This window comes from Triticum aestivum, chromosome 2B (genome assembly GCF_018294505.1).
Source record: "Triticum aestivum cultivar Chinese Spring chromosome 2B, IWGSC CS RefSeq v2.1, whole genome shotgun sequence".
NCBI lineage: Eukaryota > Viridiplantae > Streptophyta > Magnoliopsida > Poales > Poaceae > Triticum > Triticum aestivum.
Window position 1 is genome coordinate 750,635,337 of NC_057798.1, and position 72,089 is coordinate 750,707,425.

General features: G+C 44.4%; 1 protein-coding gene, 1 long non-coding RNA gene and 2 other non-coding genes across 4 annotated transcripts; 2 read left to right on the forward strand and 2 right to left on the reverse strand.

Annotated features, from left to right (window-relative positions):
- The first annotated feature begins 7,332 nt into the window (after window positions 1-7,332).
- LOC123047744 (small nucleolar RNA SNORD36) lies at window positions 7,333-7,412 on the forward strand. The gene has a single exon (XR_006423111.1). It is a non-coding gene; the product is annotated as a small nucleolar RNA SNORD36 (small nucleolar RNA).
- A 14,493-nt stretch (window positions 7,413-21,905) lies between these two features.
- On the forward strand, window positions 21,906-21,985 carry LOC123047745 (small nucleolar RNA SNORD36). The gene has a single exon (XR_006423112.1). It is a non-coding gene; the product is annotated as a small nucleolar RNA SNORD36 (small nucleolar RNA).
- A 6,072-nt stretch (window positions 21,986-28,057) lies between these two features.
- Window positions 28,058-42,849, reverse strand: LOC123042446 (uncharacterized). Its single transcript, XR_006418797.1, has 3 exons — window positions 42,706-42,849; window positions 41,621-41,696; window positions 28,058-28,136 (listed from the first exon to the last, which is right to left on the reverse strand). It is a non-coding gene; the product is annotated as an uncharacterized lncRNA (long non-coding RNA).
- Window positions 42,850-70,265: 27,416 nt separating this feature from the next.
- LOC123039548 (protein N-lysine methyltransferase METTL21A-like) lies at window positions 70,266-71,165 on the reverse strand (the record flags this gene model as incomplete). The annotated part of the gene is made up of 1 exon (XM_044462667.1): window positions 70,266-71,165. A coding segment is annotated over one exon (678 nt), but the record flags the coding sequence as incomplete, so codon positions are not given.
- Window positions 71,166-72,089: the final 924 nt, after the last annotated feature.

Sequence of the window (72,089 nt, forward strand, 5' to 3'; positions counted from 1 at the left end):
GAACATATTTTCATTATTTATTTATTTCTAGCTTCCTGGGTCTTTTTCTCAAGCAGATCACAAATAAATAAATAAATTATATTCGCTCCGATCAAAATTAATTGTCGCAACTTTAGTACAACTCTAAAGTTGTACCAAAACCGCGGCAATTAATTTGGATCGGAGGGAGTAAATAATTAGCACATGATTCACTCTAATATCTATACACTTTATTTTTGGATGTTTTTGAAAATTTCAACTCAGTTTTGGTTTTTTGAAAATATAGACAACATGATCGGAGCACAAGATCTACTCTTCAGGAGCGAGGGGGTAGAAGATTGCGTGTGTGGGAGATAAGGTCGTGTGATGATTGATGAGTTGGCAACACGTCTATGAGTTGGGTGGTTTATCGGAGATGAAATATGGGCGACAGTCAGAATTAATCAACCGACTAAAATACCTGAACAGGAGTTGAACTAAAATGTCATTTAGTTAGGTGCACGCGACGAACCGGAGCTGTACAAATATTATGGCTTCTTCTTCACTTGAGTATGACTTGGTAGCCAGGTAACACTGTATCGATGGAAGATAACCTACGTCGTTTACCTTGCCTATATGCAGACGCACGCACTCACGAATGCGATAGAAACTTTCTCCATCTTTTTCGCTGACAAAGGTGCTGAGCTAATCCGGGTAATTAAGCAGCAACGTACTACTTGACCCGGTAATTCGTGTATAGCAGCTTAGTTAATGTACTAAGGTGTTCTGCATCCGTTGCATAATATAAAAACGTTTTTGACACTACACTAATGCCAAGACGCTTTTATATTATGAGACAAAGAGAGTAAACTATTCCTTGAAAAAATACCCTTTCTTTAAAATGTATAAAGTGTATAATGAATCTCCATACTGATCTAAAATGTTTTATATAATAATTTACAGAGGAAATGGATTATAATTAAACATGATCTACTCGAACCTGCAATGCATAGCTACCTATTGGCTCGGTGGGTTTGCCCATCCATACGTGGCTGCATGGTAACCTGCAATGCTTTTGATCTTCTGTCAAGTTGCATGCATCGTCAACTACAACAACGAAAGAAAATGGGCGATCTAATTGCTTGGTTATTTAATCAAATATATTTGGCCGGAAGAGACAGAATGAACTTTTTCAAGCGAACTGGTACACAACTTTTTATGTAAAGTTAATTTGTTTTGACTTTTGACCGGGTGCGTGGACGGACGTGGTAAAAGTAGAAAAGAAAAATCACGCGTGATACCTCTGCTACTCTTCATCGCAGCATGCGTGAGTGACTGCGGCCTGGAACACCTATTAATCATGTCAAAAAAAAGAGGAGCATCTTTTTTAAGACAATAGACTAAATAAGTTAGAGCAACTCCAACGTGCCGATCCAAACGGACGGTAGATTTATCCGTTTTTTGTCCTTTGGGTCGGCCCGGCGGACATCAACGTCCGCTTCCACGTTTGAGTCGGCGCATCCGCCCCACGCTGGCCCGACCTATTTTGACAGCACGGGAAAAAATGCAAACATTTTGAAAATTAAAACAAACTTTAATTAAACATTAAAGTCGACCACGAAGGCCGGTGATAGTCCACGCATCCACATCTAAACATAAAAAAAAGCTAACTACGAGGCGGCGCGCTGCCCTAGGCATCCTCGTCGTCGTCGTCGGGGCCAGTGAGGTCGATGAGCATCGGCACAGGGCCGGCCCAGGGGAACGTCGTGTTCCAGACGGCGTTGATGTCGGGCGTGGGTTGTGCCGCCACTGCCGCTGCGTGTGTCGTTGTTGCCTGCGCCGCCGCTTCCTGGGCCCAGCGTGTCTCCTCCTCCGCCTCGCGCTGCTCCTCCTCGGCGTCGCGCTTGAGCATCTCGAGGTATTCGCCATGGCGGCGCTCCTCGTCCAGCCGTCGCTGGCGCCATTGTTCGAGGTATGTCGCCTCCTGCGCCGGCATCGCCCCCATCCAGACTGGCGGAGCACTGACCCACTCATGCACTCGCCCGGTCCATGAGTAGCGCTAGATGGGGGTCGGCTCCTGCTCTGGCTCGGCCTTGATGGGGCAAGGCGGGGCCACCGGCGGCACGACGCAGTCGCCCGCCGTGAAGAGGGCCATGGCCTCAGCCATGACACTACAAGAAATATGTCAAAGTGACCTTCTGTCAGTGACCCTGGAAGAATTGGTCATAGATCTATGACCATTTGAGACCAATTGGTCAAAAGCTGTTTGGGGGGCTCCAAACCCTAAACCATTGCGATCATTTTGGTCAGAAATGTCGTAATTTCCTTACACGAAATGGTCATAAAGCAAATAGTGCAGGTCCGCTGCCTTATTTCTAGTTGTTAACGAATAGATGGTCATAGCCTTGTAGATTGTGGTGGGTTGTGATGACAAGGCACCATCTCATCAGTTTTGCCTATGTGTCATGTCCATGTGTCAATTGTTGCCCTAGGTTGTGAAGCAACCTATATTTCTGTTATTCCAAAAATTCCCAAAAAAATGTCATAAATTGTTTGGATCATATCTTCATCAAATATGTCAAAAACCTTCCTTGCCTAGTTCAAAAATAACTCAACAATATTCATTTTTCTATCATGTTCAAAGCAGCACTTTGTGAAGGAAGTACCACTTTGGCATGTCAAATGGTATCCATATTCTACAGTGCTTTCCTATGCCCAAACAACCATCCTCCACCAAATGCCAGCTCAATCCATTCATTATTTTGAGCCCAGCTCCAACATTCGTATTTATGTCTAGTGTGGTACTTTGCAAAGCAAGTACCACCTAGGCTCCTCCTTTTGAGGTGAAAATTTGTGAAGACGGTCTTCTTAGTAACTGATCATCCTTAGCCAAAACTCACGCCCACTAGCCATGTGCATTTCCCGTACCGCAAATCAAACACTTGGCTGCTTATTCATGTTTGAGCATCGATCGGTCTCCTCGTGAGAATCTTATGTTGTTATTTTCTACCTAGCGCCTACCTGGGGAGTGCCCAACCCACTAGACATGCCTAGGCCACCCAGAACACATGGCAACGCCACGGTCACGCGGTGACCACGCGGCAGGCATGTGAGCTTACGCGCTCTAGAGTTGGGGCCCTCAGCCACCGTCCAAACCTCGATGTCTCGCCATCAAACCATGTATTTCTGATTAACTAGATACTTATTAACCTAGAAATGATTTTTGGAAAAAATAAAGAGCAAACTATGAGGCGGCTGCAGTTCAAATTTGACCCGCTTCCAGCTGAATCGATGGAAATTTGTCTTTTTCACCAAAGGTGGATCAAAAATTTTGACACCCAACCATTTTGTCAATTGTGCATTAAATATGGCCTAGTATTTTATAAAATTGATTAGGTCCAATTTTGCAACAAATATATGGTAGGTCCTTCACAAAAAAAACTCATTTCGGGCACTCGAAAAATGGAAAATGAATTTTCCGTGCAAAGAAAATGAAAACTACCTTAGGCAACATTGTTTGGAATTCCAAGATGCACCCTTGTGCACAATATGAGATCAATTGAACAAACTATGCCATGAATGTGGCCATAAGATTGATCATTTGGCTTGAAAGCCATGAATCTTCACACTTGATAGCTCATTTCTGAGAACACTTTTTTAAAATAATTACTGTATTACAAGTTTATTAATTTTCCTGGAAACTTGTTCACATATAATGACACAATGCGAAGGTTTTCCAATTTTTTGATTTTTTTTTGAATTTTTATGCCCGTTTCAAAATGCGGTCAAAACGGCGGGCTTGACCGTTCCTAGCTAGTGGTTGAATCTTTGAAAACTTTTGGTGTTTCTCTGATTAAATAGATACTTATGTACCTAGAAATGATTTTTGAAAAAAATAAAGAGCAAACTATGAGGGAGCTGCAGTTCAAATTTGACCCGCTTCCAACTGAATCGACGAAAATTTGTCTTTTTCACCAGAGGTGGATCAAAACTTATTACACCCAACCATTTGGTCAATTGTGCATTAAATATGGCCTAGTATTTTAGAAAAATGATTTGGTCCAATTTTACAACAATTATTTGGGAGGTCCTTCACAAAAAAAACCTCCTTTGAGGCACTCAGAAAATGGAAAATGAATTTTTCGGCCAAAGAAAATGAAAACTTCCTTAGGCAACATTGTTTGCCATTGCAATATTCACCCTTGTGCATAATATGAGATCATTTGAACAAACCATGCCATGAATGTGGCCATAAGATTGATCATTTGGCTTGAAAGTCATTGATCTCCACACGTGATAGCTCATTTCTGAGAACACTTTTTAAAAATAATTTCCGTATTACAAGTTTGTTATTTTTCCTGGTAACTTGACCACATATAATGACACAATGCAAAGGTTTTCTAATTTTTATGATTTTTTTTGAATTTTTTTTGAATTTTTTATGCCCGTATCAAAATGCAGTCAAAACGGCGGGAATGACCGTTCCTAGCTAGTGGTTGACTCTTGGAATTTTTTTGGTGTTTCTCTGATTTAATAGATACTTTTGTACCTAAAATGATTTTTTGAAAAAATAAATAGCAAACTATGAGGCGGCCGCAGTTCAAATTTGACCCGCTTCGAGCTGAAACGGCGGAAATTTGTCTTTTTCATCAGTGGTGGATCAAAACTTTTTACACCCAACCATTTTGTCAATTGTGCATTAAATATGTCCTAGTATTTTAGAAAATTGATTTGGTCCAAATTTGCAAAAATTATTTGGTAGGTTCTTCACAAAAAAACTCATTTTGGGGACTCGAAAAATGGAAAATGATTTTTTCGTCCAAAGAAAATGAAAACCTCGTTAGGCAACACTGTCTACCATTCCAATATGCACCCTTGTGCACAATATGAAATCATTTGAACAAATTTTCGTTCAAATTTTCCCCGCTTCCTACTGAATGGATGAAATTTGTTTTTTATAAGAGGTGGATCAAAAGCCTTTGACATGTAACTATTTGGTCAATTTTACATAAAATGTGGTCTAATATTTTTGAAAAATGGAGTTGTGCTATTTTGGAACAAATATTTGGTAGCTTCTTCACAAAAAAATCTTTTTATGACTCGAAAAATGGAAAATCATCTTTTTGTGCAAAGAAAATAAAAGCCGTCGAACTATGGCATCGTTTGCCATTCTAAGATGCACACTTATGAAAAAAACGAGATCATTTTGACAAACTATGCTGTTGTTATGTTTAAAAAAATAAAGTTTTGGGTCCAAAATTTTGAGATTCAAGTGCGATATAGCCGGCCAATGAGACGCGAGGAACAGCTTTCACGCGGATCAACAAACTGGACGCAATCTGAGCCATCCATCACGCATCCATCCAATGGTGGAGCTTCTCCCGAGAGTCAAAAACCCTAACCCACCCACCCACCCTCCCCTCGATCCCCCAGATCCCCACCAGCCGCCACCCCCACTCACCCCTCCCCCCTCCCCTCGGTCCCCCAGATCCATCCTCTCCTCTCCCGCAACCCCAAACCCGGCCCCGCCGCCGATCTCCACTCCCACAAACCCATCCCCAGCCTGCCGGTGACCTCCTCCCCCACTCCTCGACTGCCCTGGCGACATCCTCTACTTCATACCCACCAGCGACCTCCGCCTTCCACTCCACCCTCTCCTTCTCTCCATGCCGAAACCCTAGATCGACGCCATGGCCACCTCTCTATCTCCCGTGGCGGCATTCACCACTTCAACACCGTCGGCGACCACAACCATGGCCTCCACCTCCCCTTCCCTCCCTGGTTGGAGATCCACTCAATTCCTCTCGCTCCCCCGATTCCTCTCCAATCCCGCCGATGGCCGACTACCACCCCCATCGGCGACCTCCCTTCCTCCCGAGATGTACGGATGTGGCGAGACGGATCGCCGGATCCCCGCCGCGCCGGACCGGTGAGATCCAGCTCCTTGCCGATCCCATGGCCTCCGCGGTGGCGCGAGTCCTCCTCATTGTTTGTGATGTCGCCTCCTCCCTCGCGGGGCGCACGGACGCCCTTCGATCGCTGGGCGTCGGCGACGAGGCGGGGGCCGGGGCCGCGCGCAGGGGGAGGACGCCGTGGACCTCAACCCCACCAGCTTGGGCGCCTTCCTCACGGCCTCGCGGGAGCAGTTCGCCGTCGTCGAGTTCTTCGCCCACTGGCCAGTCGCTCCTCAACCCTTGATTCGTGTCCTTTTTTTATTCCATATGCGGATTGCTTCGATTCGATTTGGTCTGAGGTGTGGATTCGGAACTGACTGGAACATGATGATTTTGTTAGCCCACTAAAGAATTACCCAACACCTCAATACTCTGCCACACTAACATATAGTCTGAAGAATTACACACTGAAGAATTACCCACTGAAGAACATGTTGAGTTTTTTTAATCATGTGCGAGTTAATTGATACTACAGTAGTTTGTTTAGTCCTAGTTCTTTGCAGGACCTTGTTCTGTTAGACTCAGCATAGAAGTATGCTATTCTTGCAGTGTCTATTCTGTCGAAAAATTGAAAACACTTTTCTTAATGCAATCTTTATATTTGACCATGCACAGATAACAATCTTTGCAGGATCATTCATTCATGTTTGCTTGCTTGCTTGCAGTTGTATTGACATTGGGAGAAAGCACCTTTGTCGACGGAGGAGTGGTGGCGGCAGTAAGAACTCTACCGACATGGTCGGACGGTGACCTTCCTGGTCGTACGGTGACCTTCCTATCAACCTGAACAGCCACAACACCACGCGCCTCTCCGGTGGCGAGGAGGCACAGTAGCACGTCCTCCTCGGCGGCGGCGTAGCCGGCACCCTCTGCTCTAAGGAGGAGGGCGACATCGTGTTGCTCAAGAACTACATGAAACGGATTGTACTTCAGGGAGATCAGCGTTGGCACGCCGCCCTAGAATTTCACCTTCATCTCGATGCATCCTCCTCCTCGGTGGTGCCGATGCCTTTTTTGTTTTTAGGATTAAGATGGTTTGGTTGTCTGTGAGACTGTGACACAGGGGATTGACGTTGTTTTTGGTGCTTTGTTGGTGCAGATTGCGTGCTACCTCCACTCACGCTATAAGGCGAAGGCATCCATCACCTGCAAGAAGAATGGTTGGCGTCTGGAAACTGCTCTCACCACCATGCTAGTGATTGTGCTTTACAGTAGTTGACATGCTCTATTCCTGTCTGTTTTGCTTGCTGTCAAAGATGGTGTGTATTGTACACACCCCTCTGTGATTGCACTTCACATGCATTTTCCCCATCACCCACAAACCATAACATGCTAGTTGTATGTGCTACTGTAATTCTTGCACTTGATTTCAAATCGTTCTCTGCTCTGTGTGTGCACGTGTGTTAATGATGGATTGGCTGGTCAGATGATGCTACAACAACATATTCCTGAGATTCTCTTTGAGGAATACAAAATCAAGGTTTTAAAGACTGATGGCCAGCCTGACTAATGTTTGTTTTCTTCTATACACTTGCTCCTTCCAGTAGGCATTGCAAGTGATGTGTTCAAGTGTAGTCCTCTAGTCACATTTTTTAACCAGTACCATATGATTGTAGCATACTTCTATTTTTAGTCATTTAACATCTTAATTTACCTAGAATGATGAAGTAGTTGCACTTGGAAGATGGGCTGAGCAAATGATGATTCATATGATTATTCTGGCGTTGCTATGTTTGATCTGGCGGTGCCAAAAAACTCATATGCTTATGTTGAGCTTACTTTTAATATCATTTTATTCTGTGTGATGAGCTTAGTTTTGTACTGTAGCCACCTTCTTGTTTACTTTGTTGAATCCTATCCTGTGTACTAATCATGAGCTACTAGCATTTGGCTTCTGTGTGCTAATTAAACCTGATAAGTATGCATACTTCTTTGAGATACAAATTCCACATTGCATGTTTATGTGCTAATTAAACCTGATAAGTATGTATACTTCTTTGAGATACAAATTCCACATTGCATGTTTATGAGGTTCAATTTCTACAGATGTTGCCAAATGAATGTGTCAACATGTCTCTCCTTAGGGGTTGTTTTGAACCGCAAATGATCTACTGTATCAATTTTTTGTTGTTCAAAGATTGAAATCCTGGTTCATTTTCAAAGATCAAAATGTTGTTGACCCTGTTCTTCTATGCTTAAATGGTAAAAATGTCGCATTTTGCTTGTTCTAATCATTTTTCTTGATAACTTGCAGATGCTGGCCTTCATTCATGTTTTGTCGTGAGGTCCAGGATGAACAAGTTGGGAGAAGCATTGGAGCTAGTTATACTGTGATAGTTGTGTTACCTGATGTGAACATTTTTTTATTGTAAACTTGATGTGAACCATATTTTTATGTAATAATGTGTTACCAGGATGAACCATCCTTGCCAGGATGAACAAGTTTGATTGTAATAATGTGCCAAGTTTGGCTCTTTCTGATTGTATTCGTGATGTGTACCATATTTTTCCTGATTAGTCGTGCTCTGTTTCAAGCATTTTGTTTTCTCTTTGTTCGGATTTAAATATTGTTATTTATTTACTGGAAAATTGAGATCTGAAGAATATAACAGTGACAACTGGGACCCACATGTTAGAACCTGACAACTAGGTCCCATCTCACTAGTGGGCTCATCTTTTGGAAAAAATAAAATAAAAAAGGCCATGGCCTAGAAAATAAAAAGGCCGAATTCTTGGGCCAGGCCCATGTAGCTAATAAAAGCACGGGGAAAAATATAGAAATGCCGAATTGTTGGGCTAGGCCCATGTAAAACGCTGAATTGGACCGGGCTGATTCTTGTGCCACATCAGATTGCCACGTCGGATGCCTACGTGGCCTGGGGAGGCTGCTAGTGACCAAAATACCACAATAGACGTATTTTTGTCATAAATGTCTACGACCATTCCAGAAGAAAGGTTGCTATAGTCAGTTTACGACCGCCAGCTTTTGACCATACGTTTTTGGTCACAAAAAGGTCACAAATTGAAAACAGTGACCATTCAGTGACCAATAATGTTGGTCACAAGTTGACACATTTCTTGTAGTGTGACCGCCTAGTACGCCACCTCCTCTTTCTCCCTACGACGCTTCTCCTCCTCGCTCTCCCGGAGGACAACCACCATTGCCGCCTGGTAGGCGGCCTCCACCTCCTGGTCCTCGTCGCAGATGACGAGGGAGGGTCGGCGGTGCCTTGCAGCCGACTTCGCGGACATCGCGCCGACTGGCCTCCTCGTGCTCGAAGGAGAACCAACGAGCCTAGCTGGGCGAGTCGAAGGCGTACGCGGCGTCACTGCGCTTCTCGGGCATCAGCTGCGTCCGCCGGCGCCGCACCTCCTTCGTGTGCGCCCAAACTGACCGCGGCGTTGCCGACACTAGGATCCTCTCCGGATCCAGATGCCAGTCGTGCGGCAAGTCAAAGAATAATTGTTGTTCTATTTACATGAATAAAACCTTCAATGGTCATACACCCAATGAAAATAGTTTGTTGGATCTCGATCGTAGTGATACACATATTCATAATATTGATGCCAAAAGATGCAAAGTTAATAATCATAGTGCAACCTATTAGTGGCACTGCCGTTTAGGTCATATTGGTGTAAAGCGCATGAAGAAACTCCATGCTGATGGGATTTTGGAATCACTTGATTATGAATAACTTGATGCTTGCGAACCATGCCTCACGGGAAAGATGACAAAAACTCCGTTCTCCGGAACAATGGAACGAGCTACTGACTTATTGGAAATAATACATACTGATGTATGCAGTCCAATAAGTATTAAGGCTCGTGGCGGGTATCATTATTTTCTGACCTTCACAAGATGATTTGAGCAGATATGGGTATATCTACTTGATGAAACACAGGTCTGAAACATTTGAAAAGTTCAAAGAATTTCAGAGTGAAGTGGAAAATCATCGTAACAAGAACAATAAAGTTTCTACGATCTGATCGTGGAGACGAATATTTGAGTTACGAGTTTGGTCTTCATTTGAAACAATGTGAAATAGTTTTGCAACTCACGCCACCTGGAACACCACAATGTAATGGTGTGTCCGAACGCCGTAATCGTACTTTACTAGATATGGTGATCTATGATGTCTCTTACTGATTTACCACTATTGTGTTGGGGTTATGCATTAGAGACAGCTGCATTCACGTTAAAAGGGCACCATCTAAATCCGTTGAGATGACACCATATGAACTGTGGTTTAGCAAGAAACCCAAGTTGTCGTTTCTTAAATTTTGGGGCTGCGATGCTTATGTGAAAAAAAAAATTCAACCTGATAAGCTCGAACCCAAATCGGAGAAGTGCGTCTTCATAGAATACCCAAAGGTAACTATTGGGTACACCTTCTATTACAGATCCGAAGGCAAGTTATTCGTTGCTAAGATGGATCCTTTCTAGAGAAGAAGTTTCTCTTGAAAGAAGTGAGTGGGAGGAAAGTAGAACTTGATGAGGTAATTGTACCTTCTCCCTTATTGGAAAGTAGTTCATCACAGAAATCAGTTCCAGTGATTCCTACACCAATTAGTGAGGAAGTTAATGATGATGATCATGAAACTTCAGATCAAGTTGCTACCAAACCTTGTAGGTCTTCCAGAGTAAGATCCGCACCAGAGTGGTACGGTAATCATGTTCTGGAAATCATGTTACTAGACCATGAGGAACCTACGAACTATGAGGAAGCGATGATGAGCCCAGATTCCACGAAATGGCTTGAGGCCATAAAATCTGAGATATGATCCATGTATGAGAACAAAGTATGGACTTTGATTGACTTGCTCGATGATTAGCAAGCCATGTTAAATAAATGGATTTTCAAGAGGAAGATGGACACTGATAGTAGTGTTACTATCTACAAAAGCTCGACTTGTCGCAAAAAGGTTTTTTGACAAGTTCAAGGTGTTGACTACAATGAGATTTTCTCAACTGTAGCGATGCTTAAGTCTGTCCGAATCATGTTAGCAATTGCCACATTTTATGAAATCTGGCAAATGGATGTCAAAACCGCATTCCTTAATGGTTTTCTTAAAGAAGAGTTGTATATGATGCAACCAGAAGGTTTTGTCAATCCTAAAGCTGCTAACAAAATGTGCAAGCTCCAGCAATCCATCTATGGACTGGTGCAAGCATCTCGGAGTTGGAATATACGCTTGATAAGTTGATCAAAGCATATAGTTTTATACAGACTTGCGGTGAAGCCTGTATTTACAAGAAAGTGAGTGGGAGCACTACAACATTTCTGATAAGTATATGTGAATGACATATTGTTGATCGGAAATAATGTAGAATTATTCTGCAAAGCATAAAGGAGTGTTTGAAAGGAGTTTTTTCAAAGAAAGACCTCGGTAAAGCTACTTACATATTGAGCATCAAGATCTATTGAGATAGATCAAGACGCTTGATAAGATTTTCAATGAGTACATACCTTGACAAGATTTTGAGATAGTTTAAAATGGAACAGTCAAAGAAAGAGTTCTTGCCTGTGTTGCAAAGGTATGAAATTGAGTAAGACTCAAATCCCGACCACAACAGAAAATAGAAAGAGAATGAAAGTCATTCCCTATGCATCAGTCATAGGTTCTATAAAAGTATGCCATGCTATGGACCAGACCTATTGTATACCTTGCTCTGAGTTTGGCAAAGGAATACAATTTTGATCTAAGAGTAGATCACTGGACATTGGTCAAAATTATCCTTAGTGGAATAAAGATATATTTCTCTATTATGAAGGTAACAAAAAGGTTTGTCGTAAAGGGTTACGTCGATGTAAGCCTTGGCACTGGTCCAGATGACTTTAAATCTTAATCTGGATACATATTGAAAGTGGGAGCAATTAGCTAGAGTAGCTCCGTGCAGAGCATTGTAGACATAGAATATTTGCAAAATACATACTGCTCTGAATGTGATAGACCCGTTGACTAAGCTTCTCTCACGAGCAAAACATGATCACACCTTAGTACTCTTTGGGTGTTAATCACATAGCGATGTGAACTAGATTATTGACTCTAGTAAACCCTTTGGGTGTTCGTCACATGACGATGTGAACTATGGGTGTTAATCATATACAGATATGAATATTGGTGTTAAATCACATGGCGATGTGAACTAGATTGTTAACTCTAGTGCAAGTGGGAGACTGAAGGAAATATGCCCTAGAGGCAATAATAAAGTTATTATTTATTTCCTCATATCATGATAAATGTTTATTATTCATGCTAGAATTGTATTAACCAGAAACATAATACATGTGTGAATACATAGACAAACAAGAGTGTCACTAGTATGCCTCTACTTGACTAGCTCGTTAATCGAAGATGGTTATGTTTCCTAACCATAGACATGAGTTGTCATTTGATTAACGGTATCACATCATTAGGAGAATGATGTGATTGACATGACCCATTCCGTTAGCCTAGCACTTGATCGTTTAGTATATTGCTATTGCTTTCTTCATGACTTATACATGTTCCTGTAACTATGAGATTATGCAACTCCCGTTTACCGGAGGAACACTTTGGTTGCTACCAAACGTCACAACGTAACTGGGTGATTATAAAGGAGTACTACAGGTGTCTCCGAAGGTACATGTTGGGTTGGCGTATTTTGAGATTAGGTTTTGTCACACCGATTGTCGGAGAGGTATCTCTGGGCCCTCTCGGTAATACACATCACTTAAGCCTTGCAAGCATTACAACTAATGAGTTAGTTGTGAGATGATGTATTACGGAACGATTAAAGAGACTTGCCGGTAACGAGATTGAACTAGGTATTGAGATACCGACGATCAAATCTCGGGCAAGTAACATACCGATGACAAAGGGAAGAACGTATGTTGTTATGCGGTCTGACCGATAAAGATCTTCGTAGAATATGTGGGAGCCAATATGAGCATCCAGGTTCTGCTATTGGTTATTGACCGAAAACGTGTTTCGGTCATGTCTACATTGTTCTCGAACCCGTAGGGTCCGCACGCTTAAGGTTTCGATGACAGTTATATTATGAGTTTACATGTTTTGATGTACCGAAGGAGTTCGGAGTCCCGGATGAGATCAGGGACATGACGAGGAGTCTTGAAATGGTCGAGACGTAAAGATTCATATATTGGATGGCATGGTTAGGCCAAGGGGTCAAGCCCGTGAGGCTTTAGGTCGGTGCAAAAGGGGTTTTGCGGAGGCCAGGGGGCCAAACGCCGGAGACCCTGGCGTCTAGCCCTGGGCCAGACGCCGAGGCCCATGGCGTGTGGGGCAGACGCCAAGGATTGTGGCGTTTGGTCCTGGAGCCCGAGTGGGACTCTTGCCTTTCGGGCAAAACCGACTTTGAGGAGGCTTTTGCTCCAAGTTTCGACCCCGGGGCTCAACATATAAATAGAGGGGCAGGGCTAGCACCAAAGACACAACAATTGATCCATTGGATCTCTTAGCCGTGTGCGGTGCCCCCCTCCACCATAGTCCACCTCGATAATATCGTAGAGGTGCTTAGGCGAAGCCCTGCGACGGTAGAACATCAAGATCGTCACCACGCCATCGTGCTGACGAAACTCTCCCTCGACACTCGGCTGGATCGGAGTTCGAGGGACGTCATCGAGCTGAACGTGTGCTAGAACTCGGAGGTGCCGTAGTTTCAGTGCTTGATCGGTCGGGCCGTGAAGACGTACGACTACATCAACCGCGTTGTGCTAACGCTTCCGCTTACGGTCTACAAGGGTATGTAGACAACACTCTCCCCTCTCGTTGCTATACGTCACCATGATCTTGCGTGTGCGTAGGATTTTTTTTTTGAAATTCCACCAAGCCATATATGCATGTAGTATAGCTTTACTCTTTCATTTTTCTCTATGTGTTACTTTGTCAGCATATTCCATGTGCTGACCCGTTTTCGGGCTGCAACGTTCATGTTGCAGACTTTTCAGACGACGAGTAAGATGCTTTAGGATCGTGGTTCTATACTCAGTGATGCTGTTGGAGTTGATGGACTCACTTATCTTCCAAGCCTTTCGCTGTTATCGTTATTAGATGGCCTTAAGCCATATTTATTGTAATAAGTTTCTCTTTGAAGACATTCGATGTAATAAGTGTGTGATTGCTACTCTGTTATAAATCCTTCAAGTACTGTGCATGTCAGCATTACTGATCCAGGGATGACACTGATGCACAGAGATCGGACTGTTTGAGGTCTGGTCGCTACACCTAGACTCGGTCCAACATGACTTGTTGCATTCAATGACCTGTTACTCAGCCCCTGGCCTCACCAGGACGCACGTCTACTTGGCGGTCAAGTCAAGGAGTTTGGAGGTCACGGAAGATCCTCGTCGATAGCAATCGACCTACAACTTTGTAAATCCTCTCCTGGTCCCCATATATACGTAAGCTAGGGCTAGATCATAGATCATCAAATCTCAATATACCTATGTGATCCTTGCGATCTCACCCACCATACACAATACCATTAATCTCATATGAGACTAGCTCCATTGGTACATCCAAGCAGGAGTATTGTTTTACCTTCATTGTGATGGCCGAACCTGGGTAATCCCCTTGTGTGAATCCCCTTGGTACTTCCGTCTATCGAGGTTACTATTGGTATGACGAACGGACAGTATGCAAGAATAGCAAATTCGAACATATTTTCATTATTTATTTATTTCTAGCTTCCTGGGTCTTTTTCTCAAGCAGATCACAAATAAATAAATAAATTATATTCGCTCCGATCAAAATTAATTGTCGCAACTTTAGTACAACTCTAAAGTTGTACCAAAACCGCGGCAATTAATTTGGATCGGAGGGAGTAAATAATTAGCACATGATTCACTCTAATATCTATACACTTTATTTTTGGATGTTTTTGAAAATTTCAACTCAGTTTTGGTTTTTTGAAAATATAGACAACATGATCGGAGCACAAGATCTACTCTTCAGGAGCGAGGGGGTAGAAGATTGCGTGTGTGGGAGATAAGGTCGTGTGATGATTGATGAGTTGGCAACACGTCTATGAGTTGGGTGGTTTATCGGAGATGAAATATGGGCGACAGTCAGAATTAATCAACCGACTAAAATACCTGAACAGGAGTTGAACTAAAATGTCATTTAGTTAGGTGCACGCGACGAACCGGAGCTGTACAAATATTATGGCTTCTTCTTCACTTGAGTATGACTTGGTAGCCAGGTAACACTGTATCGATGGAAGATAACCTACGTCGTTTACCTTGCCTATATGCAGACGCACGCACTCACGAATGCGATAGAAACTTTCTCCATCTTTTTCGCTGACAAAGGTGCTGAGCTAATCCGGGTAATTAAGCAGCAACGTACTACTTGACCCGGTAATTCGTGTATAGCAGCTTAGTTAATGTACTAAGGTGTTCTGCATCCGTTGCATAATATAAAAACGTTTTTGACACTACACTAATGCCAAGACGCTTTTATATTATGAGACAAAGAGAGTAAACTATTCCTTGAAAAAATACCCTTTCTTTAAAATGTATAAAGTGTATAATGAATCTCCATACTGATCTAAAATGTTTTATATAATAATTTACAGAGGAAATGGATTATAATTAAACATGATCTACTCGAACCTGCAATGCATAGCTACCTATTGGCTCGGTGGGTTTGCCCATCCATACGTGGCTGCATGGTAACCTGCAATGCTTTTGATCTTCTGTCAAGTTGCATGCATCGTCAACTACAACAACGAAAGAAAATGGGCGATCTAATTGCTTGGTTATTTAATCAAATATATTTGGCCGGAAGAGACAGAATGAACTTTTTCAAGCGAACTGGTACACAACTTTTTATGTAAAGTTAATTTGTTTTGACTTTTGACCGGGTGCGTGGACGGACGTGGTAAAAGTAGAAAAGAAAAATCACGCGTGATACCTCTGCTACTCTTCATCGCAGCATGCGTGAGTGACTGCGGCCTGGAACACCTATTTAATCATGTCAAAAAAAAGAGGAGCATCTTTTTTAAGACAATAGACTAAATAAGTTAGAGCAACTCCAACGTGCCGATCCAAACGGACGGTAGATTTATCCGTTTTTTGTCCTTTGGGTCGGCCCGGCGGACATCAACGTCCGCTTCCACGTTTGAGTCGGCGCATCCGCCCCACGCTGGCCCGACCTATTTTGACAGCACGGGAAAAAATGCAAACATTTTGAAAATTAAAACAAACTTTAATTAAACATTAAAGTCGACCACGAAGGCCGGTGATAGTCCACGCATCCACATCTAAACATAAAAAAAAGCTAACTACGAGGCGGCGCGCTGCCCTAGGCATCCTCGTCGTCGTCGTCGGGGCCAGTGAGGTCGATGAGCATCGGCACAGGGCCGGCCCAGGGGAACGTCGTGTTCCAGACGGCGTTGATGTCGGGCGTGGGTTGTGCCGCCGCTGCCGCTGCGTGTGTCGTTGTTGCCTGCGCCGCCGCTTCCTGGGCCCAGCGTGTCTCCTCCTCCGCCTCGCGCTGCTCCTCCTCGGCGTCGCGCTTGAGCATCTCGAGGTATTCGCCATGGCGGCGCTCCTCGTCCAGCCGTCGCTGGCGCCATTGTTCGAGGTATGTCGCCTCCTGCGCCGGCATCGCCCCCATCCAGACTGGCGGAGCACTGACCCACTCATGCACTCGCCCGGTCCATGAGTAGCGCTAGATGGGGGTCGGCTCCTGCTCTGGCTCGGCCTTGATGGGGCAAGGCGGGGCCACCGGCGGCACGACGCAGTCGCCCGCCGTGAAGAGGGCCATGGCCTCAGCCATGACACTACAAGAAATATGTCAAAGTGACCTTCTGTCAGTGACCCTGGAAGAATTGGTCATAGATCTATGACCATTTGAGACCAATTGGTCAAAAGCTGTTTGGGGGGCTCCAAACCCTAAACCATTGCGATCATTTTGGTCAGAAATGTCGTAATTTCCTTACACGAAATGGTCATAAAGCAAATAGTGCAGGTCCGCTGCCTTATTTCTAGTTGTTAACGAATAGATGGTCATAGCCTTGTAGATTGTGGTGGGTTGTGATGACAAGGCACCATCTCATCAGTTTTGCCTATGTGTCATGTCCATGTGTCAATTGTTGCCCTAGGTTGTGAAGCAACCTATATTTCTGTTATTCCAAAAATTCCCAAAAAAATGTCATAAATTGTTTGGATCATATCTTCATCAAATATGTCAAAAACCTTCCTTGCCTAGTTCAAAAATAACTCAACAATATTCATTTTTCTATCATGTTCAAAGCAGCACTTTGTGAAGGAAGTACCACTTTGGCATGTCAAATGGTATCCATATTCTACAGTGCTTTCCTATGCCCAAACAACCATCCTCCACCAAATGCCAGCTCAATCCATTCATTATTTTGAGCCCAGCTCCAACATTCGTATTTATGTCTAGTGTGGTACTTTGCAAAGCAAGTACCACCTAGGCTCCTCCTTTTGAGGTGAAAATTTGTGAAGACGGTCTTCTTAGTAACTGATCATCCTTAGCCAAAACTCACGCCCACTAGCCATGTGCATTTCCCGTACCGCAAATCAAACACTTGGCTGCTTATTCATGTTTGAGCATCGATCGGTCTCCTCGTGAGAATCTTATGTTGTTATTTTCTACCTAGCGCCTACCTGGGGAGTGCCCAACCCACTAGACATGCCTAGGCCACCCAGAACACATGGCAACGCCACGGTCACGCGGTGACCACGCGGCAGGCATGTGAGCTTACGCGCTCTAGAGTTGGGGCCCTCAGCCACCGTCCAAACCTCGATGTCTCGCCATCAAACCATGTATTTCTGATTAACTAGATACTTATTAACCTAGAAATGATTTTTGGAAAAAATAAAGAGCAAACTATGAGGCGGCTGCAGTTCAAATTTGACCCGCTTCCAGCTGAATCGATGGAAATTTGTCTTTTTCACCAAAGGTGGATCAAAAATTTTGACACCCAACCATTTTGTCAATTGTGCATTAAATATGGCCTAGTATTTTATAAAATTGATTAGGTCCAATTTTGCAACAAATATATGGTAGGTCCTTCACAAAAAAAACTCATTTCGGGCACTCGAAAAATGGAAAATGAATTTTCCGTGCAAAGAAAATGAAAACTACCTTAGGCAACATTGTTTGGAATTCCAAGATGCACCCTTGTGCACAATATGAGATCAATTGAACAAACTATGCCATGAATGTGGCCATAAGATTGATCATTTGGCTTGAAAGCCATGAATCTTCACACTTGATAGCTCATTTCTGAGAACACTTTTTTAAAATAATTACTGTATTACAAGTTTATTAATTTTCCTGGAAACTTGTTCACATATAATGACACAATGCGAAGGTTTTCCAATTTTTTGATTTTTTTTTGAATTTTTATGCCCGTTTCAAAATGCGGTCAAAACGGCGGGCTTGACCGTTCCTAGCTAGTGGTTGAATCTTTGAAAACTTTTGGTGTTTCTCTGATTAAATAGATACTTATGTACCTAGAAATGATTTTTGAAAAAAATAAAGAGCAAACTATGAGGGAGCTGCAGTTCAAATTTGACCCGCTTCCAACTGAATCGACGAAAATTTGTCTTTTTCACCAGAGGTGGATCAAAACTTATTACACCCAACCATTTGGTCAATTGTGCATTAAATATGGCCTAGTATTTTAGAAAAATGATTTGGTCCAATTTTACAACAATTATTTGGGAGGTCCTTCACAAAAAAAACCTCCTTTGAGGCACTCAGAAAATGGAAAATGAATTTTTCGGCCAAAGAAAATGAAAACTTCCTTAGGCAACATTGTTTGCCATTGCAATATTCACCCTTGTGCATAATATGAGATCATTTGAACAAACCATGCCATGAATGTGGCCATAAGATTGATCATTTGGCTTGAAAGTCATTGATCTCCACACGTGATAGCTCATTTCTGAGAACACTTTTTAAAAATAATTTCCGTATTACAAGTTTGTTATTTTTCCTGGTAACTTGACCACATATAATGACACAATGCAAAGGTTTTCTAATTTTTTTGATTTTTTTTGAATTTTTTTTGAATTTTTTATGCCCGTATCAAAATGCAGTCAAAACGGCGGGAATGACCGTTCCTAGCTAGTGGTTGACTCTTGGAATTTTTTTGGTGTTTCTCTGATTTAATAGATACTTTTGTACCTAAAATGATTTTTTGAAAAAATAAATAGCAAACTATGAGGCGGCCGCAGTTCAAATTTGACCCGCTTCGAGCTGAAACGGCGGAAATTTGTCTTTTTCATCAGTGGTGGATCAAAACTTTTTACACCCAACCATTTTGTCAATTGTGCATTAAATATGTCCTAGTATTTTAGAAAATTGATTTGGTCCAAATTTGCAAAAATTATTTGGTAGGTTCTTCACAAAAAAACTCATTTTGGGGACTCGAAAAATGGAAAATGATTTTTTCGTCCAAAGAAAATGAAAACCTCGTTAGGCAACACTGTCTACCATTCCAATATGCACCCTTGTGCACAATATGAAATCATTTGAACAAATTTTCGTTCAAATTTTCCCCGCTTCCTACTGAATGGATGAAATTTGTTTTTTTATAAGAGGTGGATCAAAAGCCTTTGACATGTAACTATTTGGTCAATTTTACATAAAATGTGGTCTAATATTTTTGAAAAATGGAGTTGTGCTATTTTGGAACAAATATTTGGTAGCTTCTTCACAAAAAAAACTTTTTATGACTCGAAAAATGGAAAATCATCTTTTTGTGCAAAGAAAATAAAAGCCGTCGAACTATGGCATCGTTTGCCATTCTAAGATGCACACTTATGAAAAAAACGAGATCATTTTGACAAACTATGCTGTTGTTATGTTTAAAAAAATAAAGTTTTGGGTCCAAAATTTTGAGATTCAAGTGCGATATAGCCGGCCAATGAGACGCGAGGAACAGCTTTCACGCGGATCAACAAACTGGACGCAATCTGAGCCATCCATCACGCATCCATCCAATGGTGGAGCTTCTCCCGAGAGTCAAAAACCCTAACCCACCCACCCACCCTCCCCTCGATCCCCCAGATCCCCACCAGCCGCCACCCCCACTCACCCCTCCCCCCTCCCCTCGGTCCCCCAGATCCATCCTCTCCTCTCCCGCAACCCCAAACCCGGCCCCGCCGCCGATCTCCACTCCCACAAACCCATCCCCAGCCTGCCGGTGACCTCCTCCCCCACTCCTCGACTGCCCTGGCGACATCCTCTACTTCATACCCACCAGCGACCTCCGCCTTCCACTCCACCCTCTCCTTCTCTCCATGCCGAAACCCTAGATCGACGCCATGGCCACCTCTCTATCTCCCGTGGCGGCATTCACCACTTCAACACCGTCGGCGACCACAACCATGGCCTCCACCTCCCCTTCCCTCCCTGGTTGGAGATCCACTCAATTCCTCTCGCTCCCCCGATTCCTCTCCAATCCCGCCGATGGCCGACTACCACCCCCATCGGCGACCTCCCTTCCTCCCGAGATGTACGGATGTGGCGAGACGGATCGCCGGATCCCCGCCGCGCCGGACCGGTGAGATCCAGCTCCTTGCCGATCCCATGGCCTCCGCGGTGGCGCGAGTCCTCCTCATTGTTTGTGATGTCGCCTCCTCCCTCGCGGGGCGCACGGACGCCCTTCGATCGCTGGGCGTCGGCGACGAGGCGGGGGCCGGGGCCGCGCGCAGGGGGAGGACGCCGTGGACCTCAACCCCACCAGCTTGGGCGCCTTCCTCACGGCCTCGCGGGAGCAGTTCGCCGTCGTCGAGTTCTTCGCCCACTGGCCAGTCGCTCCTCAACCCTTGATTCGTGTCCTTTTTTTATTCCATATGCGGATTGCTTCGATTCGATTTGGTCTGAGGTGTGGATTCGGAACTGACTGGAACATGATGATTTTGTTAGCCCACTAAAGAATTACCCAACACCTCAATACTCTGCCACACTAACATATAGTCTGAAGAATTACACACTGAAGAATTACCCACTGAAGAACATGTTGAGTTTTTTTAATCATGTGCGAGTTAATTGATACTACAGTAGTTTGTTTAGTCCTAGTTCTTTGCAGGACCTTGTTCTGTTAGACTCAGCATAGAAGTATGCTATTCTTGCAGTGTCTATTCTGTCGAAAAATTGAAAACACTTTTCTTAATGCAATCTTTATATTTGACCATGCACAGATAACAATCTTTGCAGGATCATTCATTCATGTTTGCTTGCTTGCTTGCAGTTGTATTGACATTGGGAGAAAGCACCTTTGTCGACGGAGGAGTGGTGGCGGCAGTAAGAACTCTACCGACATGGTCGGACGGTGACCTTCCTGGTCGTACGGTGACCTTCCTATCAACCTGAACAGCCACAACACCACGCGCCTCTCCGGTGGCGAGGAGGCACAGTAGCACGTCCTCCTCGGCGGCGGCGTAGCCGGCACCCTCTGCTCTAAGGAGGAGGGCGACATCGTGTTGCTCAAGAACTACATGAAACGGATTGTACTTCAGGGAGATCAGCGTTGGCACGCCGCCCTAGAATTTCACCTTCATCTCGATGCATCCTCCTCCTCGGTGGTGCCGATGCCTTTTTTGTTTTTAGGATTAAGATGGTTTGGTTGTCTGTGAGACTGTGACACAGGGGATTGACGTTGTTTTTGGTGCTTTGTTGGTGCAGATTGCGTGCTACCTCCACTCACGCTATAAGGCGAAGGCATCCATCACCTGCAAGAAGAATGGTTGGCGTCTGGAAACTGCTCTCACCACCATGCTAGTGATTGTGCTTTACAGTAGTTGACATGCTCTATTCCTGTCTGTTTTGCTTGCTGTCAAAGATGGTGTGTATTGTACACACCCCTCTGTGATTGCACTTCACATGCATTTTCCCCATCACCCACAAACCATAACATGCTAGTTGTATGTGCTACTGTAATTCTTGCACTTGATTTCAAATCGTTCTCTGCTCTGTGTGTGCACGTGTGTTAATGATGGATTGGCTGGTCAGATGATGCTACAACAACATATTCCTGAGATTCTCTTTGAGGAATACAAAATCAAGGTTTTAAAGACTGATGGCCAGCCTGACTAATGTTTGTTTTCTTCTATACACTTGCTCCTTCCAGTAGGCATTGCAAGTGATGTGTTCAAGTGTAGTCCTCTAGTCACATTTTTTAACCAGTACCATATGATTGTAGCATACTTCTATTTTTAGTCATTTAACATCTTAATTTACCTAGAATGATGAAGTAGTTGCACTTGGAAGATGGGCTGAGCAAATGATGATTCATATGATTATTCTGGCGTTGCTATGTTTGATCTGGCGGTGCCAAAAAACTCATATGCTTATGTTGAGCTTACTTTTAATATCATTTTATTCTGTGTGATGAGCTTAGTTTTGTACTGTAGCCACCTTCTTGTTTACTTTGTTGAATCCTATCCTGTGTACTAATCATGAGCTACTAGCATTTGGCTTCTGTGTGCTAATTAAACCTGATAAGTATGCATACTTCTTTGAGATACAAATTCCACATTGCATGTTTATGTGCTAATTAAACCTGATAAGTATGTATACTTCTTTGAGATACAAATTCCACATTGCATGTTTATGAGGTTCAATTTCTACAGATGTTGCCAAATGAATGTGTCAACATGTCTCTCCTTAGGGGTTGTTTTGAACCGCAAATGATCTACTGTATCAATTTTTTGTTGTTCAAAGATTGAAATCCTGGTTCATTTTCAAAGATCAAAATGTTGTTGACCCTGTTCTTCTATGCTTAAATGGTAAAAATGTCGCATTTTGCTTGTTCTAATCATTTTTCTTGATAACTTGCAGATGCTGGCCTTCATTCATGTTTTGTCGTGAGGTCCAGGATGAACAAGTTGGGAGAAGCATTGGAGCTAGTTATACTGTGATAGTTGTGTTACCTGATGTGAACATTTTTTTATTGTAAACTTGATGTGAACCATATTTTTATGTAATAATGTGTTACCAGGATGAACCATCCTTGCCAGGATGAACAAGTTTGATTGTAATAATGTGCCAAGTTTGGCTCTTTCTGATTGTATTCGTGATGTGTACCATATTTTTCCTGATTAGTCGTGCTCTGTTTCAAGCATTTTGTTTTCTCTTTGTTCGGATTTAAATATTGTTATTTATTTACTGGAAAATTGAGATCTGAAGAATATAACAGTGACAACTGGGACCCACATGTTAGAACCTGACAACTAGGTCCCATCTCACTAGTGGGCTCATCTTTTGGAAAAAATAAAATAAAAAAGGCCATGGCCTAGAAAATAAAAAGGCCGAATTCTTGGGCCAGGCCCATGTAGCTAATAAAAGCACGGGGAAAAATATAGAAATGCCGAATTGTTGGGCTAGGCCCATGTAAAACGCTGAATTGGACCGGGCTGATTCTTGTGCCACATCAGATTGCCACGTCGGATGCCTACGTGGCCTGGGGAGGCTGCTAGTGACCAAAATACCACAATAGACGTATTTTTGTCATAAATGTCTACGACCATTCCAGAAGAAAGGTTGCTATAGTCAGTTTACGACCGCCAGCTTTTGACCATACGTTTTTGGTCACAAAAAGGTCACAAATTGAAAACAGTGACCATTCAGTGACCAATAATGTTGGTCACAAGTTGACACATTTCTTGTAGTGTGACCGCCTAGTACGCCACCTCCTCTTTCTCCCTACGACGCTTCTCCTCCTCGCTCTCCCGGAGGACAACCACCATTGCCGCCTGGTAGGCGGCCTCCACCTCCTGGTCCTCGTCGCAGATGACGAGGGAGGGTCGGCGGTGCCTTGCAGCCGACTTCGCGGACATCGCGCCGACTGGCCTCCTCGTGCTCGAAGGAGAACCAACGAGCCTAGCTGGGCGAGTCGAAGGCGTACGCGGCGTCACTGCGCTTCTCGGGCATCAGCTGCGTCCGCCGGCGCCGCACCTCCTTCGTGTGCGCCCAAACTGACCGCGGCGTTGCCGACACTAGGATCCTCTCCGGATCCAGATGCCAGTCGTGCGGCAGGGTGACATCGAGGTATGGAAGAGGCATGCGATTCTGCCAGTGCCACTCCGCCTGGTGGACTGGCATGTTGACACCCTGCGTCTGCCGGCGAGCTGGCACCGGCGGAGGCAGGGGGAGCTCAGGCGGAAAAGGGATGGCGTGGGCCTTGCCCTTGGCTTTGCTGCTGCCGAAGCCGGAGAAGAGCCCCATCTGGGGTGACTAGGGTGTTGGAGAACGCTGTAATTTCAAAAACTTTCCTACGATCACGCAAGATCTATCTAGGTGATGCATAGCAATGAGAGGAAGAGTGTGTTCACGTACCCTCGTAGACCGAAAGCAGAAGCGTTTCAATAACGTGGTTGATGTAGTCGAACTTCTACACAATCCAACCGATCAAGTACCAAACGTACGACACCTCCGCGTTCAGCACACGTTCAGCCTGATGACATCCCTCATGCTCTTGATCCAGTTGAGGAAGAGGGTGAGTTCCGTGAGCACGATTGCGTGGCAACGGTTATGATGATGTTACCGGCGCAGGGCTTCGCCTAAGCACTACGATGGTATGATCGAGGTGTGTAACTATGGAGGGGGGCACTGCACACGGTTAAGAGAAACTTGTGTGTCCTAGGGTGCCCCATGCCCCCGTATATAAAGGAGCAAGGGGAGGTCGGCCGGCCCTCCTAGGGCGCGTCCCACAAGGGGAGTCCTACTAGGACTACTCGTCCTAGTAGGATTCAACCAAGAGGGAGAGAGGGGGGAGGAAGGAGAGGGAGAGGGAGAAGGAAAGGGGGGCGCCCCCCCCCCCTTCCCTAGTCCAATTCGGACCCAAGGGGGAGGGGGCGCTCGGCCTGCCCTGGCCACTCCTCTCTCTCTCCACCAAGGCCCATGAGGCCCATTAGTTCCCCCGGGGGGTTCCGGTAACCCTCAGGCACTCCGGTTTTATCTGAAACTTCTCCGGAACACTTCCGGTGTCCGAATATAGTCGTCCAATATATCAATCTTTATGTCTCGACCATTTTGACACTCCTCCTCACGTATGTGATCTCATTCGGGACTACGAACAAACTTCAGTCATCAAAAACACATAACTCATAATACATATCATCATCGAACGTTAAGCGTGCGGACCCTACGGGGTCGAGAATTATCACTACTGGAATCTGGCACTTTGCCATCTGCCATGGTAGATGGAAAAGGCATGGTCGGCGGATGGCAAAGGCTTTGCCATCTGCCAGCAGATGGCAAGCAGTTTGTTTGAAACCCTGCCGGTAAAGGCTTCTTTGTCGTCTGCTGGCTGATGGCAAAGAGCCTGTGGCTTTGCCATCAGCTGGCAGATGGCAAAGCCTCTTAACGGGGTTAGCCCCATTAGAAGGCTAACGGCATACTGTGTCGTCTACCAGCAGATGGCAAAAGGCTGCAGGCTCTTTGCCGTCTGCCAACAGATGGCAAATGCTGCAAACTTTGCCGTCTGCCAGCACATGGCAAAGAGCTTTGCCATCTGCTGGCAGATGGCAAAGAGCCCATATAGGCCAGCCCAAATTGTACATGTACATGACACGTGGCCTCTTTGCCATCTGCCAGCTGATGGCAAAGTGACTATATTGCCCCATTTAATTTTGTTTTTTCTTATATCAATTCATTTTCACTGAAAATCAAACACAAATATATTTATATGACCAATATAGCATATTCAACACATATTACCAATAGTCATGAACACATATATATCCAACACATGTTACCAATAGTAGCAAGTTTCATCCGTACATATACATAGTTTCATCAATATTACATAGTTTCATCCATAGGTAGCAAGTTTCACAAGGTCAAAACAAAAACTAAATACAAGCACTCCATCAACCCAAGCTTCCGTGATCTTAAGCAAATCTGTAAAATGGGAAAGAAGAAAGTTAGAAGAAGAAGACTAGAAGAAGATTATTATGATGCAACTAAAATGTGAAGATTATTATGATGCAACTAAACTGTGAAGATTATTATGATGCAACTTATATCTGTAAAACAGGTCATTTTGGAGCTAAGTATGGTTATTATGTCATTTTTTAGCTAGCTAAGCATACTAAGTCATTTTGGTGTAAAACATGCTAAGGTCATTCTAGAGCTAAGTAAGGTTATTATGTCATTTTCGAGCTAGCTAAGCATGTGAAGTCATTTAGGAGCTAAAATATGTCATTTCTTAAGCATATTATGTCATTTTAGAGTTAGCTAAGCATATTAAGTCATTTTGGAGGAAAAGATGCTAAGTATAGGTCATTTTAGAGCTATCCTAGGTTAAATAGGTCATTTTTAAGCTAGCTAAGCATATTAAGTCATTTTGGAGGAAAACAATGCTAAGTATAGGTCATTTTAGAGCTATCCTAGGTTAAATAGGTCATTTTGGAGCTAATTAAGCTTATTATGTAATTTTTGAGCTAGCTAAGAATATTGAGTCATTTTGGAGGAAAAAATGCTAAGTATATGTCATTTTAGAGCTATCCTAGGTTAAATAGGTCATTTTGGAGCTAAGTAAGGTTATTATGTCATTTTGGAGCTAGCTAAGCATATGAAGTCATTTAGGAGCTAAAATATGTCATTTCTTAAGCATATTATGTCATTTTAGAGCTAGTTAAGCATATTAATTCATTTTGGAGGAAAAGATGCTAAGTATAGGTCATTTTAGAGCTATCCTAGGTTAAATAGGTCATTTTTAAGCTAGCTAAGCATATTAAGTCATTTTGGAGGAAAAAATGCTAAGTATAAGTCATTTTAGAGCTATCCTAGGTTAAATAGGTCATTTTGGAGCTAATTAAGCTTATTATGTAATTTTTGAGCTAGCCAAGCATATTGAGTCATTTTGGAGGAAAAAATGCTAAGTATAGGTCATTTTAGAGCTAGCCTAGGTTAAATAGGTCATTTTGGAGCTAAGTAAGGTTATTATGCCATTTTGGAGCTAGCTAAGCATATGAAGTCATTTAGGACCTAAAATATGTCATTTCTTAAGCATATTATGTCATTTTAGAGTTAGCTAAGCATATTAAGTCATTTTGGAGGAAAAGATGCTAAATATAGGTGATTTTAGAGCTATCCTAGGTTAAATAGGTCATTTTTAAGCTAGCTAAGCATATTAAGTCATTTTGGAGGAAAAATGCTAAGTATAGATCATTTTAGAGCTATCCTAGGTTAAATATTTCATTTTGGAGCTAATTAAGCTTATTATGTCATTTTTGAGCTAGCTAAGCATATTGAGTCATTTTGGAGGGAAAATGCTAAGTATATGATTATGTCGCTAGTATCCATATGGCAGAGAACCCGGGTCGACATGACTAATCATAGAACCAAGGTGGCACAAACGTACAGGGACAAGCATACATGACCCAGCAATGCACGTGTCGGTCATCAGCGAGTGCAACCAAGTCATAGCAAGCTACAAGGACTTCGGTGATACACCGCGTGACATTTCCCCGTATGGACAGACACAGGAGCAAAGAAGGACACATGCCGGTCAATCCATGTGTTCCGGAGCTGTAGCAAACTACCATGGCTCAGTGGAAGCACTAGGAGGCATTTCTTTGTATGGAACGCTACCAAAGGCACACGACTAGGTGTCGAATCCCACACATACAATGCATTTCAAACATACACACATTATGCATGATATGTGTAGATACAACATGGCATCACAACAAAACTCTATTAAGCAAAACACTTGGGAAACTTACCGTCATCACGGAGGTGTAGGTGTAGGTGTAGGTGTAGGACCGGTCGCGCCAGTGGCAGACGGAGAAGGATCGGTAGATGCTTGTCGGGAGTTATGCTGCACCAAAGATTATTTCCAATGTATCGTTAGCATGATGAAACTCAAATGTGAAGACTAGTAACTAATGACCGTTCAAATGAAACTCATCGTGCCCGCCGGAGTAATGACTGGCATCGGCGGAGGGGTCTGGCCGTTCTTCTCGCACATGGACTGCACATTTTGTTTTGACGAGTCAGTCATATTAGTTACTAATGAAAGGAACATTGCATGCATGATTTAGCTAATATGCAGAAGAAACTTACCATGAAGAGATCGTACATGGCCCGGTTAGCCTAGTCGTTCTGGTTCCTCTCCTCCTCCAACAGCCTAGTCATCCTCTCCTCATTCTCCCTGTCCCTCTCCGCCGCCTGCCGGTCCCTCTCCTCAAAAGCAGCATGGGTCTTCGCTCTCTCTGCCTCAATAGCAGCCTGCAACACCACTCGTTAGCATTGTAATCATCGACGGTCGCAAACACAATGTAATGGAGGAAAGGATACTGAGTCCGTATAACAAACCTGGAATTCGATTTCCACTGGTCGTAAACGAGGTGGTATCTCAGGATCAGAGATGGTCTGGCGCTTCTTGATCTGCGGGAGAGTGCTACTACAATGTATCAGTCCATTACCAATGGCTAACGAGCCATGGGACCTCCCGCCACCAGATATCTTCACCAGCTCTGGATCAAGAGGCTAGCTCGGGTTAAAGTCTGGCCCTTTCCTCGCCTTCCCCTGCTTAACGTACTGCAGCATCTTGTGGTGGGAGGCCTCGTTGCTGAAGTTCTTTGCATTTTCGAGGTCAGACTCATAGAATGCCTTGGCCTTCTTGTACGGTGCAATATTGGACATGCCATAGAGGTCGAACAGCTCTGGCACTGGAGCCTTGTTGTGTTTTGACTAAAAGAGATGAACAGAGTATTAGTTAAGGACTCAAGCTAGAACAAATAATGAATTTGCATGAATCATGAAGCAAACCACACATACCCAGTTTTTCCTGTACCCATGTAGGTTGACGCTTCCTAGATGGTGTGGCACACCTTTCATTTTGAGACGCTTCTCCTTTGCAATGTTGTGGGCGACGCGCCATTGGGGAGAGTGCTACCTCTTGAGCACTGCGTTGGATTTCCCCGAAGAGGAGAGGATGATGCAGTAAAGTAGCGTAAGTATTTCCCTCAGTTTTTTAGAACCAAGGTATCAATCCAGTAGGAGATCACGCACGAGTCCCTCGTACCTACACAAAACGATAGCTACTCGCAACCAACGCAATTAGGGGTTGCCAATCCCTTCACGGTCACTTTCGAGGGTGAGATCTGATAGAGATGATAAATAATATTTTTGGTATTTTTGATATAGAGATGCAAAGCAAAAAGTAAAAGGCAAAGTAAAAACAAGGCAAGTAAATAAAGTAATGGAGATTGATATGATAAGAATAGACCCGGGGGCCATAGGTTTCACTACTGGCTTCTCTCAAGAGCATAAGTATTCTACGGTGGGTGAACAAATTACTGATGAGCAATTGATAGAAAAGCGAACAATTATGAGATTATCTAGGTATGATCATGTATATAGGCATCACGTCCAAGACAAGTAGATCGAAACGATTCTGCATCTACTACTATTACTCCACTCATCGACCGCTATCCAGCATGCATCTAGAGTATTAAGTAAAACAGAGTAACACCTTAAGCAAGATGACATGATGTAGAGGGATAAATTCATGCAATATGATAAAAACCCCATCTTGTTATCCTCGATGGCAACAATACAATACGTGCCTTGCAACCCTTTCTATCACTGGGTAAGGACACCGCAAGATTGAACCCAAAGCTAAACACTTCTCCCATTGCAAGAACTACCAATCTAGTTGGCCAAACCAAACGGATAATTCGAAGAGACTTGTAAAGATAACTCAATCATATATAAAAGAATTCAGAGAAGAATCAAATATTGTTCATAGATAAGCGCGATCATAAACCCACAATTCATCGGTATCAACAAACACACCGCAAAAAGAAGATTACATCGAATATATCTCCACAAGAGAGGGGGAGAACATTGTATTGAGATCCAAAAAGAGAGAAGAAGCCATCTAGCTAATAACTATGGACCCGAAGGTCTGAAGTAAACTACTCACACTTCATCGGAGAGGCCATGGTGTTGATGTAGAAGCCCTCCGTGGTGGATGCCCTCTTCGGTGGAGCTCCGAAACAAGCCCCAAGATGGGATCTCGCGGATACAGAAGGTTGCAGTGGTGGAATTAGGTTTTTGGCTCCTGTTCTGATCTGACGGGGGTACGTAGGTATATATAGGAGGAAGGAGTATGTCGGTGGAGCAACAGGGGGCCCACGAGTCAGGGGGCGTGCCCAGGGGGGCGCGCCCTCCACCCTCGTGACCGCCTCTAGCACTTCTTGGAGTAGGTTCCAAGTCTCCTGGATCACGTTCGGTGAGGAAATCACGCTCCCGAAGGTTTTATTCCGTTTGGACTCCGTTTGATATTCTGTTTCTTCGAAATACTGAAATAGGCAAAAAAACAGCAATTCTGGGCTGCGCCACCGGTTAATAGGTTAGTCCCAAAAATAATATGAAAGTGGAAAATAAAGCCCAATATAGTCCAAAACAGTAGACAAAGTAGCATGGAGTAATCAAAAATTGTAGATACGTTGGAGACGTATCAAGCATCCCCAAGCTTAATTGCTGCTCGTCCTCAAGTAGGTTAATGATAAAAAAGAATTTTTGATGCGGAGTGATACTTTGGCATAATTTCAATGTAAATCTTCTTAATTGTGACATGAATATTCAGATTTGAAAGATTCAAGACAAAAGTTCATATTAACATAAAAGTAATAATACTTCAAGCATACTAATCAAAGCAATCATGTCTCCTCAAAATAGCATGGTTAAAGAAGGTTATCCCTACAAAATCATATAGTCTGGCTATGCTCTATCTTCATCACACAAAGTATTTAATCATGCACAACCCCGATGACGAGCCAAGCAATTGTTTCATACTTTAGAAATCTCAAACTTTTTCAACTTTTCACGCAATACATGAGAGTGAGCCATGGACATAGCACTATAGGTGGAATAGAATGGTGGTTGTGGAGAAGACAAAAAGGAGAAGATAGTCTCACATCAACTAGGCGTATCAATGGGCTATGGAGATGCCCATCAATAGATATCAATGTGAGTGAGTAGGGATTGCCATGCAACGGATGTACTAGAGCTATAAGTATTTGAAAGCTCAAAAAAAGAAACTAAGTGGGTGTGCATCCAACTTGCTTGCTCACGAAGACCTAGGGCACTTTTGAGGAAGCCCATCACTGGAATATACAAGCCAATTTCTATAATGAAAAATTCCCACTAGTATATGAAAGTGATAACATATGAGACTCTCTATCATGAAGATCATGGTGCTACTTTGAAGCACAAGTGTGGTAAAAGGATAGTAGCATTGTCCCTTCTCTCTTTTTCTCTCATATTTTTTCTTTTTTTTTCTTTTTTCTTTTTTTTGGCGGGCTTCTTTGGCCTTTTTTTTTATTTGGGCTTGTTTGGCCTCTTTTATTTTTCATAAAGTCCGGAGTCTCATCCCGACTTATGGGGGAATCATAGTCTCCATCATCCTTTTCTCATTGGGACAATGCTCTAATAATGATGATCATCACACTTTTTATTTTTCTTACAACTCAACAATTACAACTCGATGCTAGAACAAAATATGACTCTATATGAATGCCTCCGGTGGTGTACCGGGATATTCAATGAATCAAGAGCGACATGTATGAAAATTATAAAGGTGGCCTTGCCACAAATACAATGTCAACTACATGTTCATGCAAAAAGCAATATGACAAAAGTAATGTGTGTCATATGAACGGAACGGTGGAAAGTTGCATGGCAATATATCTCGGAATGGCTATGGAAATGCCATGATAGGTAGGTATGGTGGCTGTTTTTAGGAAGGTATATGGTGGGTGTATGATACCGGCGAAAGGTGCGCGGTATTAGAGAGGCTAGCAATGGTGGAAGGGTGAGAGTGCGTATAATCCATGGACTCAACATTAATCAAAAGAACTCATGCACTTATTGCAAAAATTTAAAAGTCATCAAAAACCAAAGCATTAAACGCATACTCCTAGGGGGTTAGATTGGTAGGAAAAGACCATCGCTCGTCCCCGACTGCCACTCATAAAGAAGACAATCAATAAATAAAATTGTGCTCCGACTTCATCACAAAGCGGTTCACCATACCTGCATGCTACGGGAATCACAAACTTCAACACAAGCATTCTTTAAATTCATGATCACCCCAACTAGCATTGCTTTGGTATTATCATCTCCATGTCTCAAAACAATTATCAAGCATCAAACTTATCTTAGTATTCAATTCACTCAAAAGAAAGTTTCACATATCTTGAATACCAAGTATATTAACATTAAGCAAATTACCATGCTATTAACGACTCTCAAAATAATCTAAGTGAAGCATGAGAGATCAATAGTTTCTTTAAAACAAATCCACCACCGTGCCCTAAAAGATCTAAGTGAAGCACTAGAGCAAAAATTATTACGCTCAAAAGATATAAGTGAAGCACTATGAGCAAAGCTATCAAGCTCAAAAGATTTAAGTGAAGCACATAGAGTATTCTATAAAATTCTAAATCATGTATGACTCTCTCAAATGGTGTGTAAATCAAGGATGATTGTGGCAAACTAACAAGCAAAGACACAAATAATAAAGACGCTCCAAGCAAAACACATATCATGTGGTGAATAAAAATATAGCTCCAAGTAAATTACTGATGGAAGTAGACGAAAGAGGGGATGCCTTCCGGGGCATCCCCAAGCTTTGACTTTTTGGTGTCCTTGGATTCTCTTGGGGGTGCCATGGGCATCCCCAAGCTTAGGCTCTTGCCACTCTTTGTTCCATAATCCATCAAAAGAATTCACCCAAAACTTGAAAACTTCACAACACAAAACTCAATAGAAATCTCGTGAGCTCCATTAGTGAAAGAAACCAAAAGACTACTTCAAGGTACTGTAATGAACTCATTCTTTATTTATATTGGTGTTAAACCTACTGTATTACAACTTCCTTATGGTTTATAAACTAATTTATTAGCCATAGATGCATTGAAATAAGCAAACAACACACGAAAAACAGAATCTGTCAAAAACAGAACAGTCTGTAGCAATCCGTAACTAACGCAAACTTATGGATCTCAAACAATTCTACCAAAATAGTACATACTGAAAAATTTGTTTATTGATCAGAAGCAAAAATAATCAATGCAAAATCATGTTCCTGTGATTTATTGAATTTTTTCTCGTGAGCGCAAAGTTTCTGTTTTTTAGCAGAATCAAATCAACTATCATCATAGCTTATCCTATAGGTTCTACTTGGCACAAACACTAACTAAAACATAAAACCACATCTAAACAGAAAGTAGAAACAAAATTTAACACTAAACAGGAACTAAAACAAAGAACACAAAATAAAATTGGGTTTCCTCCCAACAAGCGCTATCATTTAACGCCCGTAGCTAGGCATAAAAGCGAAGATAGATCTAACGAGTGCCCTCCTTGGCACCGGATGTGTAAGTAGCAAAAGAAGATCTTATTTCTAAGTCGCTCATCCTTCTATTCAGATTAAGAACATTGCCGTTAATGGACGAGGTGAGATTAAGCAGGTTACGGAAATTTGCATCCAAGCTAGACTTCATCTCTTTAATAGTTTCATTTTGATAAAAGCACAAGAGGGTAGTTGATTCAACTTTATCATTTAAAGGGTGCCCAAATATGGTTTTCATTTTTTCATAGGTATCTATAGCATCCCCTTCAAGAAAACCTTCTTCAAAAATAGAATCTAAAACTTGTTTGAAAGAGGCGGGCAAGCCAACATAGAAACTTTTTAAGTAAACATCGATTTGATATTGTGGCACATAACTAGCCCAAATCCTTAATAACCTATCCCAAGCATCTTTTAAAGATTCATCAAGTAAATAGCGAAAGATTCCGGAGTCATCATCATCAAAATCATCTAAATTCTCATTGGTGATCCCGGTGGGTCTCTCTGTAGCATCATTGTTTATGAGCTTAGAAAGGATAGATAAGTTATCCAAGGCACTAGAACATGGGAGAAATCCCTTAGTTTTTTTTGTCCATGGCAACAAGTAATCCAACACACAAGCAAAGGCAAACGAGAAAAAGGCAAAATAGAAAGAGAGGAGAAGATTGGGAAAGAGAGGGCGAATAAAACGGCAAGGGTGAAGTGGGGGAGAGGAAAACGAGAGGCAAATAATGTAATGCGAGAGATAGGGATTGTGATGGGTACTTGGTATGGTTGACTCTTGCGCAAACTCCCCAGCAACGGCGCCAGAAATTCTTCTTGCTACCTCTTGAGCACAGCATTGGATTTCCCCAAAGAGGAGAGGATGATGCAGTAAAGTAGCATAAGTATTTCCCTCAGTTTTTGACAACCAAGGTATCAATCCAGTAGGAGATCACGCACGAGTCCCTCGTACCTACACAAAACGATAGCTACTTGCAACCAACGCGATTAGGGGTTGTCAATATCTTCATGGTCACTTACGAGGGTGAGATCTGATAGAGATGATAAATAATATTTTTGTTATTTTTGATATAGAGATGCAAAGCAAAAAGTAAAAGGCAAAGTAAAAAACAAGGCAAGTAAATAAGGTAATGGAGATTGATATGATAAGAATAGACCCGGGGGCCATAGGTTTCACTAGTGTCTTCTCTCAAGATCATAAGTATTCTGCGGTGGGTGAACAAATTACTATTGAGCAATTGATAGAAAAGCGAATAATTATGAGATTATCTAGGTATGATCATGTATATAGGCATCACGTCCAAGACAAGTAGATCGAAACGATTCTGCATCTACTACTATTACTCCACTCATCGACCGCTATCCAGCATGCATCTAGAGTATTAAGTAAAATAGAGTAATGCCTTAAGCAAGATGACATGATGTAGAGGGATAAATTCATGCAATATGATAAAAAAACATCTTGTTATCCTCGATGGCAACAATACAATACGTGCCTTGCAACCCTTTCTGTCACTGGGTAAGGACACCGCAAGATTGAACCCAAAGCTAAACAGTTCTCCCATTGCAAGAACTACCAATCTAGTTGGCCAAACCAAACGGATAATTCGAAGAGACTTGTAAAGATAGCTCAATCATACATAAAAGAATTCAGAGAAGAATCAAATATTGTTCATAGATAAGCGGGATCATAAACCCACAATTCATCAATCTCAACAAACACACAACAAAAAGAAGATTACATCGAATAGATCTCGACAAGAGAGGGGGAGAACATTGTATTGAGATCCAAAAAGAGAGAAGAAGCCATTTAGCTAATAACTATGGACCCGAAGGTCTGAAGTAAACTACTCACACTTCATCGGAGAGGCTATGGTGTTGATGTAGAAGCCCTCCATGGTGGATGCCCTGTCCGGCGGAGCTCCGGAACAGGCCCCAAGATGGGATCTCGTGGATACAGAAGGTTGCGGCAGTGGAATTAGGTTTTTGGCTCCTGTTCTGATCTGACGGGGGTATGTAGGTATATATAGGAGGAAGGAGTACGTCGGTGGAGCAACAGGGGGCCCACGAGGCAGGGGCGCGCCCAGGGGGGCGCCCTCCACCCTCGTGACCGCCTCTGGCACTTCTTGGAGTAGGGTTCAAGTCTCCTGGATCACGTTCGGTGAGGAAATCACGTTCCCGAATGTTTTATTCCGTTTGGACTCCGTTTGATATTCTGTTTCTTCGAAATACTGAAATAGGCAAAAAAATAGCAATTCTGGGCTGGGCCTCCGGTTAATAGGTTAGTCCCAAAAATAATATGAAAGTGGAAAATAAAGCCCAACATAGTCCAAAACAGTAGACAAAGTAGCATGGAGTAATCAAAAATAATAGATACGTTGGAGACGTATCAGAGAGCACCACTCATCCACCAACACCTCCCAGCAGTCCATCTTGTCCGCACACTATCTTGGGGGCACCTAAGTTAAGCAAGAGAAATTTGAGCGCTACGCCTATGAATCAAATCAAGGAAACTAAGTACGAGGCCTTAAGAATAGGTAATTACCTTCATGTACTTCTCCTTACTCAGATACTTATCCCGGCACTTCTCTTTTCTTCTCCTAATACCAGTCTGTGCTAAGTAGTCTCGAACAGCCTGCATCCAAGCCTCATGCCAAAAGTTTCCAAGTAGGCGCCTACACTCGGCGTCGATAACCCGAGCCGCGGCCTCCTCCTGTCCCTCAGCACACCTGTAGAAGGTCTGCAATCAAACAAGAAAACACGGATTAGAAGGTCTGCAATCAAACAAGAAAACACATGCAGAAGGTATGCAATCAAAGAAGAAAACACAACGTAAATGGCAAAGGAGAAATTACCCAAAACATGGCGATCACAATGTCGGCCACCGTGTCGCACTCGACATCGCCGACCCTATGCTCCGGCGGGGCCGAGGCAGCCAAGTAGTGCTCCCAGGTCATTCCTAGCTCTGGAACCCGGCCCTCACCGGCAACGTGACCCACCCCGGGAAGCACTAGCGACAAATCACACCAAGGACAGTGTTGGGCCTGCGTACACCATCTTTGTGTGTCCAAGAACTGCAGTATGACAAGGCCAACGCATTAGATATTCGAAGAAACGTCAAGGCAAAAGGTTAAAAAAAGAGTAAATGCACTTACTTCTCCCCGTTAGGCGCAATCAACCACCTCTGGTCGGGGGTCGCCGGGGTGGGCGGGAGCTTTGTACGACCACGTTGGTAGACTTTGCGCCCCTCAACCCACTCACCCTCGCTATAGCTATCAGGACTATAGTCTCCACCCTGAACACGACCATGTGCACTCGACTCCGTCCAGTCCTCCCATGGGCTCGGCTCCGACTCAGCGTGACCCCGTCTAAGCTCCGGAGTCTCGTGGGGCGAAGACTCGGCGGCTCGAGGCTCGGCGGCCCGAGGCTCGTCAGCCGTAGGCGCGTCTGCCATAGGCTCGTTGGCCGGAGGCTCGTGGAGTGGAGTCCGAGACGGGTCCACCTCAGATGGCTCGATCTCAGACAGAGCAGCCCTGCGGTTGGGTGACTCAGCTGTGGGTGGCGGCGAGGAAGGCGTAGCAGCCTTCCTACCTCTCCCGACGCCACGTCCACCTCTAGCAGCCTTCTCCTTCTTCTTACCCCCCCTGACCTCTCCCGGCCGAAGAAGAAGCGACCGTCTCTGGACTCTGCAAACTGAGATCTAGCGCTCTCCGAAGGCTATGGGGGGGAATGGAACTACCCTCCCACCACGCGCCAAGGTAGGAGCCCCGGAGCGCTCTCGACCCGCGCCCACCATCTGTCAACACCTGGAATGACAAAGAGTAAACAAAATTAGTACAACATAAAAAAATGAATACCTGACATGAATAATAATATGTATATAAATTCATTTTAGAGGAATAAATGCTAAGTATAGCTCATTTTAGAGCTATCCTAGGTTAAAGTCATTTTTGAGCTAATTAAGGTTGTTATGTCATTTTTGAGCTAGCTAAGCATACAAATTCATTTTGGAGGAATAAATGCCAAGTATAGCTCATTTTAGAGCTAGCTAGGTTAAAACTTGAACTAATTAATAATATATATGTATATAATAATAATGGAATACCTGACATGAACTATAATATTAATCTTCATCGTCATCATTAATAAATGCATCATCATCATCTATATATGCTTCGGGGTCAATAAATGCATCATCCTCATCACTATCAGTAATGACGTGCTCATCATCATCATCATCATCAATAAATTCATCAACATCTGGAAGGCCTCCTGCATGTAATCGGTCAAGCATTGACAGGTCATCCGCAGCAGTAACCTCTTCTTGTTCCGGCTCTTCATGTTCCTGCTCAGGCTTGGATTCACTGCCGTTGTCTACTTGAATGTTATGAGGTGAGCGGTTCTTGAAACATTTTTTGGAAAGACGTGTTTCTTGGAACAATTCTCCTTCATATGTGTCTGGATTAATGTGAGGTTCATAATCCTCTTCATTGGGGGGAGATGGTCTAACACGTGGCGGCACTTCATAAACGACATCCCAACCTTTGAGATTTGGATCACTTTGGCAGGCCCACGGTAGATAGAAAACTTGGTTTGCCTGTTGAGCCGTAATATAGACATCGGGAACATCCAAATGGGTGCTTTGTTTGATTTCGACTAGCCCTAGATGTTCATGAGTCCTTCTAGTCTCTTTCCGCTGGAACCAATGACATTTGAAGACTATGACGTTCGGTGGGTTTGCACCATAGAATAGAAGTTCATAAATCGCTTCAACTCTTCCATAATACTCGGTATCTCCTTCACCGATAGCAGAGACACAACAATTTGTAGACTTTCGGTCGGCCATAGATAGCTCTTTGCCATAGGTACGAAAGCGATACCCGTTGATGTCGTATTTGTCAAATGAATGGACCTTATAGTCAAAACCATTAGCGACTTGTCTCAATTCGGCGTCCATAGACTCTGAACTAGCCTACAAGTTTAATACGAAAGGATTGTTGCATTAGCCAGAAATTAGAAGAAGAAATGAAATGGTCTAATGGAAATTACCGTTTGTTTGAACCAAGATATGAAACCGGGATAGCCGTCTCCATGCATTGCTAGAAGCTCATACTCTTCGACAGAATCCTTTTGGATAACCGCTCCATACGAGAATTTGGCGACGTATCGACTGTATCAAATATTCGGGAATAAGAGCAGTTCAAATGAAGTAGAGGTTGCGAAACAATGTACTGAGAACTTACTCGATGTACGGCCGCACTTCTGTTAGATTGTTCAAGATACACAACGTAATGGTCCGCCATTCGTTGTTAACCAACAATAAGGGAGTATAAGCACCGGCTGGTGCGAGCTTCCCTTTGAATAGGCTGAGGTTGGATCCACCCCATTTAGGGTTGCCAACATTGTACCGAGGCTTTGGATTATGCAAATGACGATTTTTGGCTTTGTAGTGTGCTATCAAGAAGTTTGCCGCCTCCTCAGTAATGAATGCCTCGGCCATCGATGCTTCAATTTGACGTTTATTTTTACATTTTGCTCGAAGCGTCTTCTGCATCCTCTCAGTTGCATAGCACCAACAATTCTACACGGGCCCCCCAATCGTGCCTCGGTCGGGAGATGCAAAATCAAATGCTACATTGGATTAAAGAAGCCAGGTGGAAAGATCTTCTCCAACTTGCAGATCAACTCCGGCGCCAACTCTTCCATTTCTTCTAGCAAGCCAGGCGATAATTCTTTCGCACATAGAACACGGAAGAAATAGCTCAGCTCTGCCAGTACTAGCCATTCATCCTCGGGGATAAAGCCACGCAACATCACCAGCATTACCCGCTCAAGCCATATGTGCCAATCATGACTCTTGAGACCAAATATTTTCAATTTTTCAAGGCTCGCTCCCCTCTTTAGATTCGATGCATACCCATCGGGGAACATCAACTCCTTTTTCACCCACAGGAGTATTTCCCTCATAACCGGCCTTCCAAGATTGAACCATGCCTTTGGCTTCGCCTAGTTCTTCTTTCCTTTTGGTTGTTTCATGTTTTGTAGCGGTCTATCACATAGAGCCTCCTGATCGACTCTGGCCTTAGGATTATCCTTCGTTTTCCCTACTATGCCGAACAATGTACCAAAGAGGGCCTCACCGACATTCTTTTCAGTGTGCATCACGTCGATGTTGTGTGGGCAAAGGAGGTCTTTGAAGTTCGGCAGATCCCACAAGCATATCTTGTGGGTCCAGGCGTGTTCCGTATTATACCCCTTGAAATACCCTGGACGCTCTGGATCCGGCTTGAGAGCGTTTAACTGATCTAGGGTCTGTTGGCCTATCAATGCAGGTGGTGCAGAGTTTTTGACATCTCTACCTTTGATGAAGTTCTTCTTGTCTTTTCTGAACTTATGGTGAGGATCCAGGAACTGTCTATGCATGTCGAAGCAAGAAAACTTGCCACCCGCCTGCAGCCGACGAAACTCAAGAGTTGCCTTGCATGTGGGGCACGGGAACCTTCCATGCACACCCCAGCCAACGAATAGCGCATACGCCGGCAAGTCATGCATCGAGTACATGTACCACACACGCATTAGGAAGTTTTTTTTGTAGCGGCGTCGTATGTCTTGATCCCATTATCCCAAGCTTCTTGCAATTCATCCTTAAGCGGCTGCATGTACACATTCATATTCTTCCCCAGATAGTTGGGCCCCGGAATTATCAACATTAGGAAAATGTTCTTTCTTTGCATAATCTGTCCGGGGGGGATATTGAGTGGAATGACAAATACATGCCAACAACTGTATTGGGCTGCCATCATACCAAACACATTGAACCCATCCGTGCTGATGGCTACTCGAGGATTCCTTGGATCTGCCGCTTTTTCATCATGCAATGCATCGAAGTGTTTCCATGCAGCACCATCCGATGTGTGTACCATCATCAGATTCCCATCTGCATCCCATTCGGTTCTTTTGCGCAATTTGTGCCATGTCATCTGTCTGGCCGTCTCTTCGACCATGAATAGACGTTGAAGTCTTGGTATGATTGGCATATACCGAAGAACGTTAATGGGGATTTTGGTCTGACTCTTCTCACCCATACCGTTGTCTACCTCAACATACCTGGAAGACATGCAAATGGGACAATAGTTCAAGTCCGCATATTGGAGCCTAAATAAGGCACATCCATTCTCTATCTTCTCATAGGGCATCTTAAGTACACGGAGGATTTTGTCCGACTGGTACAGGTTTGCAGGCATTATATGGCCTTTGGGTAGAAAGCGTCCAAATAATGTCACCATCGCGTCATAGCATTCTCTGCCCAAGTTGAATTGAGCCTTCAGAGCCATTACTTGTGCGATGGCATCTAGCTGACAAAGCTCGGTGTGCTCGTGGAGAGGACGCTTCGAAGACTCCAACATATCATTGAAGGCCTTTGCAGATTCCTCCATCTCATCGTCCGAATCCCGAGCATCATCAAAGTCTTGCACCATGTCTTCCATCCTGGTACCATGCTCGTCGGTGCGACGACGGCCCTCCTCAGCTCTGGAACATTGGACAGACTCACCATGAAATGTCCACATCGTGTAACCGGGCGTAAAACCCCACTTCTGCAGGTGTTTGATCATTTCAAACTCTGACATCTTACGATAGTTGTCGCACTCGACACAGGGGCACCAGGTTGTTTCCTGTCCATTTGCAAATGCGGCTCTGATAAACCCCTTGGTTTTTGTCATCCATTCAGGGGTCATGTCTTTCTGACTAGGGTGACCGATGTACATCCACGCACGATCACTCATCTTGCCTAGCTACTGGACACACAAGAAATACATACATAATTCAGCAAACCATATTCATCAGTTAATAGAGTTTCTCAGTTTTATTACGTCCATGCAACCTAGACGCTAATAGGTAAAGATAGGTCCTAATCCCACCCGAGTATGTGTAGATTGGGTTCGTTTTCCCATGCTTTGCTCCGGATCTGACACAAAATTTCGGTAGCACCTCCCCGCTGTTCTCCTGATACACGTCTCGGCAATAAGTAGAGAGGATGTGTACTCGGAGAACAACAGAGAGGCACTGACGAAATTCTGCATCGGATCCGGAGCAGAGCATATGGGAAAACGAACCCAATCTACACATACTCGGGTTGTCCATTGATAACGTTGGACAATTCGAAAGAATTACGGTTATAAATATGCAAATGAATGCATATTTATAGATGTAACCCTTTCGAACGGGAGACGCATAGTGGTCACGCATACTGATGATTGAATACACCTATAGCTAGCAAGTTTTATCGGCACAAAGACCGGAACAGAGCAAATGAAGGGGGAGAGGAGGAGATGTCATTTGTGCTCACCCACGAACGCAGGGGCGGAGCTCGTCGAACGCACGGGGAGGTCGTTGAACACCAGGCCCTCACAGCGATGAAACAACTACACATTTAAATCCACCCGATCAACGCAAATATATATGATGTTTTTCATAACAAAATTGGAAAATATATGACCTAACTCATAATTCACAAATAATGACCCCGTCGGCCTCTGGAAGGCCGAAGAGCACCTTTTCGGTCAAAGGAGGCCGAAGAGGTGTCGGGTGTCGGGGGTGTCGTGTCTGTGTGTCGTGGACACACCGGTTTGTTCATCCAAATAAGCATATATTACAAACTGCTTGCCATAGTTTACAATTTTTATGTGCTGTGGCCTTCTTGATTCAGTTTGGCAACCGACATATTTGAATGCCATCCACATGTCCAAAATTGATTACTTCATCTCTGTCCAAACTAAAGTTGTCAATATAGATCATGTCTGTGAGTTCTTTCTACCCTCGACTGTCAAATATTTTGAAACGCAAGGAGTAGCATCTAATTTCATCCTGTAGACGAAACCATGTCAGAAGTCACGCTGATGGGTGCAGAGAAAGTCAAGATGCAAGTGGACATGTTCATGGGGTGTCTACCATCAACCGCACCATTCACGAGGGCTAATGAAGGAATTAATTAGCAGGTGCCCACGTACCAGAGTGTTCGCCTGGCCGCAACACCGAAACATGCTACGCGGGCACATGCGGATACGCAACTTCAAAAGTTGAGCACCAGACATCTACTACCCCGTCGGCCTCTGGAAGGCCGAAAAGCACCTTTTTAGTCAACAGGAAGCCGAAGAGGTGTCGGGGGTCGGGGGTGTCGTGTCTGGGTGTCGTGGTGTCAAACGGACAAAGATAAATTCTATCCGGCAAAAGTGGACTGTAAAGAAAAGCCTGCTACATGATCCTCAAAACATCTATAAGCATATCCTAAATCTTGGCTGCATGCATGTGTTTTTTTCGAAGTTAAGAAGAAAAAAACTAACATGCCTTTCAATGTGCACTTAAATAGTCTGTCTGCTGTACAACGTGATTTTTTTCAGTAGGGGTATAAGCGAGAACCCATAGACATCTTACCTTGGGCAAGAAGTGCTCAAGCGAGGAAACGACAGTGACCAAGGCTGGATTAAGCCCAATCTCCTCCTTTGCCTCCCTTAATGATGTTGCTGCATCATCAGCATCACCCTCCTCTGCCTTTCCTCCGGGAAATGCAACCTCCCCTGCAAATCTCAAGTGGAGATAACAAAATCAGATAGGGTTTATCCAGCTCGTGTCTAGGTTGGTATCTATTTGTGAACCTGATTGTTCAAATATAAAAGCTAAGGCAAGCCAAACCAGCACTAAACAGAAAAAGCTAGGTTAAAAATCCTCTTAAAATTTGGGAGTGTCTACGTAGTACTTGATTGTTTTCCAATTCGGTAACATTCACATTTCCTGACAAATAAATAGAGGACACTTGTATGTCCAAAAAAAACCACCCCGGCGACTGTATGTTTTCTATTTCTAAAAAATGGGTCGGGCTAGACTGTCACCCGGTTTTAACTAAACCTGAACCACAAATACCCTGGACCATGGCGAACAACTGCCCATCAGCTTGCGACCCACCAAACAGCCAAATATTGAGGGAAATCCTTGGAAGATCACCAGGTCAGAAACACTTCTACTTACTATATAGTAATAAAATCTAGGGAAATATTAGTATATTAAATTAGAAACAAACAGGACACTCTTGAAATTACATGTGACGCCCGGATAATCGAGCTACAGTAAACCTCTACTAATGGTGCCATGTCACCTCGGTTACTGTTGATAAACTCGAGTTAGTTCAAAACTGATTCAAATTCAAATTTGAAATAAAGTCAAACACTAAAAGTTTTCAAAAGCTAAAACTATAATGTTCTCAATGTGGCAAATAAATCATAAGTAATTATGGTGGAGGATCCACATTATTATAAAATAATTAAAGGCACTAAAATAAATAAAACAATGACCGAAATAATAACTTAATTTTCTTTTAATTAACAGAGAATACAAGGCACTTTACTTTTGTCCCAAACTTTTTGTGAGAACAACTGATTTTACAAATCTAATTGAGGGGTGGGTTTCACTTTTTCTAAAAACTACAAACTATTAAATAAGTAAAAGAAAATAGAAACAAGGAAATAAATAAAAGGAACGGTAAAATAAAAACAAAACATAGCAAAAAAAACGAAGCAAGCCCCCCCCCTCCCCTGGGCCGTTCGGCCCAGCAGGGCACCAGGCCATTGGGCTGGCCCAGCCGCGCCCCTGCATAACCCCCCACACCGAACCCTAAACCGCTACCACCCACACCCCCACTCCTCTCATCCCCCCCCCCCCCGCTGGATCTGGATCGGGGCGACGCCCCCGACGACCACGCCCGCGTCCGCTGCCGCCCGAAGGCCTCCCCGTCGCCGGACCAGCACGCCGTCGCTGCTCGTCATCGTCGCCCGGAGCTCCTCCGCCTCGTCCTCCACGTCTCCCTCGCCGCCTCGCCTTCCCCGACTCCTCCCCATCGGTCTTCTGCGCACCTCGCCATCCGACGCCGCGCCGCTGCGTCCTGAGGTCGTCGCCGTCACGTCCTCGCCGGACCGCCCCGTCCTCGCCTCTCCTTCGTCGGTCCTCCCCGCGCCTCACCGCCCTCTTCTCGCCAACGAGGGGTGAGCTCCCCGTCGACCCCCGTCCTTCTCCCCCTCCGAACGCTATGCCTCATGCCGTCCCGTCGCCGCGCCCGCCTCTGCGTGGTCGCGTCCCGTCACGGCTCCCGCACGCCCGCGCGTGCCCTGGGCGTGCCTTGCCCGCTGCGCCCTTTCCCCCCTGGTCGCCTCGGCCACGTGCACGGGCACCACCGACCGTGCCATCGCCCCGCCTCGCCTCGCGCCACAGCCGCTCGCCGTCCCTGCCCCGCTCTGGTCACCGTCGCGGCCCCTGGCCGCCGCGTTGCTGCCCCCACCTACCGCGGCAGTCGCCGCCGGCTGTGGCCCGCGCTGCTCGCGCCCACTCCGGCCCCGAACCGGCCTCGCCTTGCTATCGGGCAGGGGTGCGGCTTCGCCCGCACCAGCCTGCCCGTATGCCCGTTAGGGGCCTTGGCCTATGACAGGGGGCCCCACGCCCAGAACGGTTTTATAAAAAAAAAGAGAATTAAAAAAATATATATTAAATAAATAAATAATAATTAAATTAATTAATTAATTAAGGAATTAATTAAGTTAATTATTCATAATTAGATTAACCTAATTAACTAATTAGTTTAATTAAACAGTAGTTAGATTAGTTAAATAGTGATTAGCCTAAACAGTCTATGACCAGTGGGTCCCACACGTCAGATTGACCAGTCAACACCCCTGTTGACTGCTGACGCCATGCTGACGTCATGCTGACGTCAGCATACACTATTCTGGATAATGTTAGAGTTAAATAATTAAATAAATTTCAGAAAAATTCATAAAATCTTTAGAAAATCATATCTTTTAATCCGTAACTCGGATTAAAATATTTTCAACACGAAAGTTGCTCAGAACGACGAGACGAATCCAGATACGCAGTCCGTTCGTCCGCCACACACCCCTAACCTATCGAACCCGCAACTTACCCCTCCGGCTCCTCTGCCCGAAAACGGAAACACCGGGAATACTTTCCCGGATGATTCCCCCCTTAACCAGTACCACCTCATACCGCGTTAGAACATGTCTAGCTCTGCTTGTTGACCTGTTATGCACTTGCTTGCTATGTATTTACTGTTTCTCCCCCCTTTCTCTCCGGTAGCCCCCGTGACGATGCTGATGCCCCTATGGACGACTACGTCACCGACGACCCCTCTCTCTTGCCAGAGCAACCAGGCAAGCCCCCCCCCCCCCCTTGATCACCAGATATCGCCTATTCTCCTCTATACTGCTTGCATTAGAGTAGTGTAGCATGTTACTGCTTTCGTTAATCCTATTCTGATGCATAGCCTGACATTGTCGCTACATCTGTTGATACCTTACCTGCAATCCTAAATGCTTAGTATAGGATGCTAGTTTATCATCATTGGCCCTACATTCTTGTCAGTCTGCCTTGCTATACTATCGGGCCGTGATCACTTGGGAGGTGATCACGGGTATATACTATACATACATACATACTATACAGATGGTGACTAAAGTCGGGTCAGCTCATTGAGTACCCGCAAGTGATTCTGACGAGGGGGCTGAAAGGACAGGTGGCTCCATCCCGGTAGAGGTGGGCCTGGGTTCCCGACGGCCCTCAACTGTTACTTTGTGGCGGAGCGACAGGGCAGGTTGAGACCACCTAGGAGACAGGTGGGCCTGGCCCTGTTCGGCGTTCGCGGATACTTAACACGCTTAACGAGATCTTGGTATTTGATCTGAGTCGGCTACGAGCCTATACGCACTAACCATCTACGTGGGAGTAGTTATGGGTATCCCGACGTCGTGGTATCAGCCGAAGCACTTCAGACGTCAGCGACGGAGCGGCGCGCGCCGAATTGGACTGGAACGCCACTAGGCTAGGTCTGCTTTCGGCCGCCCACGCAACGTGCAGGTGTGCTCAGGGCGATGGGCCCAGACCCCTGCGCGCTTAGGTTTAGACCGGCGTGCTGGCCTCTCTGTTTTGCCTAGGTGGGGCTGCGACATGTTGATCTTCCGAGGCCGGGCATGACCCAAGAAAGTGTGTCCGGCCAAATGGGATCGAGCGTGTTGGGCTATGTGGTGCACCCCTGCAGGGAAGTTAATCTATTCGAATAGCCGTGATCTTCGGTAACAGGACGACTTGGAGTTGTACCTTGACCTTATGACAACTAGAACCGGATACTTAATAAAACACACCCTTCCAAGTTCCACAGACAACCCGGTGATCGCTTTTCTACAGGGCGACGAGAGGAGGATCGCCGGGTAGGTTTATGCTATGCGATGCTACTGGAGATGCTACTTGGAGATACTACTTGGAGGAGTTCAATCTACTCTCTTCTACGTGCTGCGAGACGGAGGCTGCCAGAAGCGTAGTCTTCGATAGGACTAGCTATCCCCCTCTTATTCTGGCATTCTGCAGTTCAGTCCACTGATATGGCCCCCTTACACATATACCCATGCATATGTAGTTTAGTTCCTTGCTTGCGAGTACTTTGGATGAGTACTCACGGTTGCTTTCTCCCCCCTTTTTCCCCCTTTCCTTTCTTTCTGGTTGTCGCAACCAGATGCTGGAGCCCTGGAGCCAGACGCCAACGTCGACGACGACTACTATCCCGGAGGTGCCTACTACTACGTGCTGCCCGCTGACGACGACCAGGAGTAGTTTAGGAGGATCCCAGGCAGGAGGCCTGCGCCTCTTTCGATCTGTATCCCAGTTTGTGCTAGCCTTCTTAAGGCAACTTGTTTAACTTATGTCTGTACTCAGATATTGTTGCTTCCGCTGACTCGTCTATGATCGAGCACTTGTATTCGAGCCCTCGAGGCCCCTGGCTTGTATTATGATGCTTGTATGACTTATTTTATTTGTAGAGTTGTGTTGTGATATCTTCCCGTGAGTCCCTGATCTTGATCGTACACATTTGCGTGCATGATTAGTGTACGATTAATCGGGGGCGTCACAAGTTGGTATCAGAGCCGACTGCCTGTAGGAATCCCCCTTCCAACTCCTTGGCCGAAGTCGAGTCTAGACATTGCAAAACTTTTACTAACATGGCTGTGTGTCTTACGGGCACACGTCGCCATTGGGTGGTAGTAGGATCTTTTACTCCTCGACCTTTACTCTGGGACTCTGATCTCTCCTCTATTCGGGTTAAATGAAGTTTACAAAAAAATCTAACTTTAGGTCCTCGAAAATACTTTCTCCCGGAGAGGCCCTTCGGTCCAGATGATCACCGACTGCACCAGAAGATTTCGAAGATACTCTCCGATTTTCTCTTGAGACCTTGTGCCCGTTGCCTTTGCAATTCCCTACCACTGAAATATCCCTATGGATAGATACTTACACCTGTCGTGCTTACTTTTATTCTCAGTCGATCTTGTTATTACAAGATACCCTGAGAATATTTTGTGCCTACTGCCTTGCAGTTCTTTGCCACCTGAATACCCCTAAGAATAACTTCTCGCACCTTCCGAGTATCCGCTCATCCCAGTTGTTCAGGTGTTCCACAAAAGTCTTCAAAATACTATTCGATCTTCCGAAAATCCTCTGGAGCCTTTGGCTCTTGAGATTCTTGTTTGCTCGCATTATGGTTAATCCCATAAGTCTCGTAGTCTTAATGACATTCCTTGTCATTATCATTTTGAGTCTGTTGACTCAATATGTTTGCGAATGCACGCAATCATCATTGCTCCATATAAATTACTTCTCCGGCTAAGCTGCCATTCTTTTAACTGGAATTGGTTCTCGACCAATCCAATTGTCGTGGGTTGTACCCTAAGGCTATTCAACTTATCCATCCCTAATCAGAGCATTGCTTTTGATCCTTTGATTTGGAAATCATAATTCCTTTGCATTTGACAATTGAGTTAGTCAGTTGTTTCTATAATCTGATCTCCTTGCATTCTTCTTCCTCTGGTTGAGTACCGATGCTCACGTCAGATCCCTTGTGGACCACCAGGTCCTTTGTTGGATTTTATCTGACAACGCCCTTCATATTCAATAACCTTGTGAGCCTTTCCTCTGATACATAATTCCTTTGGTAAATTGTATCCTCTGCTTTCTCAACCATGCTCTGCCTTCGAGCTTGAGTTAATTATTTCTAAAGATTCTGGTATATGATTCCAAGAAGCCCCTATGGGTTGAACATATGCCTTCACTAAACCGTGTGAACTCGAAAGTTTTCACGAGTCGTACTTTTCTGGTATTTTGCCAGATAAAATTTCAAAACTACAACTTCATTAAGCGCGAGAAGTGAATGAAAGGTTGTGCATTGGAGAAGTGGGAGTCGACCTTGAACTTTGCGTTCATGCCCATGGACACGATGTACATCTTCTCATCGAAGCTTCTTTTAAAATCAATTATTCCCTTGGTATAAGTTCATCTTATATCTAGGATCTGGCCTTTTGCAACCGTGGTTCCGACCATGATTGTTCTTCTTTGATCTCATTTCTCGGACAAGTTAAAACAATTGTCTCCTATGGATCAATACACCAGTCCAACCTTTACTTTGATCTTGTGTCGAGTATTACCCCCCCCTGGTATCTCGAGATTATCATGGAACTGCATAACTTTTTATGAGTTCTTCATCAAGTGCTACCTTCCCACTGATTCCAATTTTTCGCGGGCTCTGAGTTATTGAACACTCAAAGGCACCGATAACTGAACCGAGTCCGCTCTACGGTTCAACAACTCTTCAGTAAGCTTCTATAAGTACGAGTTTGTTACCCGATCACGCCATTCCTAGCCTGTTTGTCTATATCATTGTCGTGACGATTCTAACGGTGCTACCTGGTCCTTATTCTCGGAGCACCAATTTTCGACGATGAACTAACCTTACGTCGATTTTCCTCGTCATAACCTTTCACCTTAAACAACAAGCTTGAGTTCGAGTTTGTGTCGTAACTGTGGTTCCAATAACCTCTTGCTTTGAAGAGAAATTCTTAGACTATTGATTATTAAAACGCCATTCCGACGTTGGTCGTGCAACCCAACCCATATTTCGGGTGCACCTTTCAACCAATGTTTAGTTGTGTATGTTTTCCACGAGCATACATCATTATACCATTTGAACTGACAAATGTCATCTTCTTGTACACATTATCGTGGAATTCCATCCGTTTAGAAATCTCGATGAATTGTCGCTGAGCCCATCAGCCACCTTCTCATCCTCTCCTTGGTTTAATGGTGAACTATTGCTTCAGAAACCCGCTCCCATAGTTCATTTCCCGAGAAGCTTGCAATGCCATTTCAACGATTTGTGTTGCGCCTTTTCTTCTCAGACATCATGAATCTCAGGTATCCTGACACCAATCGGATCTGAATCTCGGTCAGATATGATGGTTGGGACACCTTTCCAAGAGTTATGATGTTGATCCTTTGATGACCCGGTAACCTGATGTCATGCCTAGCACCCCCCCCCCCCCGGCTGGAGGACCTATCCTTATAGATTCCTTTTCAGCAAGGTTATCCGTTCATCCATGAGGAAATTGTAAGACTTATTCTACAAGTTATTCCTGATGGATCCTTCGTGTTTCCAAAGTCTGATCTTCACATGAAGACCATGTCAATGCTATCTCGAAGCATGTCTGCGATACTCTGATTTTCAACAAGAACATCCGAAGCCCAATGCTAAATGTTTCTTGCTCAATTATCCGAACACCGTTGTATGGGTAATGTCATGAAATTTCTCTCCCCTTACCTAAAGGGTTTTCTACATTATATCCTATCATGGATATCATGCTCTGCTTATCCTTGGGAAGGATATACCCCCGAAATATGTGTTTAAACACATTTTTCCTTTCCATTGTTCTGTTTAACCTAATGATCACATTTTCCTTTCCATGGGTCTGTTTGACCCTTCTTCACCTCAATCTAAGCAGTGATAATCCCCTGCTTAGGTAAGCACCTCGTTGTACCACTCTGTAAGTAAGACCCTATTACTATTGTTGATGACATTCCGGTAACCACCGATGGACGAGAACCTTGCCTATTGGTCCGCCTCGTTCGACGAGCAGGAAAATGGTTCTCTTCGTCCCTCGCCCTTGGTACCGTCGTTGTTGCCGACATAATCGACAGGCTAGCCTCTGCCTTGCCTTGCTTGCATGATCACGCAAGACGTCTCCACCCTTCCAACTTTTAACCCACCTGGTGGGCCCATAACCCACAGTTCCACAGGATCGAAACCTGACTCTCCTATACACCCTGTTGTCGAAGTTATTCCTCACGCTTGGCTTCGTATTTAATTCACGGGCCACCTTCCTAATGCTCTAATCTGGTATCAGACGCAATACTTATTCTCGCTGCTCTGAAACCCTTTCTCACTCTGGTTCAGACTTCGAGCAACTATCTATCCACTTGGAACCTCTTATTGCACCGTCTTACTTTGCTCTCGATGAGTTTCATTTGTTCAACTCGAGAGATACTCATATGTTCATACTTGGGAAACCCCCAGAAGATTTTCCCTTGTAACATCCTATCGTTGTAGAGCTGCCCCTTTCCTATTCGTAAGTACGATGGAGATCCCGAAGAAAGGATGACAAATTGATCATGGTGACTTGAAGCAGTGAAATGAAGACATCAACGAAAGGGATCAACCTCTTCGAAAGGGAAGCCAAGACCGAGAAGACTCGTTAGGTTTTTCGCTACCAACACCTTCGCCCCTTACTCCACCGCTTAAATCTCGGGACGAGATTTCTTGTAGTGGAGGAGATTTGTGACGCCCGGATAATCGAGCTACAGTAAACCTCTACTAATGGTGCCATGTCACCTCGGTTACTGTTGATAAACTCGAGTTAGTTCAAAACTGATTCAAATTCAAATTTGAAATAAAGTCAAACACTAAAAGTTTTCAAAAGCTAAAACTATAATGTTCTCAATGTGGCAAATAAATCATAAGTAATTATGGTGGAGGATCCACATTATTATAAAATAATTAAAGGCACTAAAATAAATAAAACAATGACCGAAATAATAACTTAATTTTCTTTTAATTAACAGAGAATACAAGGCACTTTACTTTTGTCCCAAACTTTTTGTGAGAACAACTGATTTTACAAATCTAATTGAGGGGTGGGTTTCACTTTTTCTAAAAACTACAAACTATTAAATAAGTAAAAGAAAATAGAAACAAGGAAATAAATAAAAGGAACGGTAAAATAAAAACAAAACATAGCAAAAAAAACGAAGCAAGCCCCCCCCCTCCCCTGGGCCGTTCGGCCCAGCAGGGCACCAGGCCATTGGGCTGGCCCAGCCGCGCCCCTGCATAACCCCCCACACCGAACCCTAAACTGCTACCACCCACACCCCCACTCCTCTCATCCCCCCCCCCCGCTGGATCTGGATCGGGGCGACGCCCCCGACGACCACGCCCGCGTCCGCTGCCGCCCGAAGGCCTCCCCGTCGCCGGACCAGCACGCCGTCGCTGCTCGTCATCGTCGCCCGGAGCTCCTCCGCCTCGTCCTCCACGTCTCCCTCGCCGCCTCGCCTTCCCCGACTCCTCCCCATCGGTCTCCTGCGCACCTCGCCATCCGACGCCGCGCCGCTGCGTCCTGAGGTCGTCGCCGTCACGTCCTCGCCGGACCGCCCCGTCCTCGCCTCTCCTTCGTCGGTCCTCCCCGCGCCTCACCGCCCTCTTCTCGCCAACGAGGGGTGAGCTCCCCGTCGACCCCCGTCCTTCTCCCCCTCCGAACGCTATGCCTCATGCCGTCCCGTCGCCGCGCCCGCCTCTGCGTGGTCGCGTCCCGTCGCGGCTCCCGCACGCCCGCGCGTGCCCTGGGCGTGCCTCGCCCGCTGCGCCCTTTCCCCCCTGGTCGCCTCGGCCACGTGCACGGGCACCAGCGACCGTGCCATCGCCCCGCCTCGCCTCGCGCCACAGCCGCTCGCCGTCCCTGCCCCGCTCCGGTCGCCGTCGCGGCCCCTGGCCGCCGGCGTTGCTGCCCCCACCTACCGCGGCCGTCGCCGCCGGCTGTGGCCCGCGCTGCTCGCGCCCACTCCGGCCCCGAACCGGCCTCGCCTTGCTATCGGGCAGGGGTGCGGCTTCGCCCGCACCAGCCTGCCCGTATGCCCGTTAGGGGCCTTGGCCTATGACAGGGGGCCCCACGCCCAGAACGGTTTTATAAAAAAAAAGAGAATTAAAAAAAATATATATTAAATAAATAAATAATAATTAAATTAATTAATTAATTAAGGAATTAATTAAGTTAATTAATCATAATTAGATTAACCTAATTAACTAATTAGTTTAATTAAACAGTAGTTAGATTAGTTAAATAGTGATTAGCCTAAACAGTCTATGACCAGTGGGTCGCACACGTCAGATTGACCAGTCAACACCCCTGTTGACTGCTGACGCCATGCTGACGTCATGCTGACATCAGCATACACTATTCTGGATAATGTTAGAGTTAAATAATTAAATAAATTTCAGAAAATTCATAAAATCTTTAGAAAATCATATCTTTTAATCCGTAACTCGGATTAAAATATTTTCAACACGAAAGTTGCTCAGAACGACGAGACGAATCCGGTTACGTGGTCCGTTCGTCCGCCACACACCCCTAACCTATCGAACCCGCAACTTACCCCTCCGGCTCCTTTGCCCGAAAACGTGAAACACCGGGAATACTTTCCCGGATGGTTCCCCCCTTAACCAGTACCGCCTCATACCGCGTTAGAACACGTCTAGCTCTGCTTGTTGACCTGTTATGCACTTGCTTGCTATGTATTTACTGTTTCTCCCCCCTCTTCTCTCCGGTAGCCCCCGTGACGATGCTGATGCCCCTATGGACGACTACGTCACCGACGACCCCTCTCTCTTGCCAGAGCAACCAGGCAAGCCCCCCCCCCCTTGATCACCAGATATCGCCTATTCTCCTCTATACTGCTTGCATTAGAGTAGTGTAGCATGTTACTGCTTTCGTTAATCCTATTCTGATGCATAGCCTGACATTGTCGCTACATCTGTTGATACCTTACCTGCAATCCTAAATGCTTAGTATAGGATGCTAGTTTATCATCATTGGCCCTACATTCTTGTCAGTCTGCCTTGCTATACTATCGGGCCGTGATCACTTGGGAGGTGATCACGGGTATATACTATACATACATACATACTATACAGATGGTGACTAAAGTCGGGTCAGCTCATTGAGTACCCGCAAGTGATTCTGACGAGGGGGCTGAAAGGACAGGTGGCTCCATCCCGGTAGAGGTGGGCCTGGGTTCCCGACGGCCCTCAACTGTTACTTTGTGGCGGAGCGACAGGGGAGGTTGAGACCACCTAGGAGACAGGTGGGCCTGGCCCTGTTCGGCGTTCGCGGATACTTAACACGCTTAACGAGATCTTGGTATTTGATCTGAGTCTGGCTACGAGCCTATACGCACTAACCATCTACGTGGGAGTAGTTATGGGTATCCCGACGTCGTGGTATCAGCCGAAGCACTTCAGACGTCAGCGACGGAGCGGCGCACGCCGAATTGGACTGGAACGCCACTAGGCTAGGTCTGCTTTCGGCCGCCCACGCAACGTGCAGGTGTGCTCAGGGCGATGGGCCCAGACCCCTGCGCGCTTAGGTTTAGACCGGCGTGCTGGCCTCTCTGTTTTGCCTAGGTGGGGCTGCGACGTGTTGATCTTCCGAGGCCGGGCATGACCCAGGAAAGTGTGTCCGGCCAAATGGGATCGAGCGTGTTGGGCTATGTGGTGCACCCCTGCAGGGAAGTTAATCTATTCGAATAGCCGTGATCTTCGGTAACAGGACGACTTGGAGTTGTACCTTGACCTTATGACAACTAGAACCGGATACTTAATAAAACACACCCTTCCAAGTTCCACAGACAACCCGGTGATCGCTTTTCTACAGGGCGACGAGAGGAGGATCGCCGGGTAGGTTTATGCTATGCGATGCTACTGGAGATGCTACTTGGAGATACTACTTGGAGGAGTTCAATCTACTCTCTTCTACGTGCTGCGAGACGGAGGCTGCCAGAAGCGTAGTCTTCGATAGGACTAGCTATCCCCCTCTTATTCTGGCATTCTGCAGTTCAGTCCACTGATATGGCCCCCTTACACATATACCCATGCATATGTAGTTTAGTTCCTTGCTTGCGAGTACTTTGGATGAGTACTCACGGTTGCTTTCTCCCCCCTTTTTCCCCCTTTCCTTTCTTTCTGGTTGTCGCAACCAGATGCTGGAGCCCTGGAGCCAGACGCCAACGTCGACGACGACTACTATCCCGGAGGTGCCTACTACTACGTGCTGCCCGCTGATGACGACCTGGAGTAGTTTAGGAGGATCCCAGGCAGGAGGCCTGCGCCTCTTTCGATCTGTATCCCAGTTTGTGCTAGCCTTCTTAAGGCAACTTCTTTAACTTATGTCTGTACTCAGATATTGTTGCTTCCGCTGACTCGTCTATGATCGAGCATTTGTATTCGAGCCCTCGAGGCCCCTGGCTTGTATTATGATGCTTGTATGACTTATTTTATTTGTAGAGTTGTGTTGTGATATCTTCCCGTGAGTCCCTGATCTTGATCGTACACATTTGCGTGCATGATTAGTGTATGATTGAATCGGGGGCGTCACATTACAGAAACTTTGAAGTCTAGAATGAAGAAATACAATGGCAAAAAATCATAGAACCTACACTATAATCCTGAGGTAGCTGAAAATTACACTTCAGACTCAATATTAGTGAAAGCATGCAGAAAAATACAAAAGAATGTGTGCACCTAATAGCATAAAAACATTCAGAGCCTACACACTGTGTTGACAAAGTAAATGACAATGAAAATTATCAAGAATTATAGTGCAAAAGAGTCCAAGAACACCTACTGTATGCAATCAGTGTTGAGCACAATCCAACTTGCAAACCTCAAAGAAGATTCATCTTTTTCTGAATGTATGTCACGGTTATGTCGTACATATGTAGTTTTATATCAAGAAACAACAAGAAGTGAATTTTATCAATTTTGGTTGAATTCCAATTGCAACTTGGACTGCAAGTCTGAACATTTTTTTTGAAAAGGGGGAAGACCCCGACCTCTGCAAGTCTGAACATGGACATGAGAAATTCAAAATTGCAAAAGGAGAGACTCGACGCAAACACGCCTTTCCCAACACGACAATCAATTTTGTTGCAGATTTCAGTAGATTTTTAACACTATAAACCTTGCTTTCAGTTCATCAACTTCTTTTGATCACATACAGAACAGGCATACGAGCTACGAGAGACTTGACGCAAACACACCTATACCTACAACTGCAGTATGCCATGTTCGAGTCTTCTTGGCTAGAGCTACACATGAAGTGACCAGGACTAGGACTGGATCAACTGTCTTCTTGGCTAGAGCTACACGTGAAGCTGTGTCCTGACCGCAAACAGACTTACAATGTAAATCCCCTAGAAATTATAGTCCATATTAGCACAAGAATTGACAAAGAAAAGTACCAGATTTAAACTGCGTTGAATGGCGCCATGGCGGGGAGGGCCGCGGGAAGGGGGCGGCAACGCGGCCTGGCTCGGTGGAGGGGCGGGCAATGGTGGCGGGGAGGGCCGCGGGGCACGCCGCGGTGGCCGGGAGGGCCGCGGGGAGGGGGCGGTGCCGCGGCCTGGAACGGTGGAGGGACGGGCGCAGGGGCGGGCTGCGGTGGTGGGGAGGGACGGGGGAAGGCTACGGTGGCGGGGAGGGGCCGGCCGGCGGCGGTGCTGGGCGGTGGCGGGCCGGCGGCGGTGCTGGGCAGCGTCCGGAATGCGGGGCTGGGGCACGCGGGTGCTGTGGTGGGTGGTTTTTTTAGACAATGGTGGTGGGTGGGTGAGGTGGGGAGAGAGAGAGGGGTGGGGCCGGGCTGGGAGAGAGAGAGGGGTGGGTCCGGGCTGGGAGAGAGGGGAGGAGATTTTTTTTAGAAGAAGAGAGGGGAGGAGATAGTCCGACTTCTTTGCCATCAGCCAGCGGATGGCAAAGGCCCACATCTTTGCCATCAGCCCGCGGCTGGCAGATGGCAAAGAGGTGGGGCTACTGGGCCATTACAGCACCATCATCCACTGGGCCCCACCCACTTATTTGCCATCTGCCAGCAGACGGAAAAGATTCTTTGCCATCTGCTGGCAGATGGCAAAGAGGTGGGTTGATAGGCCGTTACAGCATTGGAACCTACCCACCTCTTTGCCGTCTGCCAGCGGATGGCAAAGATTCTTTGCCATCGGCTGGCGGATGGCAAAGAACTGGCTGATGGCAACCAGGTTCTTTGCCATCTGTCAGTTCTTTGCCGTCCGTTTTTTGTAAGCAGATGCAAAGACGTTCTTTGCCATCCGCTGGCAGACGGCAAAGAGCCGACTGATGGCAAATTCCCTGTTTCCAGTAGTGTATGTAGACATGACCGAGACACATCTTCGGTCAATAACCAATAGCAGAACCTGGATGCTCATATTGGCTCCTATATATTCTACGAAGATCTTTATCGGTCAAACCGCATAACAACATACATTGTTCCCTTTGTCATCGGTATGTTACTTGCCCGAGATTCGATCGTCGATATCATCGTACCTAGTTCAATCTCGTTACCGGCAAGTCTCTTTGCTCGTTTCGTAATACTTCATCCCGCAACTAACTCATTAGTCACAATGCTTGCAAGGCTTATAGTGATGAGTATTACCGAGAGGGCCCAGAGATACCTCTCCGAAACATGGACTGACAAATCCTAATCTCGATCTATGCCAACCCAATAAACACCTTCGGAGACACCTGTAGAGAACCTTTATAATCACACATTTACGTTGTGATGTTTGGTAGCACACAAAGTGTTCCTCTGGTATTCGGAGTTGCATAATCTCATAGTCTGAGGAACATGTATAAGTCATGAAGAAGCCAGTAGCAATGAAACTGTAACAATCATAATGCTAAGCTAACGGATGGGTCATGTCCATCACATCATTCTCCTAATGATGTGATCCCGTTCATCAAATGACAATATTTCCTTCAGTCTCCCACTTGCACGTCAATAATCTAGTTCACATTGCCATGTGATTTAACACCAATAGTTCACATCTATATGTGATTAACACCCATAGTTCACATCGCCATGTGAACAACACCCAGAGGGTTTACTAGTTCACGTTGCTATGTGATTAATACCCAAATAGTACTAAGGTGTGATCATGTTTTGCTCATGAGAGAAGTTTAGTCAACGGGTCTGTCACATTCAGAGCCGTATGTATTTTGCAAATATTCTATGTCTACAATGCTCTGCATGGAGCTACTCTAGCTAATTGCTCCCACTTTCAATATGTATCCAGATTGAGACTTAGAGTCATCTAGATTGGTGTAAAAGCTTGCATCGACGTAACTCTTTACGATGAACTCTTTATCACCCCCATAACCGAGAAACATTTCCTTAGTCCTCACTAAGGATTATTTTGACCGTTTTCCAGTGATCTACTCCTAGATCGCTATTGTACCCCCTTGCCAAACTCATGGCAAGGTACACAATATGTCTGGTACACAGCATAGCATATTTTATAGAACCTATGACCGAGGCATAGGGAATGACTTTCATTCTCTTTCTATCTTCTTCTGTGGTCGGGCTTTGAGTCTTACTCAACTTTACACCTTGTAATACAGGCAAGAACTCCTTCTTTCACTGATCCATTTTGAAGTCTTTCAAAATCTTGTCAAGGTATGTATTCATTCAAAAATCTTATCAAGCGTCTTGATCTATCTCTATAGATCTTGATGCCCAATATGTAAGCAACATCACTGAGGTCTTTCTTTGAAAATCTTATTGCAAACTCTCCTTTATGCTTTCCAAAAAATTCTACATCATTTCCGATCAACAATATGTCATTCGCATATACTTATCAGAAAGGTTGTAGTGCTCCCACTCACTTTCTTGTAAATACAGGCTTCACCGCAAGTCTGTATAAAACTATATGCTTTGATCAACTCATCAAAGCATATATTCCACCTCCGAGATGCTTGCACCAGTCCATAGATGGATCGCTGGAGCTTGCACACCTTGTTAAAGTACCTTTAGGATCGACAAAACCTTCTCGTTGCATCATATACAACTCTTCTTTAAGAAATATCCATTTAGGAATGCAGTTTTGACATCCAATTGCCAGATTTCATAAAATATGGCAACTGCTAACTTGATTCAGACAGTTTTAAGCATCGCTATAGTTGAGAGAATCTCATTGTAGTCAACACCTTAAACTTGGTCGAAAACTCATTTCGATAAGTCGAGCTTTGTAGATAGTAACACTACTATACGCGTCCATCTTCCTCTTGAAGATCAATTATTTTCTATGTCTTGCTGATCATTGGGCAAGTCCACCAGAGTCCACACTTTGTTTTCATATCCTATCTTAGAATTCATTTCCTCAAGCCATTTCGCGGAATTTGGGCTCATCATCGCTTCCTCATAGTTCGTAGGTTCATCATGGTCTAGTAACATGACTTCCAGAACAGGATTACCATACCACTCTAGTGCGGACCATACTCTGGAAGACCTACGAGGTTTGGTAGTAACTTGATCTGAAGTTTCATGATCATCATCATTAGCTTCCTCACTAATTGGTGTAGGAATCACTAGAACTGATTTCTGTGATGAACTACTTTCAATTCGGGAGAAGGTACAATTTCCTCATCAAGCTCTACCTTCCTCCCACTCACTTCTTTCGAGAGAAACTCTTTCTCTAGAAAGGATCCATTTTAGCAACAAATATTTTGCCCTCGAATCTGTGATAGAAGTCGTACCCAACAGTTTCCTTTGGGTATCCTATGAAGACGCACTTCTCCGATTTGGATTCGAGCTTATCAGGTTGAAGCTTTTTCACATAAGCATTGCAGCCCCAAACTTTAAGAAAGACAACTTTGGTTTCTTGCCAAACCATAGTTCATAAGGCATAGTCTCAACAGATTTCGATGGTGCCCTGTTTAAAGTGAATGCAGTTGTCTCTAATGCATAACCCCAAAACGATAGTGGTAAACCGGTAAGAGACATCATAGATCGCACCATATCTAATAAAGTGCGGTTACAACATTCGGACACACCATTACACTGTGGCGTTCCAGGTGACGTGAGCTGTGAAACTATTCCACATTGTTTTAAATGAAGGTCAAACTCGTAACTAAAATATTCTCCTCCACGATCAGATCATAGAAACACTATTTTCTTGTTACGATGATTCTCTACTTCACTCTGAAATTCTTTGAACTTTTCAAATGTTTCAGACTTGTGTTTCATAAAGTAGATATACCCATATCTGCTCAAATCATCTGTGAAGGTTAGAAAATGACGTGGCTCAACACTCATTGGACCGCATACATCGGTATGTATTATTTCCAATAAGTCAATAGCTCGTTCCATTGTTACGGAGAATGGAGTTTTAGTCATCTTGCCCATGAGGCATGGTCCGCAAGCACCAAGTGATTCATAATCAAGTGATTCCAAAAGCCCATCAGCATGGAGCTTCTTCATGCGCTTTACACTAATATGACCTAAACGGCAGTGCCACAAGTATTTGCACTATCATTATCAACTTTGCATCTTTTGGCATCATCATTATGAATATGTGTATTACCACGATCGAGATTCAATAAACCATCAACATTGGGTGTATGACCATAGAAGGTTTTATTCATGTAAACAGAATAAGGATTATCCTCTGTCTTAAATGAATAACCGTATTGCAATAAACATGATCTAATCATATTCATGCTCAATGCAAACACCAAATAACATTTATTTAGGTTCAACACTAATCCCGAAAGTATAGGGGGTGCGCGATGATGATCATATCAATCTTGGAACCACTTCCGACCCACATCGTCACTACACCCTCAACTAGTCTCTATTTCTTCTGCAACTCCTGTTTCGTATTACTAATCTTAGCAACCGAACAAGTATCAAATACCCAGGGATTACTACAAGCACTAGTAAGGTACACATCAATAATGTGTATATTAAATATACCTTTGTTCACTTTGCCATCCTTCTTATCTGCCAAAATATTTGGGGCAGTTCCACTTCCAGTGACCATTTCCTTTGTAGTAGAAGCACTCGGTTTCAGGCTTAGGTCCATCTTTGGGCTTCTTCATGGGAGTGACAACTTGCTTGCCATTCTTCTTGAAGTTCCTTTTCTTTCCCTTTGCTCTTTTCTTGAAACTAGTAGTCTTGTTTAATCATCAACACTTGATGCTCTTTCTTGATTTCTACCTTCGTCGATTTCAGCATCACGAAGAGCTCGGCAATCATTTTCGTCATCCCTCACATACTATAGTTTATCAGGAAGTTCCAGTAACTTGGTGATGGTGACTAGAGAACTCTGTCAATCACTATCTTATCTGGAAGATTAACCCCCACTTGATTCAAGTGATTGTAGTACCCAGACATTCTGAGCACATGCGCACTAGTTGAGAAATTCTCCTCCATCTTTTAGGCAAAGTACTTGTCAGAGGTCTCATACCTCTTGACACGGGCATGAGGCTGAAATACCAATTTCAGCTCTTGGAACATCTCATATGCTCCGTGACATTTCAAAAACGTTTTTGAAGTCCCGGTTCTAAGCCGTAAAGCATGGTGCACTAAACCATCAAGTAGTCATCATATTGAGCTAGCCAAACGTTCATAACGTCTGCATCTGCTCCTGCAATAGGTCTGTCACCTAGCGGTGCATCAAGGACATAATTCTTCTATGTAGCAATGAGGATACACCTCAGATCACGGACCCAGTCTGCATCATTACTACTATCATCTTTCAACTTAGTTTTCTCTAGGAACATATAAAAAACATAAGGAAGCTATAACGCGAGCTATTGATCTACAACATAATTTGCAAAATACTATCAGGACTAAGTTCATGATAAATTAAAGTTCAATTAATCATATTACTTAAGAACTCCCACTTAGATAGGCATCCCTTTAGTCATCTAAATGATCACGTGATCCAAATCAACTAAACCATGTCTGATCATCACGTGAGATGGAGTAGTTTTCAATGGTGAACATCACTATGTTGATCATATCTACTATATGATTCATGCTCGACCTTTCGGTCTCAGTGTTCCGAGGCCATATCTGCATATGCTAGGCTCGTCAAGTTTAACCCGAGTATTCTGCGTGTGCAAAACTAGCTTGCACCCATCGTATGTGAACGTAGAGATTATCACACTCGATCATCACATGGTGTCTCAGCATGAAGAACTGTCACAACGGTGCATACTCAGGGAGAACACTTATACCTTGAAATTTTAGTAAGGGGTCATCTTATAATGCTACCACCGTACTAAGCAAAATAACATGCATAAAAGATAAACTTCACATGCAATCAAAATATGTGACATGATATGGCCATCATCGTCTTGTGCTCATGATCTCCATCACCGAAGCATCGTCATGATCTCCATCGTCACCAGCGTCACACCTTGATCTCCATTGTAGCATCGTTGTCGTCTCACCAACTATTGTTATTACGACTATCGCTACCGCTTAGTGATAAAGTAAAACAATTACATGACGATTGCATTGCATACAATAAAGCGACAACCATATGGCTCCTTCTAGTTGCCGATAACTTTGTTACAAAAAATGATCATCTCATACAACAATTTATATCACATCATGCCTTGACCATATCACATCATAGCAAGCCCTGCAAAAACAAGTTAGACGTCCTCTACTTTGTTGTTGCAAGTTTTACGTGGCTGCTACGGGCTTCTAGCAAGACCCGTTCTTACCTACGCACCAAAACCACAACGATTTTTCATCAAGTGTGCTATTTTAACCTTCAACAAGGACGGGCCATAGTCAAACTTGATTCATCTAAAGTTGGAGAAACAGATACCCGCCAGCCACCTATGTGCAAAATCACATCGGTAGAACCAGTCTCATGAACGCGGTCATGTAATGTCGGTCCGGGCTGCTTCATCCAACTATACCGCTGAATCAAAGTAGGACGTTGGTGGTAAGCAATATGACTATTATCGCCCACAACTCCTTGTGTTGTACTCGTGCATATAACATCTACGCATAGACCTGGCTCGGATGCCACTGTTGGAGAACGCGGTAATTTCAAAAAAAAACTACGATCACGCAAGATCTATCTATGTGATGCATAGCAACGAGAGGGGAGAGTGTGTCCACGTACCCTCGTAGATCGAAAGCGGAAGCGTTTCAATAACGCGGTTGATGTAGTCGAACTTCTTCGCGATCCAACCGATCAAGTACCGAACGTACGACACCTCCGCGTTTAGCACACGTTCAGCTCGATGACGTCCCTCGTGCTCTTGATCCAGTTGAGAACGAAGGTGAGTTCCATCAGCACGATGGCATGGCGACGGTGATGATGATGTTACTGGCGCAGGGCTTCGTTTAAGCACTACGATGGTATGATCGAGGTGTGTAACTGTGGAGGGGGGCACCGCACACAGTTAAGATAAACTTGTGTGTCCTAGGGTGCCCCCCTGCCCCCGTATATAAAGGAGCAAGGGGAGGCCAGCCGACCCTCCTAGGGCGCGCCCCACAAGGGGAGTCCTACTAGGATTCCACCAAGAGGGAGAGGGGGGAAGGAAGGAGAGGGAGAGGGAGAAGGAAAGGGGAGCGCCGCCCCCCTTCCCTAGTCCAACTTGGACCCAAGGGGGAGGGGCCGCGCAGCCTGCCCTGGCCGCCCCTCTCTCTCTCTCTCCACCAAGGCCCATGAGGCCCATTAGTTCCCCCGGGGGGTTCCGGTAACCCTCCAGCACTCCGGTTTTAACCGAAACTTCTTCGGAACACTTCTGGTGTCCGAATATAGTCGTCCAATATATCAATCTCTATGTTTCGAACATTTCGGGACTCCTCATCACGTCCTTGATCTCATCCGGGACTCCGAACAAACTTCGGTCATCAAAAACACATAACTCATAATAAATATCGTCATCGAACATTAAGCGTGCGGACCCTACGGGTTCGAGAACTATGTAGACAGGACCGAGACACATCTCCGGTCAATAACCAATAGCGGAACCTGGATGCTCATATTGGCTCCTACATATTCTACGAAGATCTTTATCGGTCAAACCGCATAACAACATAATTTGTTCCCTTTGTCATCGGTATGTTACTTGCCCGAGATTCGATCATCGGTATCATCATACCTAGTTCAATCTCGTTATCGGCAAGTCTCTTTACTTGTTCTGTAATACTTCATCCCGCAACTAACTCATTAGTCACAATGCTTGCAACCCTTATAGTGATGAGTATTAACGAGAGGGCCCAAAGATACCTCTCCGAAACACGGAGTGACAAATCCTAATCTCGATCTATGCCAACCCAACAAACACCATCAGAGACACCTGTAGAGCACCTTTATAATCACTCATTTACATTGTGACGTTTGGTAGCACACAAAGTGTCCCTCCGGTATTCGGGAGTTGCATAATCTCATAGTCTGAGGAACATGTATAAGTCATGAAGAAAGCAGTAGCAATGAAACTCTAACGATCATAATGCTAAGCTAACGGATGGGTCATGTCCATCACATCATTCTCCTAATGATGTGATCTCGTTCATCAAATGACAACACATGTCTATGGTTAGGAAACATAACCATCTTTGATTAACGAGCTAGTCAAGTAGAGGCATACTAGGGACAATATGTTTTGTTTATGTATTCACACATGTACTAAGTTTCTGGTTAATACAATTCTAGCATGAATAATAAACATTTATCATGAAATAAGAAAATAAATAATAACTTTATCATTGCCTCTATGGCATATTTCCTTCATAGGGTGGCTAGGGTTGCCGCCGACGGGGGAGCAAGATGGAGACGGGAGCTTTCCAGAAGCGGATAAGGACGGCCCCCGCATGGTCAGCTTAAAAAGGACGACAGTCATCACTGATGCGTGGGCCCGAGGTGGGCGGTCGTCATAAATTAAGCTGACCAAACTGGCCGCTGGGTGGTTGGACAACCGCCAGGTTGGGACGCGGCGGACACCGAGAAGGCGTGTGGCGTCCGCTTCGCGTCCGCTCTGACCTATTTGGCCGCAAATGCATCGGCGTTGACGCGATTTGGGTTTGGGTCGACGCATTGGGCCTCCACTTTTGTCCGCGCCGATACACACGGGCGCAGGCGAACAAAATGGTCGCCCCATTAGAGTAGCTCTTATGCCCCGCAAAAAATGAGAGTAAACAAGTTATGTGTAATACCATCAGATTTTTTCCAAATATAAATCCAATAATTATACTTTTATGGTATATAACTTGTACTCCATCGACGTCCTCTCATTTTCCTTCCCTAATCCGACACAGCTAGGACAAGCCCCCCCCCTTCAGACTTCACCGGCGAGTCCATGGATTTGCCTTCCCTATGCCAGCTGCTTGATCAGTAGTTTAAGTTAGAGTTTTTTCTATTCCTCACAGGTCCAGCGCTTGGGTGGATGGCGCTGCTTCTTCTTCGAGTTTTTCTTCCGGACTCCGATCGTTCTCGAGTTCTTCCGTTTGGACGTAGTGGAGCTCTGGCGTAGATTTCTACCGTCTCCTTGGGCCAGTGAGGTTAGAGTTTCTCGTCATGTGGAGAGATTTGGTGTGAGGTGCTTCAGATCTATGCAAGGGTTCAAGGACAATGACTGCAGTTCCAGGGCACTGGTCCTTAGGGGCATGCGCGAAAAGATTTCTCGGTGGTCATCGACAAGGTCAAGCCGTCTCCAATAGGGGAGTGGCGACAGCGGCGCGTCAGCAGCTCGTTCTGGCGGCAGTAGTGGTTGTTCGGTGGTCTCCGAATCTCAATGTGATTTTTATTATGTTTGAGATCCTTTGTATTTCCAGTGAACTTTCATAATAGATTTGATGTTTTTCGCACACAAAAAAACTTATCCACCATCTGTTAAAAAATAAATAAAACTTTATACTTTGTCACAAAATATAGCGCATGTTACTTTGAATTCACATACCAAGTAGTTAAGAGGGGCCATTTAGGGTTCATGCATTGGTCATATAGTTGTTGATCATAAATCTTTCTATATGAATTGGCTTACTACGTCTTGTTTCCGTAATATACCTTACAATATTTGGGAGGGGGGCACTAAGATGTGCTATATTTTATGATAGAGAAAGCATGTCGTTAGTAAAACCCATGTTCAAAATTTGTCACCAAATACAAGGGTGCCTTTCAAGCATGGAAGAAGGGAGTATATAATTTTAATAAAAAATGGAGTCTACTCTACTATTAAATACTTGACCCGTCTAAAATGTACTACCTACGTCTCATATTAAGTGTCGCTCAAGCGGATGTATCTAGATTTATTTCAGTGCTAAATACATCCATTTGAGCGACACTTAATATGGGACGGATGGAGTAACATATTATGATAAAGTGTATCTAAGTTCCATGACAAGGTTACCCAATGGGTATGGCATATGCTAAGAGAATTTCTAGACCTTCTCCCAAAGTTAACTTTATATATCACCTAATTAAAATGAAGTCCTAATAGCTTGAAGTGTTTGGGAGGGTTGCACCTAGTCTTTCCACTAAACTTAACTCCCAATGTTTTATCCTTTGCTATTTGTTCCAACCATTTGCATATATAAACAACATTTGACCTATACATGCATAACATAGTATTTCAGACTCCATGTTTGCAGCAATATATTAGAACCACATTTCAAATTTAATGTTTTCAAATTATGAAATTCAAATCCAAACACTACATGGGGTCCAAATGAAGTAAATAATCCAAAATAAGAAGATAAAAGCATGATCATTATAACAATAATGAACTATTGCCTACGAAGTTCCCACAAGTTCTTGACATGGTCATCTTGGAGTTGGTCACAAGCTCCCTGCTTCTCGATCTTTTGATGCACTTTGAGGTACTACTACTACTACCACCGGCAAAGCATAAGCAACCCCCCGTTGCGACCCCATGCATTGCAATGCCATTGTAGAACGTCTGCAGCTGGTCCCCGCATGCATCAACGATGACTTCTGTGATGGGGTGGGTTGCAGCATCACCGGCTGCGGTAACCCCGATGGCCTGCCTGCAACACCGCATCGTCTCACGGTGAGTTGGTCAGTGTTGCGTAGCTCCTCACTGTGGCCTCTGATGGCAGCATGTGCGGCGAGCGACGGTCGTCTTGCGACACTGTTGATGTCTACGCCACCGGCGGCTACTACCCTTGCAGCCCCGCGACCCTGTCGTTACCATGAGCAACATTGCTTATTTGTAGCAACTCCCTTAAACATCATCAAACATCAGTTGTCGCATCGCAACGGTGACCCCATGCAGCAACAGCTTCGTCGATTGAGAGTGGGAGATGGCTGTGAGAGAGGGAGTCTCTGGGGGAGATAAGAAAGCAAGATTGTCCCGATTCAAGGAAGATGATGACTCGGTCGAGAAAAAGGGGATAAGGTTTGCGGGGATGTGCGATGAGAGGATGAGCGGTGAGCAGGGCCACGACAACGCGCGTCCATCCCTCGAGGCGGCTAAGAAAAACGTGGAATCAGTCAGGCAAAATAAAACGCTTCCCTTTAATTAATTATCTTACTTGCAACCTACACAACAATTATGGCGCCCCCTAAAAAAAGAACAATTATCATAGACTGTATCAGATGGCATAAAACATAGGCTCGGTCACTTTTCAACATTGTCAACGGGAAGCAAAAGAGACACGGTTTTGATATAAACTATTTTTTTGTTTTGGGATTCTAATCCTTATAGTTTTATCATTCCTGATGCAACTAAGAATGTTTCTATTCTCATGTTGAAATAAAGTGGGCTAGTAGGCTTTCTCTCTGGGAACCCCTGAGGAGCAACTAGTTGACGAACGCTCCTTCGGAAGCCTCCAACAATCACTCAGGTGGGCTGAGAGCGTGCCATTTGGCGTGCTCTCAGCCGCCGCCACGTGTCGCGCTCTTGACACTCCTTTCAGATTTCGTTTTTTATTTTTTTGCATGCAGTTTCGGCTTTGTAGATGGTTTTTTCTGGGGGGTTTCGGCTTTCCGCCGGTCTTTCTTAACTTTTCGACAAAAATAAAAATTTCAAAAAAAAATTGCACGAAAAATGCAAAAAAAAAAAAATCTTCCGCGAGAAGCACGGTTTTGCTTCTACGAGAGACACAGCCGTGCCTCTCGAAAACGGAAAAAAATGTGTTTTGTTGCTTCCGTGAGAGGCACGGTTTTGCTTCCGCGAGAGGCACGGTCGTGACTCAAAAACGGAAAAAAAACGCATTTTCTCTTTTTTTTCCTTCCGTGAGAAGCACAGTTTTGCATCCACGAGAGGCATGTTTTGCTTGCCCGAGACGAATGACCCTGCTTCTCGGAAACGAAAAAAATATTTTTTCTTTTTTTTTCTTCCACGTGCCTCTCGAAAATGGCTTTCGGGAAGGGAAAAGACATGCTTTGGTTTGGTTTTTCGTCAATTTTTTTTTGTGAAAAAAATTGTCAAAACTTATCAATATGGAATCTAGTTTTGACACGAGGAATCCACAGTGAGAACGATTTGAGATTTGGACGCATAGTTTAACAGATAAAATGTTTTGAAATAAACGGATCTACGAAAAAAAGGAAAAAACTCTCAGATTGTGACAAGTGACGTACTGTGCGCCACGTTTCGCAACCTGAGGAGGTGGGTGTGATCTCTGGAAGGATTACTCCTTAATTAATGATTTCGCTTATTTTAACGCTTAGCACCACACGCTGGCCCATTAGGTGGCCGAAAAAGGGAGCTCCTATGCGATGCTCCTTGCGTCAAACAGCTAGTGTTTCACACAAGGGGTGGCTGACCTGGGACGGTCCATTTTGGCATTTGCCAGGTGAAAAACGTGAAAAAAGCCGAGCAGTCACGCTGGGTCTCAAACCCGTGACTTCGAACTTAAGCGAAGTTACAAGGGAATAGCTCTTTCGCTAGAATTGCAACACAACACTTTAAGAAACAAACAATGCTGGCAAAACTTAGGCGAAAATTCCCAAATACAGGCCCCCATGAGTGATCGAACCAAGGAGCTCATGCTAGTGAACTCGAATGCTCGCCACTGTAATTCCTCAGAATTTGTGTCTAAAATAGAAGCCCGGTGTATATATGCCACACCTGATTAAAACTTTTTTTTTAAATTTCAGATATAACTATGTTTTTGAAAAAAGTAAATATTCAAACACGAACATATTTTAAATTGTGGAAAAATGCTTGAAATCATGAACATCTTTTCAAAAAGGGACCAAAACTGAGAAACGAGAACATCTTCTGAAATTAAGAGTAATGTTTTAAAAAATGCAAACGTTTTCTGAAAAACTTCAACAAAAATTGAAAATGAGAACATTTTGGAAGTTACAATTTTTTGTCAAAACAGGATCAATTTTTGAAATTCCCCAAACATTTTATGAATTCTTGAACACAATGTGAAAACATGAATATTTCTTGAATTTGTGAATAAATCTTGTAAGCTGAAACATTTGTTAATTTCAGTACAAAAAAGAAAAATGCGAACATTTCTTTAACTTACTTGACAACTTGTTGAATTTGAGAAAAAAAAATCTAACCATGATTTTTTGAAATATGTGAACAGAATTTGAATGCGGCAACAGTTGATGAAACAAATCCTGAGTTTTTATGAGTTTGCGAACAAATTTTCAAAACATGAACTTTTTTAAATTTCTGAACAAAAATTTGAAATTGGGATCATCTTCTGAAATTCCAAAAACATTTGCTAAAACTTTTGAACAGAAAATTGAAAATGCAAACATTTTTTGAATTGTAAATTCCATTTGTTATGAATTTCAAACATCTTTTTATTAAAGAATCGAAAAAACATTTGAAATTGTAAACTATTTTGGAACTTCTAAACAAAATCTGCAAATAGGAAAATATACGAAAAATGGAAAACAATCTAAAAAATGATTTTCTAATTTCTGAACATTTATTTGAAAAAGTAAACCTGACAAAATAAAAGAAAGAACACGAAAAAGGAGTGAAAAGAACAGAGAAATAGGAAAAATTAAAAAAAAAAACAAAACGAAAATGAAACAGAGCAAAGCCGGTTCAGGGACCTTCTAGAACATTCCCAAAACCGAAAAAAACGGCCGGAGCCAGCACATTCCCGAAACCGGGATCGGTGGAATGCTTCTAACGGCCGGCCCATCTCAGTCGATCGCTTCCACCGCTTGTGCGACACCCCGACAATTTGACGCAGGGCGCGTTAATTAGAATTTTCCTGAACAAATTGCAAAAAAGTGAGGCGACCTACAAGAATTTTGCAACTGATGAATGCGTGCTTGATTTTATAGCAAGGCATACCTTAAAGAACCCACTGTAGCCGTAGAATCGGACTACTCCACTGTAGCGAATCGGAATAAGTTGATGTTGCAAAACTGGAATTAGTTACTGTAGTGAACATTTTTTTTTAAATAATCAAGAAAAAAATGTAATATATGCTTTGAAAAAGTTTGAAAAATTTATGAATTTGTATATAATTTTGCAAAAACATAAACAATTTTCTAATATGTGAACAATTTTATTGAAAAGCACATTATTTTTTAAAAATGTGCACATTTTTTTGTGAAAAAATAATTAAATTCTAGAAAACAATTTATAACACAAATGTTTTCGAATTTTGGAAAAATAATTGAAAACTGAAAGATTTTATGGAATTCCAAACAAAAAATTTGAAATCGTGAACATATTTCAAAATTCATGAACATGTCTGAAATGTTAACATTGCTTGATTTTTGGAAAAATATTTAAACTGCCAACATATTCTGAGATTATGGACAAATCTTGAAAGTGGGAACATTTTTGGAAATTCCAGAACATTTTTTGAAGCGCAGACATTTTTTAAATTTCTGAAGTAATTCTGAAAACTACTCCTAAAAAGAAATGGAAAACTAAATATAGAAATAAAAAACAAACAAAGCCAGAGAGTTAAAACAAATCGATAAACAAGAAATGGCATAGAAAACTTCTAGAAGGTTTGCAAAACTGGTCAGGAACCTTCCGGAAGATTTGCATGCTCAGATGGGCCGGCCCATTCTCAGAATCAGGTGTGCGATTGCTCGAGTTTTTGTTGCACATGCGGCAAAGAGGAAATTCTTTTCTCTATCTAGAAAAAAACTTCCCTCAAAAAAAATCTAGAAAAAAACTTACTGTATCTTACATGCAATGCAACCGAGCTGGTTTTGCAGTTCGGAAGTAGTATAAGTGAAAATGGCCCACACATAAGAAAACAGAGGAATCGACGCCTAATGAAACCCTAATGAGGCCGCCGGAGCTCGACGCGATAGACGGCGAAGTCGGAGGCCTGTGTGGGGTCGCGCAGCAGCGGCCTGGTGACCCTGTCGACCTCGGCCACATCGAAGCCGTGCTCCCGCAGCACGTCCACGCAATCCTGCACGCCACACCGCACCTCGCTGGTCGCCCACCCCACCGTGCCGTCCCGCCACAGCCGGCGCAACGTGGCCGCCATCGCCGGCATCTCCTCCGGATCATAGAACACGTCGGACATGAGCACCACGTCCACGCGCAGGAGCTCGCAGTCGGGCAGGTCGGCGTCCTCGCCCCAGCGCAGCTCCCGCACGTCGGCCTGCGCGGGCGTGAGACCGTTGGCCTCGGCGTTGGCCCTGAGGCCCGGCAGGAGCGGCCCCACGTCGGTGAGCACGCAGCGCGCGGCGCCGAGGCACGCGACGGCCGCGATGCCCGGGAGGCCGGTGCCGGCGCCGAGCTCGAGAACGGTGGCGCCGTGGATCGTTCCGTGTCTGGCCGAGGCAAGGTGGGTGGCGAGGACGACGGCGGAGTCCCAGAGCCAGGAGCTGGTGAGCGCGCGCCCCGTGGCCGGGTCGTGCGCGCCGTCGCGCTCCACCACGGCCAGGGAGCGCCCGGCCACGTCGACGTGCAGCACCGCATAATGCCGGACAGGTTTAGACAGGCGGTATCAGAACGAATAGAAGGTTCAGGATAATGCCGGACCGCCGCTTGGCTGTCGATTTGGCTCGATCTATCCATACCTGACCTGGGTGTGTCCGTGTTCCGTCCGTGTTCCTTACAGACTGGATTTGTATGCCGTGTTCAATTCACAAGTCGGGGCCTCTTGCATTGTTATCTGTACAAGCAAAAATAATAAAATTGAAAAGGGTTAGATCTATTATAAAAATTCATAGGGAGAGTACAAAGGATCTCAAACCGAACGAACAAAATTGTCGCCAGAACGAGCCAATGATGCACCGTTGTCGCTGCTCCCCTATCGGAGCTATCTTGAACTTGTCGGTAACATCCGAGAAGTCTTTGTGCATGTGCCCTTAAGAACTTGTCGTTGTTGAATCCTTGCATAGATTTGAAGCACCTGACACCAAATTTCACCACATGACGAGAAACCCTAACATCACAGCCCTAAGGAGATGGCAAAATCTATGTCGGGGCTCCGTCGACTACATCCATACATGTTGGTGTTCTTCCCAACTATATATGTGCCTAACAACCCATCTAGGTTCAAGTCGTACCCCTTTGCTCGTTCCAAGGGACACCCTGTGCTAGGGTTTCTCGTGCCTCCCATCGGCGCCGCCGGTCTGCCTCGTCTCTTGTGGCATTAGGGCCATGGAGGCGTGGTGGATCCGAGCCCTCATCGGTGGGAGGGCTTCGTTTTTGGATGTCTTCTTGAGTTTTATTAGGGTTTTGGTCCTGTTCAGGTCGGCGTCGGCTCTCTGAATATGGAACAAGGTTCTCCTTGCCTAGCCCTCGTATAGGCGGTGCTTCTAGCTTTGTCGGAGGATATGTGAAGGTTTGTCTTTGGCGGATCTCATGGGATTCGATCGACTTTTGTCTTCGGTGGATCCAGTCCATGTAGATCAAGTTGCCTTTC